The sequence below is a fragment of the Dama dama genome, chromosome 20 (assembly GCF_033118175.1).
Source record: "Dama dama isolate Ldn47 chromosome 20, ASM3311817v1, whole genome shotgun sequence".
Classification (NCBI taxonomy): Eukaryota; Metazoa; Chordata; class Mammalia; order Artiodactyla; family Cervidae; genus Dama; species Dama dama.
This window is the reverse complement of record NC_083700.1, coordinates 33,758,260-33,829,830: the sequence shown is the minus strand read 5'-3', so window position 1 is coordinate 33,829,830 and position 71,571 is coordinate 33,758,260. Positions and strand designations below refer to the sequence as shown.

The 71,571-nt window shown below is 39.9% G+C and overlaps 3 protein-coding genes across 3 annotated transcripts in view; 1 reads left to right on the top strand and 2 right to left on the bottom strand.

Annotated features, from left to right (window-relative positions):
- Nucleotides 1–5,198, top strand: part of RBM15 (RNA binding motif protein 15) — a 7,751-nt gene extending 2,553 nt beyond the window's left edge. Inside the window, exons 1-2 of the mRNA XM_061121194.1 lie at nt 1–661; nt 4,685–5,198. The exon at nt 1–661 is cut by the window's left edge and continues 2,553 nt beyond it. Coding sequence (XP_060977177.1) covers nt 1–661; nt 4,685–4,707 — 684 coding nt within the window. The 3' untranslated portion in view covers nt 4,708–5,198. The remainder of the gene's footprint in view (nt 662–4,684) is intronic.
- Nucleotides 5,199–18,956: 13,758 nt separating this feature from the next.
- SLC16A4 (solute carrier family 16 member 4) lies at nt 18,957–34,688 on the bottom strand. Its single transcript, XM_061121195.1, has 5 exons — nt 33,714–34,688; nt 31,855–32,370; nt 28,992–29,203; nt 27,818–27,911; nt 18,957–19,105 (listed from the first exon to the last, which is right to left on the bottom strand). The coding sequence occupies exons 1-5, from the start codon at nt 33,985–33,987 to the stop codon at nt 18,957–18,959; spliced, it is 1,245 nt and encodes a 414-aa protein (XP_060977178.1). The 5' UTR covers nt 33,988–34,688.
- A 21,628-nt stretch (nt 34,689–56,316) lies between these two features.
- On the bottom strand, nt 56,317–60,377 carry LAMTOR5 (late endosomal/lysosomal adaptor, MAPK and MTOR activator 5). The gene is made up of 4 exons (XM_061121196.1): nt 60,241–60,377; nt 59,321–59,382; nt 57,321–57,438; nt 56,317–56,634 (listed from the first exon to the last, which is right to left on the bottom strand). The coding sequence occupies exons 1-4, from the start codon at nt 60,273–60,275 to the stop codon at nt 56,574–56,576; spliced, it is 276 nt and encodes a 91-aa protein (XP_060977179.1). The 5' UTR covers nt 60,276–60,377; the 3' UTR covers nt 56,317–56,573.
- Nucleotides 60,378–71,571: the final 11,194 nt, after the last annotated feature.

Below are 71,571 nucleotides of genomic sequence, written 5' to 3'. Positions count from 1 at the left end.
GCTTCCACGGAGGGTAAAAGCCCTCTGAAAAAAGAAGATCGGCCTGATGGGAGTGCATCCAGCACCAGCACTGCTTCATCGAAGCTGAAGTCCCCTTCCCAGAAACAGGATGGGGGGACCGCCCCTGCAGCAGCAGCATCTCCCAAACTCTGTTTGGCCTGGCAGGGCATGCTTCTGTTGAAGAACAGCAACTTTCCTTCCAACATGCATCTGTTGCAGGGTGACCTTCAGGTGGCTAGTAGTCTTCTTGTGGAGGGCTCAACTGGAGGCAAAGTGGCCCAGCTCAAGATCACTCAGCGTCTTCGTTTGGACCAGCCCAAGTTGGATGAAGTAACGCGACGCATCAAAGTGGCAGGGCCCAATGGTTATGCTATTCTTCTGGCTGTGCCTGGAAGTTCTGATAGCAGGTCCTCTTCTTCCTCAGCCACATCAGACACTGCCACCTCTACTCAGAGGCCACTTAGGAACCTCGTGTCCTACTTAAAGCAAAAGCAGGCCGCTGGGGTGATCAGCCTCCCTGTGGGGGGCAACAAAGACAAGGAAAACACCGGAGTCCTTCATGCCTTTCCACCCTGTGAGTTCTCCCAGCAGTTCCTGGATTCCCCTGCCAAGGCACTGGCCAAATCTGAAGAAGATTACCTGGTCATGATCATTGTCCGTGGTGCGTCTTAAAGTCCATGTGTAACTTGTATTTAGTACTTTGACATGGTTCCTGTTTTGTGATGTGTAATGGGATACAGCATCGGATGAAATTTTCTTTTTCATTTGTTGTTTAGTTTTAGGTTTTTTTCTTTTTTATATTTTTATAAACCTCTTTAAAATAGAAGTCAGGAGAGTTTAGCTATTATTTTAAGGGAAAGGACTCCCCTAAAGGTAGTAGGCAAGTGGATTTACTTTAATTAGGAGTTTCCACTCTTACGTGTAACTGTTTTCCTCTTTTTCTGCGGATTCTTTTTCTTTTTTAATCTTGAACTTAAATCCTCAAAGTTACAAAACCAGAAATTTGAAAAGTTAGAATTTGAAAAACAAAGAGCCCACTAGCTGTAAAAAGATAATACACACCTAAAAATGACTTTGATTGGTATGTAGGTAAATAATTCCTGTACCAGAAATGTTATTTGTGTGGCTGAAATTTGAGCAGGGATCTCAGGAGTATAAGCTGGTAAAGCATACATAAAACGTTGCAACTACTTTAATCAGGTGTTTGAGTATTTTTCTTAAAATACGTGGTGTGTTCCCAAGAGCTTGCTTTAACATACATGTTTTTACCATTAGTTTTTGAGTTCTGTATCCCATATATGCACTTTTGGTTTGTAGCTGAAACTGTTCAGTAAAAATAGAGGAGTGTGTTACAAACCACGTTGTCTTTTGCTTACACTAGTATGCAGGAAGTGAGTAGGTGCTTTTAAAATCAGAATTCTTTGGTCAGTTATTGGTGTGTGGTGGTGTTTTCACTGACTTTCAGAGGGGTATAGCAGGTACAGTTCTAATTGTGCAAATTGCAAAACTTGTGTTTTTCATCAGAGGTGAGTTTTTATTTTTGTATTCACCCAAATTTCTGACTTCAGTAATAGAAAGAAGAGTTGTCTGCAGGCTCAGAAGTCATCCTTTTGTTTCAGTGGGCATTAATTACCCATATCTGGATTGCAGAATTTTTTTAAGTCATTGTGAAATACTTTTGACATACTCTAAAAATTTTGCTGGATTTTTATTTTCATATTTAAACAGCAATGACTTCACATTATTGAAAGTATTTTGAGTATCTTTGAAATTTTCTGTTTATATTTTCACTGGTGTCCAGCCACAGAGAAGTGAAATACCAGTTTAGGAAAACTGTTTTTTAGTGGTTTATTTTCTCAGACACCTGGAATTAGTATAAAATAATTTAGCCCACCTCCACAGTTTTTTCCAAAACTGAAGATTATCAATTTCTGGTTCTTAATAAGAGCTTTTGCTGCTTAACAATAATTCATGGTTTCCTTGTCTTTTTTATTTTCCTCCTCCACCCCCAACCCCTAGTTTCTCAGGTCATTTGTAAGTGTATTTTCCCTTGTGATTTAAATGTTGAGGACTTTAGCTAAAGCCCTTGATATTTAATTATGATTAGAAACTTGAGGACCTTTGGATCATGGTCATGTTTCTGTGCTATGTAAGTGACTTACTGAAAGCCTGGCAGAACTCAACTGTTTTCTTTCTGTTATCAAAGCTGATAGTTTTGAAATAGCACCAATAATAACCCAAGGAAACGTCATGTAATTTTTAATTGTCCGTTATGACAGGTGTCTAATGCATGTTAGCATGAAAGCCTCATCACTGCTGTGTCATCCTTTTTAGTTTTCACTATGCATTTATAAGTTTTCTTTGTAAGTTTGGAGACTTTTGTGTTTTTTTGTTTTTAAACTGGAAAAACTAGCCATTTTGAGAGAAGGAAGATAATAGACTATAAGCACAGAGGTCCTTGGTGTGCCTATAGGGAAAATACCTGAAGTCCTACAATTAACACTTTTGGTCCTTTTGCTTTTAAAAAACTGCTTGACACGCTAATATGGAATAGACACCTGTTCGGAAACTTATGTCAGTGTTCAGAAACTTATGTCAGTGTGCAGTCTATGCATAAATAAATGGGGTCAAAGTACAATTTGTGGCTAGATACATTTTTTCCAGTTTAAATAGTCTCACTAACCATTAACTTTTGAATACCTTTTGATAAGATGGCTGGACAAATGATTTTACTCTTCTAGAGAGTGAAGTCCTTGATACCTGATTTTACTCTAACCCAAAGTGTGTGTGGCTTTCTTTTTTTTAAGTTGATATGCCAGCTTATCGAAGAGTAGAGTACTGTGGGTTTTGCTCCATGTTTGAATCTTTATCTGACATCGTGGCTTTTGTTAGATCTGGGCAATTTGCGCTTCAGTGTTTTTGAAACAATGGCTTGATACCATTTCTAAATGTATGTATTATAACAAAATTATGTTTAGTTTGGTGCTTACCTACAGAGTGCCATCATTCAGATGAATCTCTTACTTGTGTTGCTCATTCTGTTCAGGTTTATAATATTGGTAAACTATCTACCTAAACTTAAGAGTGAAATGAAAGCATTTGTCTAAAACAGTCTGGTTCTAATTCTCACTAGCCAGAATTTGTAATCTCAACATTGGATGTTCTTTGTGACAGCCAGTTTCTTTTGCTTTTATTTTTTTAAAAAATGTATTTGTTTAATTGATTTTTCTGGAACTCAAGTTCAAATGAATGGAATTTCTTAAGTATATCATTAAATGACTCATTAAGTATTACTGGTGAAAAAAAACCCATCAAGCTAATTTAGATTTTTAATCACAATTTCAGAGTTTATGAAAAACTAATCATTCAGCTCCTAGCCAATTTTTTTTTACTATTATTTTGTTGGTTGTTACTTGGATTCCTATTAAGAGTTTTCCACGAAAAAATTTAAATTCCTGCTTTCAGATGTCTATTTTGACTCTCACCCGAGAGTAAGTAGAGTTTTCCCTTTAAGGATTACGTCTTAAAACGTCCATCTTCTGGCTGATACAAGCTTTTGTCACATTTTGAAGGTAATATGTTCTGGCCCTTAGCTCAGTTAGACCACCTGAGGTACAACAGTAAAAGTAAGGGGTGTGTTGCTTTCAGAGTCTAACACTTGTTTAGTTTATTTAAAAACTATTTTATGAGCAGATTTTCACTGACAATTTTTGTTGTTCTTGTCTTTTTAATTTCTTTTAATACTTTCTTCAGACGGTGAAATTGCTCATTATGCAGGTACAGCTTAAACTGCAGTTTGGGTCCATATAGGAACCATTCACCAAAAACTCTGTGGTAACAGAACTAGGAAATCCTCTTGAGAAGAGGGCCTTTAGTGACCTTTTTGTGAAAAAGTTTTTGGAGAGAATTTCTGGGCCTTTTTTTTCTGTCTCTGCCACAGAGTTTGGTTTGGAGATAGGAGTTAGGTATGAGAACAAGAAGAGAAGTGGAGCTGACCCTGTTAACATTCTGGTTACAGTGATGTGCCTAAAGGGAGAAAATGATTTCAGGTGACCACGGTGAACTGTCTTTGCTTAATGAAGAGTTTTATATGTATGATTTAAACGGTTGGAAAGGTAAAAGTCCCACAGTGTTCTTTGGCCGTTTAGCGATTGTATGAGTGTTTTAAAGAAAATAATAGCTGCTGTCTTTGGTAACACAAATGAAGGTGGATTTTTAAAAGGTTTTGTATCTTGACCCCTTTCTACAATAATGGAGTAGGTCTGTATTGCTCCATATAAATTACAGAATGAAAATAGATGGGGTATAAGTTTGACTAAACTCCACCTTTTTATAGTTTTCATTTTTTTAAGTTATGTAGAATATATTAATTATAAACTTGCTTTTTTCTGAATTTTCTTGACATGTTTTACTCAGTTACATGAGTACAAAGGATATTTTCAGTCCTGTAATCCTTAATTGCAGTCTTTTAAAAAAAAATTCACCCTATTGTTCTACTTGTTGTCTGTTCACAGTAAGTTCATTTCAAGGTTTGTGCCAGTGGGTATTATTGGTGCTTTTTGAAGTCAAGGTGGATTAAGGTCTTGTTAATGTTATGTTCATCTATAATGGCATAGGGGAAATATATATATTTTTAATATTGTAAACATTTGTACTGAATAACCTTTTTTTCCCCCCCCGCAAGCAAAACTGGTGAACAACGGATGAAGACATGGAATTCAAAGCTCTAATGGACCTTTTTGAAGAGAAGTTGTGGCTTATGTGAAGTTTACATGGGCCTCTTGATGGAAGAAAGCTAATCTGTTTAGTATTTGTGCATTTTACTAAAATGGCAGCTTAAAGTTGTGTATCTGCTATTGTGATGCCAATGCCGGTGTTTTAAGTGGAAAAAAAAATGACCTTGCTTTGTGCTGTGTACACAAGATTTCTGGAAAAGAAAAACCCTTTTTATGGCTCACACAGCTTAAAAGTAGCTGTCACTCAAACGTGCGCTCACAGTTGAGCTGCTTTTGTTTTATTCTAAATAAATTGTTTCTTTTGAGGAAAATGTTTTTCTGCCTGGAAGTGAATTGACGGCAAACCTTTGACCCCTTTGTTTGCAGCTGAGGGGGTACTTGCTGCTGCTCAGATCTTGTATGTCTTGAGCAAGAAGCAGGGAGACCATCATTTTGACTATCACAGTGTGTCAATTCTGAAGGATCACTAGTGTTACTGTGACCCCCTTTGTTTGCAGTGAAGGGGATCATTTGCTTCTCAGTCCTCAACTTGATGAGGAAATGGTGCTGTTTGCTGGCACGCAAGAAGCCGGGGCAAGCACCGTAAGCCTCACCACAGTGCACAAGTCGGGGGCTTTGCTGGTTTGAAGAGCCGGAGTTGCTGAATTTTAAGTTTTGATTTATTTTGTCCACCCATCACGTTTGGCCTTAGTTTCATTTTTAATTTGAAGAAAAGTTTGAAATTGCTTTATCTTGCACTTAACATTTGCACCAAATTGCCAAAAGAAGGAGAAATGCTCCGCTTGCTTTTTAAATGTTAATGATGATGTTAATAAAGCCTTTCCTGACACACTTGAGGAGCTCCTCCATCTTCAGGGGCTTCTTACCAGAGTTATGCAGTGATGGGTTTAGTTCTGAATGGATGAAGAGTTCCTGAGAGCTAGCGTTTGTAATTAGAACCATTACTTGGTATCTGTGCCTTATTTGACCTGTGGTTCCACATGCCTTGGATGTGCATGCACCGTGACGGTTTCATAGGTACGAACGCACACTCAGGCCCAGTCACTTCGGTTGGTAGTACAGATTGTGAGGAAAAATGGAGGCATCCTTAAGGAGGAAAAAGTGTTTGCCTTTAGTTCCTGCATTATCCTGTACAGGGGCTCCTGATCTTTGGAAGCTGTTTCCAGTACAGGAGAACAACTCCCCTGTTTGCCGCAGGAGACTTCGGTGCACAGTGACAACGCTGGAGTTCAAGAGGAAGCCAGCAGTGCTGCACCATTGGCTTCAGACACCATTGTTGTTTGCCAGTTTTAAACTTAATAGTTGCAGACGAAGACCACCTTGAAATGCAGGCTTGTTGGGCTTGTTTTGAATTTTAACCTCGGATGGAAGAGCCCTAGTGCTGTCGGTCTCCATGCGGGATGATGATTACTTAGGCAACAGGTGATTATCAACAAAGGATGCCACGCTTATACTCTGCAAGGTGGTGTTCCAGTGGCAAACAGCTGTATAAACTCTTATAAACAGGTAAGAGGGTTTTTAGAGGTCAAAAGCATTATGATTAACGGTGAGGGCTTTTAATGTTTGGGGATATGTTTCTCTGATTTAGGCACTCTGCTGCTGTTAATAGCTTCCTCCCCTCACCAAAGTGTTGCATTAACAAAGTTGCAGACCAGAACTTTTGTTCTTGGTGTTTTGATATTTTTAAGTTTTAAAGTTTATCTTAACATTTGAAAGCTTTTAAGTGTGGGAGCCAAAGTGTTAAAATTCTGGTTATGAATTTGGACCTGTGAAAATTTGACGTTTTCTCTTAACTAGCCTTCACTGTTATTGGTGATTCAATGGTGCTGGAAGAACTCAACTGGTGTAAAAATGTTGCTTGTTACAAACACTGATCTCTAACCTCCAAGTTAAGAATCTTTTAGTATATATAGCAAAAAAGTGTATTACTGGACTGTGAGTGATAGATAATTTAGCCAAAATGGTTAATTTTTTTGTTTTTCCACAGGGAGATTTAATAATTACATTAGGTAGCTGCAGTAAACTTAGGGAAGTGAATGGGCAGTGCTGAGTAAAATCTCTTAACCATTTTCATTGTCCATTTAGTGCTACTAGCCTTGTGAGCCCTTCCAGCCCCTTTGTTATTAATCAAGTGTGAGGCTTTGGCAGCTGTACACAAGCATAGCTTTTTAAATGTATAATACAATTTAGGTTTTCTTTGCTGTATTTTAAATGGGATCAAAAATTTTGGAGAGTATTTTTCTTTTTCATTAGATTTTTGTTTTTCATCTCTTTCCAAATGGGGAAAGTGAAGTACAGCAGTTTTCAGGTTCTCAGTATGTTATTTTCAAGAATTTGTAAAACATCTGCTTATGAATTGGCTGCCATTTAAAGCTTTGCGAAATGATCTGTCATGTACGTTTCTTTAAGCTGTTTATTCCTGTTGGAAATGTTAATTTCCGGTGTATTTTCTTTCTCTGACTAGTCCATACTGAAAGCTCATTAAGTAGTTTTTCCTAATTAGTTTTAAAAAAATGAAAATCACTGTGGCAATTTGAGGAAAATTTTATTATATTCTCAACATATTTCTTCATGTTTGGTATCTCTTAAGATCTCAGGCTTTAGCTCAAGAAGAAAAATTATTGCAGACAGGGCATTTGTTTGGCATTTGTTTATTGTATATGTCATGCAAAATGGAAAGGTACACTTTTTTGAAACTACTCAATGAAATCATTTTATTTCTACTTACACCATGAAGAAAAAAATATTAATTGGGTTGAATGTTAGATCTAGAGTCCTGGTTTTATAAATTGGAAACTGCCCCTTTGAATTATGTGTGTGGTTTCCCAGTGTCTTTTGTAGGATCTAAATTTAGGGTTTTGCTATAAAGGAAATAGTTCCAAGAACATCTCTGAGTTCATTTAGAAAGATCTAGTTGTATTAAAATTGAAAATGGAGATTACCCTGACTAGTGAAACAACCTAGATTTTATAACTTGCCACTTCAGTAGCTTAAGTCATATTATTGTTTACAAGTTGTTTATCTGAGGCACTAAATTTAATACTTATGGTTTGTACAGCATTTATTTATTTTTTTTTTGCAGTAGGATATATGATTATGGCTTATCTGACCATCACCTCTATTTCCCATTCCACTTTGCTGTTTTTAAGCTTTCCTGGTTAAAAGAGCTTTTACCTAAAAACTTGAATTATAATGTAGTTTCAAGTTTTTAGCAAAGTTGATTAATTTTATAAATTTAAGCAGAGTAACAAAATTTCTTCAAACCTCAGACAAGCTTGTTGCTGAGAAGCAACCAAGATTTTAATCTTGAGGTAAAATTATTTAACATGCTTCTGTTCCCAAATGCTGTGTTCTTAAACATTCATGTAGGATTCCTGTATAAATTAAATTCTGCTGTACATTAAGAAGTAAGATGTTGAGCATAGAGAAGAACGTATCAAATAGTCTCTACTCCTGTCAGCAACTTGGACTCTGATTGGAGAAACTATATAGAAACAGGGAAATAGTTAAATATTGGGGCAGTTTCATTGTTCAAGACAACTATGGGAGAAATGTCACAGGCCAATATTTGATTAATTGACTTCTTACTGGCAATATGGGTATATGATTGAGTATGTGAACTTTAAGCTGGGCTGATCATGAAAGGGTTTAAAAAATAATTTGTTAGATGAAGAAGAACATTGAATGGTGGAGAGAGGTTGGAATTGAGATGTCAGTCCATCAAGCATGATTAATAATAATAGAGCAGCTTGTTGATACATGGGAAAGATGCAGGCTAAGTCTAGAAAACTAGTAATATGGTTGGGTCAGCAACAATAGGGAGTACTGAAAGGCTAGTTTTAGGCAGGTGGGGAGTGAGAATGGATAATTAGTTGAGGGATATGGATGTAGAGCAACAGGACTAATAGCAGTCATTTTTATTAGATACTTGAGGCCAAGCATTCTGCCAAGTCCTTGACAAGCATTGTCTCATCTACTTTTCACCACGGACCATACTCTTGACAGTAAGTGATACAGCCAGGGTTCTAGCCAGGCTTTTGTTCTAGCTAGGGCTTTTGGTCACTGTACTGTCATATCTCACTGTTCTCAGGACGCTGGGATGGGATTAAAGCTGCAAACCTGAGAAAATGTCTGGGTGGTGGATTTTAAACTAGTGTGTCAGCATTTGACGTTCTTGGGAAACATACAGGCTCTTGGCTCCAACCCCAGAAATTGTGGGATTTGTTAGGACCAGCATGCGTGGCCCAGGAGTCTTTGTTCTTTTATAAGCTCTCCAGATAATTCTAATGTAGTAGTCTGTGTTCAGTGGTCATGGGTTGAGCAGCATTGGCCAGAGTAAGAGTGTTGAAGTGTAAACTTGGGGTAGTGTCATATTAAGGCATGGGAAGAGAAGATGATGCCAGAAAAGAGTCTCAGGTAGGAGAACCAGAATAGTATTCAGATTGTGAAGCTGAGAGGAGCTTCCAGAAGATAAATTCAGAGCTATTGAAAGGACAAGAAGAGCGAAACGGCAAATGCCATGGAATTTAGCACTTAACATTGTCACAAATAGTAGTTGTATAGTCATGTAATTATTTCTCCCAGAAATTCAGTCTAACTTAGTGTTTAATTTTACCTTATAACTACCTGTGAAGAAGGGCTGCTGTTTAGTTTATGAAATGTTATAGGGATACCAGGAAAGTTTTGTGTCTTGGCTAAGGGGTATATTGTTAGGAATTGATTGAGATATCCTTGAGTTTTCAGTTAATCTAAAAAATAATGTGATTGTAGTCTGTCTTAAAATTGAAAGTGATTTTTGGGATTGAGTGTGTATGTATACATGTAAGTATTTTTCTGTGAGTGAACCATTACTTCTGTCTACTACCTTCTAACTAGGTTACTAATAGGCTTGAGTGAGGTACAATGGAATTATAGGTAAAATTGAGTGTATCTTTCACTTGTAAATTGTTGAAAGATTTCCCATTTTGGATTATTGTTACTAGGTTTATCTTTGATTGGTGTAGCTAATTAATTCTTCAAATATTCAGGTACCTATTATGTATCAAGCAGTATTCTAGGTCTTGGGATTATATTGGTGAGGAAAACAGACAAGTTCTAAATATCTCATGGAGCTTATAATCAAAGAAGGTGAAGTGAAGTGAAAGTCACTCAGTCTTGTTAGACTCTTTGTAACTGCATGGACTGTACAGTTCATGGAATTCTCAGGCCAGAGTGGGTAGCCTTTCCCTTTTCCAAGGGATCTTCCCAACCCAGGGATCCAACCCAGGTCTCCCACATTACAGGCAGATTCTTTACCAGCTGAGCCACAAGGGAACCCCAAGAATACAGGAGTGGGTACCCTGTCCCTTCTCCAGCTGATCTTCCTGACCCAGGAATCCAACCAGCGTCAGCTGCATTGCAGGCAGATTCTTTACCAACTGAGCTATCAGGGAAGGGAGGTCATAAACTAAGTTGGAGCCTTGTTGCCAAGGACCAAGCGTTTAGATTGTGTTCTGAAACTGAATGCAGAGGTTTTAAGCAAGGGGGTGAGGTGATTTGATGAAGATTTGGCTACGTATCTCAGGAAAGGAACAAATGTCTTTCAGATTTCTTTCAGTTATCCCTAAGATCTAGAATAGTGCCTGGTATATAGTAGATACGAAAATATTTGAAGAATTAGTTAATTAGCTATACAAATTGAAGACAAAGGCAGTATAAGTAATTCAAAATGGGAGATCTTTCAACCATTAACACATCAAAGATAATATTTCCTTCAAAGATAGATTAACATTTCAAATTCTCTGCAAGACTGTGAATATGTTCTTGCTTAGAGATAAGCAGTGTTCTTTTATTTAAGTATTATAACATTTTATTTCTTCTTCAGTCTCACAATTGTTGGCCATCCTGAGGTCTTCCGCATATATCCTCATTTTCTCAGCATGTCAGTTTTCCTTCTGCTTTCAGCAAGTTGTTACGACAGTTTACACTGTAGTCACATATAGTTTCTGCTGTAACTCCTTGACCATGTTTTCTGTATTTCATAATTTGTCATTTTTCTAGTGATATCAAACCAAACTTCCATACTAAAAATCAGTTTAGAGGTTTTTATGGAATGACCTGTTCAAACCAGATACATGCATATATACTGTTTTAAAATACTGAATTAGTATCTGATCTTTCTTAAGTGACCAGCAGGTTTTCCTTCTACCCAAAAAAGGCTAAATGAAAAACTTCCATGCATAACCTTTTATTGCATTAATGTTCAGAGTAGAACTATTATTACAGGTAAAATGAACACTTTGAGACACATACATATTTTTATTACATGTTTTTAAGGAATTTGGGGAAAATTGTTTCATAAAATTTTTATTTTAGCATATAGAAACTGACTGTCAGTTTTGCCTTGCTCCCAAGATAAGTGTATAGTTTACGTATACTCTTTTATAGAGAAACACTTCAATAAACTGCATTCTTTAGAATTCTTTTGTAGCACAGGTCTCAAACCTGGCTATGCATTAAAATCACGTGAGAAATTTTAATACCAGTAGCCGGGAGACTCTCATAGATTCATTTAAATTCCTCTGGGTCCAGTGGGGTTCTGCCAGGGTGCTAGTGTTAAGTGCTCACCTGATTTTAGTGTGTAGCCAAGGTTGAGAATCACTGCTCGAGAGTCAAATCGTAAATATACTGACCAACACATGCACAATCAGCCTCTTAAAAATTGTTCAAACATCAAAACCAAAAACTTTCAGAGTGAATTTGGATTCAGTGCAATGTGTATATTGTTTAGCCTTGTAGAATTTCTGCTGTTGAAAGTGCGATCCTCAGACCAGCAGTAATAGCATCACATAGAAGCTTGTTAAGAAATGTATAACTTGAAGGCCTCACACAAACCTATTGAATGAACTCAGATTCCCCAAGTGATTCCTCTACTGGAAAGTTTGATAAGTACTTACTAAGATGTAGATATATAAATGTTTAGGGTAGTAAAAGTTGGTGATTAGCATCTTATCCCTCATGCATAAGATTCTCAAATTTGTGCATTAGTCAAGGACATTTAAAGATTAAAAAAATACATATCTTCATTAAGAAAAGTAGGTACAAGAGTTCATAGGTAGTGAACTCTTGTAACCAGAAAATTACCAGAGGTCTCTGCCACCAAGACAGGGAAGGGTTTTCTGTTGTCTATCCTAGTTGGTTTGCTTGCTGAGTCGCTTCAATTGTGTCTGACTGTGCGACCGCTATGGACTGCCGCCTGCCAGGCTCCTCTGTCCGTGGGATTCTCCAGGCAAGAATTCTGGAGTGGGTTGCCCTGCCCTCCTCCAGATCTTCCTGACCCGGGGATCGAACCCATGTCTCTTGCATTGCCAGGTGGGGTTCTTTACCAGTAGGGCCACCTGGGAAGCCCATCCTACTTAGTTGGGTCTTGTTTATTTTGTTACATTTAAGTATTTTTTCTCTCCCTCCTATTCTGTTCTAGTCCACTCTTTTCATTGTAAGATAGAACATGTTCTTTTTTTATAGATACAGGTGAGGATATTTGAGACTGTACTGATAGGTGCACCATAATTTAGAAAATTTGGTAGAGATGGATTCAGAGCTTTCTATGGAGAGCATAGATATGGACAGGATTGAGGAGTGGTTCCTGATTGATTTTGTTGTTTAATCATAGTACAAAAGTAACTTCATTAAGAAACTGATTTTCCTCACATAGCAATAAGAATCTAATTATGTTAAAGTTCACAGTGACAAGTAATAAAGATTCATATATATTGAAGAGAATGGACCAATGTGAATGTTCAGAAAATACTGTGAATTGCATGGTACCGATTTAGATACAGAAATGCTCTTTTTTAATGCCCAAGTTTTTAAGGTAAAAGATTCTAAAGTACATTAACCAAGCAGCCATATTGAAACCAAATGAGAAATTTCAGCCAGATTATTCTCATGTCTCAGTTTTTCAATTGGCATGTATGTTTTAGAGGGATTTTTTCATCAAGCACAGCAATGTCAGCGTCTTTAGAAAACTTCTTTAGGGTTCATTTATGATTTATAGATTCCTCCTGAGACATGAGAAGTGTTTTTTTATTTTTTAGTGGAAATTTACATGTATCATTTATTTCTCCCAACAAATTTTACTTATGAAGTTTACCCTCTGCGGTGTTAAAAATCTTACTGAAAATTCATTCCACAAAAAGGATGAATTCATCTGAACTTTAAGGTTTGGTGGTTGAAAATACTTTATGTCTGTGATACATGAGTGTTTAATACATTGGTTTAAGGGTATTTTGAACCTTCAAAGACAACTTTTCTTCTGTTTGCTGCTTTTTAAGTGTAGAGATGTCTGAAGCCCTAATTTAAAAAAAATTTAACACATGGTATTAGATCTACCCTCCTCTATTTTCTTTTAATAGCCAAGTTTAAAGGAGGGAGCATTTCTAAGTATAGTAATTGGTTAAATGTCTTTTTTTCCTCCTGGGTTTCTTTTTAGGAACTACTGACAATCAAAAACCTATAGCCGACTTTGGGATATGGCTTTATTATTCAGCAACTAAAAGATGAGTTCTAATTGGCAGACTTCTGGCATTGGCACTTGTCCTTCTGTTTCTGTAGAAACTGGGTTGGAAGTCAGAGCTGCACAAAGGGAAAGGGTAAGTTTCTTTTAAACTCCATATTTATAAACCCATATCTTATTAACTGTGACATGGTATCAGTTTTCACATAAGGATATATACATTTGTGAACTAGAACTCAAATATGAACTACTGACTTTTACTTGAGTGGAAACTGACATCAAGTCATTAAATGTAATAGGAGGGTTTAAATATGGATTTAATATTCTCATGACTCTGACTTCGCATATCTTCAGTGAACTCAATATGATAATTCTCACTTTTCAGCTGTATCTAATTTCGGGATGATAAAGTTGGTTTTTATCCTCTTAGATCACTCTGTTGTACTTTTCTGGTAAGTGAAAATTGGGGTATAATGCATACAGAGGACATTTTAAAAGTCTGCATGAATTACAAGTCTCTGGGACAAAGTCTGATTCTTTCCATTATAAAGCAGGTACTGTACTACTGACCAGTTTTTTTAGCCTCTCTCTTCTCTTAGCCAAACAGGATGAGATCGTCTGTTGGGCACATACATTAAGTTCTCATCCAGGCAGACACCCATTAATCGTAGAACCTAAGACACCTGCCACTTGGTGAGTCATCGTATTACTATGGCTTCAGAGGACTGTGCTGCATAGCTGGGGCATTTAGGCTTGAAATGGCCTAATCAAGTGTGGTAAAGTCCTCTGTTCTAGAGGCTGGTATATGTAAATAATTTATACTAAACTGTGACTAGCTTTGAGATATTGAAGGAAGGTTATGTTAGCTCTTACTCTTTAAAACTTACCTGTCATTTCCTTGGTCCTGAAATGATACTCTTAAAGGATAGATTTCTTTTTTTCTTGCTAAAAGAATGTTGATGTGTTGACACCAACCAAAGATTGGGACATCTTGGCTTTATTTTGGCCCAGTTTGTCAGTTGTGTAAAAATAGTGTAAAAGTGAAAATTGGAATTTTTTGGGGTGTGTGTGTTTGTTGCTGAGTCATGTCTGACTCTTGTGACCCCTTGAACTATAGCCTGCCAGACTTCTCTGTCCATGGGATTCTCCAAGCAAGAATACTGGGGTGGGTTGCCATTCACTTCTTCAGGAGATCTTCCTGACCCAGGGATTGAACCCAGGTCTCCTGCATTGCAGGCAGACGCTTTACCATCTGAGCCACCAGGAAAGTTAATTCAGTTTTTGAAATTTCACTTCACAAGTCATTGATCAGTTAATGCCTGAAAGTGGATTTTCATTAAAAAGTGTATGCCTCCACTCCTTAAGTATTGCTGTGTATCCTGTTTGTTTCTCTTTGCTTACTAGCCCTTGAATGATGTAAAATAAATTGAATTTGTGATTCTTGATAAATGTGGCCAGAAAAAAAACTTTAGTTGTTAGCTGTATGCTATCAAGTACCCAGACATCCACATGTGTTTACTCCTTGGTAAGAGAGGCCAACTTGTCCTAGTTTTAAAACTGAGAGTCCTAGGTCCCAGGAACTCCCTGATTTCCAGGCAAGTCAGACAGTTGATTGCCCCGTCTTATGCTCTGCATCTCTGAAACAGCCTCACTAGGTTGTTATTGATCATCGTTTTTGGATGAAAGTAGATTTTTATGATGTGTTAGTCAGAATGTACAGGAGAGTAAGTTCTTTTTAGGAAATGATTGTCTTTATTTGTCTCAGTGATCCTAGGTAATCCTAGCTTCCCTCTCTTAGAAGTAAAACATGACTTTAAAACTGATTTATTTAAAAGATGATTCCAAGGCCTTTTGTTGTTTTTCATTTGTTTATATATGTGAAGACCATGGGTAATAAATGTGAGACATTTAGGTAGATGCTTGTGGTGCATGAGTAGCCAAATGAGGCAAATACATGGACGTAAAGACTCATACAAGCTTTTTTTGTCTTAAGCGAACCACTCAAGGTTTTTAAAAAGTCTTGGGCCTTGGTTTTAAATTTAGGTCCTCAGGTTTGGATTCTGTTTCTTTTAAAAATTACATCTAAATTCAAATATTAATACACTGTGCTTTTTTTTTCCTCTCATGGAAAAAGCTAATTTTACAATTAGGCAAGTTTATGTACTAAGGAGCTGATTTTTTGCAAATAAACAGATAGCATCATATATGTTAATGTCCCTAGATTATTTGAAAAATACCACAGATTATTTCAGTCCATTTAAATATAATTGTTGCTTTTATTAAATTTTAAACTCATCATCAAAGAAGAAAAGCCAGGGGCTATGATCTAATCAGCACTGTTAATTAGTATTCACAATTGGCTCCCTTAGGATTAGCTTTGTAACTTTAGACAAATAACTTGGTCTTAATTTACTTTTATTCCTTAGGTATAAGATAGGAATATTAATAATTATCCATCTTCCTCACAGGGTTGACATGATGCTGATGAAGTAATAGGTGGGAAAGAATGTTTAAAACTTAAAAGTACTTTAAGGTAGAGTTTTAGTACCAGAAGCAGTATTTCATGAACAGTGTATATAAAAAATTCCTTTTACATGAATGGTATGGCATTTCTTAGAGTTAGAACCACTGGAAATGGTTATGTTAATAGTTTTAAATAACTCAGTGTGAAGAAAGTATTGAACTTTTGTGTTCAGAAGTTCCAACTAAATTTTTATGTTCAAATTATCATGGCTCTATTAAATATATATGTGCTGCTGCTGCTGCTAAGTCACTTCAGTCGTGTCCGACTCTGTGCGACTCCATAGACGGCAGCCCACCAGGCCCCGCCGTCCCTGGGATTCTCCAGGCGAGAACACTGGAGTGGGTTGCCATTTCCTTCTCCAGTTCATGAAAGTGAAAAGTGAAAGTGAAGTCGCTCAGTCGTGTCCGACTCTCCGTGACTCCATGGACTGCAGCCTACTAGGCTCCTCTGTCCATGGGATTTTCCAGGCAAGAGTACTGGAGTGAGTTGCCATTGCCTTCTCCGAAATATATATGTATTTATAGGTAATTCTTATACTTTAACTAACATTTCAACTAATATTTTGTATTAAGGAATTATAAGTGGCCTATACTTAAGCATTACCTTCTTTGGTCAGGATTGGTGAATATTGGAAGACTTTAAAATGTTCATTATTTTTTAATAACTACATTCTTACTATACTGTAACAGATGTTTTGTGGCTTTGTTTGTTTTGATTCTTAGATATTTTGCATCCCCTTTTTCATTTCAACCTAGATGCCAAAACTTGATGCCAGTTTGAGTTAGAACAAACTTACTATGAGATAACTGCTTGTAATTAAATTAGCTCCATAATCTTATGTACTGCCAAGAAGCCAAGATTGTCTAAAGGGGAAAGTGTAGGGTTTTCTGTTAGTTTGTGTTTGAGTTAGCACTCCTCTACATACTGGGTGTTTAATTTCTTTGACCTTAGTTTTATTTATTTGTAAAATAGTCATGATAGTATTTTCTTCTAAGGGTTCTGAAGATTAAATTAAGATTAAATATAAGATGTGTCTGCCTCAGTGACTGGTATGTATTAGATGTTGATTTAAGGTTATTCACCAGCCTACTTCTGCAAACACATTCGAAGTCTACTGTTTGTTTCCTCTTTGTCCCATGGGATATCTCTCTCTTTTTTTTTTTTTCGGCTTCACTCCATAGCTTGTGGGATCTCAGTTCCCAGATCAGAGATCAAATCTGTGCCTCCTGCATTGGAAGGCAGAGTTGTAACCACTGGACCACCAGGGACCCCTCCCCCCACCCCCCCTCCGACTTGAGATATCTTGAGAAAGGTGTACTCTTTTGCTTTTCTTGAAACCCTGTATGTGTCTAAGATAATATTTCTAGATAATGGTTACTTAAAAATGTGTTGACATCTTATTGTTGTGTTCAAGGGCAGAAGTAAATAGGAACATTTTAAGTTAATTGTTAGTACAGTGAGTATATTAGTTATGAAGTCTTTAGCTTCCTGTGGTCTGGGGATTCACCCTTTCTTGATCCATACCACCCAGATTTAGAGGGGCCTATTACCGTTGAGTAGGATGAAGAACTACTCAGTTGTGTATGAGTCATGAAGCCCGTGTAAATCAGAATTCAGCTTGGAGTTCGTTAGTTGGTTCTACTTGTACTGTTTTGTTATGTTTTTTGTTTTTGGCCACACAGTGTGCAGGATCTCAGTTCCCCAACCTGGGATTAAACCCAGGCCATGGTGATGAAAGCCCAGAATCCTAACCACTAGTCCATCAGGGAACTCCGTTTAGTTGGTTCTACTTACAGTGTATAGTTTGATTTCATTGGAGGAAAGAATCTAATTGTCCTAGGTAATCAGGCTTTTGAGAACAATTATTGCTCAAAAGGGAAGCTGGGACGGATTAGGGTGGTTCCTAGTAAGTTATTGATTTTTTAAATCATGTGTTTTGATGTAGAAAGAAGAAAGGAAATTAGTGGCTACTGTCTGTGAAGAGATTTTTTGCTTGGTACAAGTATATTTTCATTTAATCCTCATAGTGAGGTAGGTTGGTGGTATCCTAATACTACAGAGGAGGAAATTGGGACTCAAGAGCAGTTGAGTAACTTTCCTGAAGTTACATAGTAACAAGTAGCAGAGCTTGGATTTATTATTATTGCTCTTTGTGTGAGGGGGTACTGTTTCTGACTATTCATATTGTCTTACATCTAAAATGTAAAAAGAATATTAGACATTAACATCTATGTGTAAAACCTATACATTTTAAACATGACCAACTACAGTTTTTAAGATAACCTAGACTTGAACTCGGATAAATTTGGTTCCAAAATTGGTGCTGGGCCTGTTGATCTTGCAGGCTGATGCCAAAGATTGACATATCAGCTCATATAGTGCTCTGTTAAAAGTCATATGAGATTCCAGAGGAGAGAATGACTTCATGCTGTGAGAGGTTTTCCGGAAGCCTTTGGTGAATCAGATTGTGAAGGATAAGCAAGACTGTCTGGTGGACAATGGCAAGCCACTGGGGTTGTAACTGGTGGCACAGAGGTACCTGTGGAGAGAGCGCTCCACATTTTGGAGCTAAAACCAGGCTTTCGTTTGGGATTTTTTTTCTCTGTGGGGAATTAATAGATACTTTAAAGCAGAGAAGAATGGAAAGATGGAATAATAATAGTAATAACAAGCTGAAGGACATTGTAGAGAGGCTGGTATTTCAGAGAACACTAGGATGGTTTTTAAGAAAACATGTTAGTTTATCTCCCATTAAGAGCCATCTATTCAACTTTCATGTAAAACTTGTTCTAAGGTTATGTCTAGATAGTGAGCTTGACCATTTCAGATAATTGAATATAGTGAAAAAGTAACATTGGATGGATAGGAATAGTATTCAGAAACGATATTGAAATAAAGGTTTCTTGTTTGGGTTTTTAGCAGTTCTTATTTATGTTTTATTGCACAGCAAAACATGTTTATTATAGAAAATTTAAGAAACAAAATAATGAAAAGAAAACAAAGATTATCTCTAGTTAAGAAGCAGACTGTTAAGTTGGTATTACTCTTCTTACCACCAGTTAGACGTTCTTCAGAATGCTAAAGCAAAAAGGAACCTTAAAAAACTATGTGATTCACCTTCTCATTTTATAAATGAGGATACTTCCCTTCTCTGCTTTTTCTTCCCGTGACTTTTAGTTTAGATTTTCTTTTAAGCCCTCACTTAACTGCAGTCTTCTCTTTTTGTCATCAGTCTGTTTTTCCGTCTTTCAGCCAATGGTACGAAGAAAAGGGAAACTGAAGAGAGGAGATAGCATGTGCCCGAGAAGTAGAAGGAGCCGGTGTATGTCTGGGTATAATCGTATAACCAGCCTATAAGGAAGGAAGGATTTCTATTAATGATGCAAATCGTGCCGTTAGTAGTTCTTAGCCATGAACCATTGAAGGAAGGAGCCTCCTGTAATTAGTCTGTATTGTGACCCATTAGAAAGTTAGTCAAGCTGCTTACCTGTCTTACTTTCTGTTGAAGCTAAATCAATTCCATATGAGTTAGGGGTTTAAACCTTGGCGAAAAAGTAATTGTGGACCCAGAGCCCATCTCCAGTATTATAATGAGAGTTGGAGAAAATTGGGAACACATACCAGTTCATTTTACAATTATTCTTATAAAGAAAAAAACTGAACTATTTTCCAAGGGAAAAAGTGAGAACTGATTATTATCTTTTTTCCTTCACTGAACAAACATTTGAGTTCTTACTGTGTTCCCAGTGATGTAGGTAGGTGTTGATACCATAATGAGCCAAACTAGACATGGCGCCTGCACTCATAGTGTAGTGGGGCTTTAGGTATTACACCTGTAATAAGGGCTATGCAGGGGTGGTTCAGGTGAGAACAAGTGAAAAGGAACTGACTTGGTCAGGTGGGTTAAACAATGACAGTATTTCTCCCTGAAATCAAAGTGTTATTTTAAAACAAGAATTGAAGGGTTCTCAGAATCATTTGGTTGATGGCACATACTCGAATCACCCTGGGGGCTCAGATGATAAAAATCCACCTGCAATGCAGGAGACCCAGGTTTGACCCTTGGGTTAGGAAGGTCTCCTGGAGAAGGGCATGGCAATCCACTCCAGTATTCTTGCCAGGAGAATTCCATGGACAGAGGGGCCTGGCAGGCTACAGTCCATTGGATCACAAAGAGTCAGAAACGACTGAGCGAAAGACTTTCACATACTAGAACTTCTTAAGTGAAATGCTTTTTTTTTTTAAGTGAGTTTGTGGTGGCAAGGAATATTTGTACAAGGCACCAACATTTATACATTATTGCAAAAGTCATTCCTATGAAAAAGGCAAAAGTCTCAAAATTATTATGAAAGGGTTTCCCAGGTGGCACTAGTGGTAAAGTACCTGCCTACCAATGCTAGACACGTAAGACACAGGTTCAATCCCTGAGGATCAGGAAGATCCCCTGGAGAAGGAAATGGCAGCCCATTCCAGTATTCTTGCCTGGAAAATCCCATGGACAGAGGACCCTGGCGGGCTACAACCCATAGGGTTGCAAAGAGTTGGACATGACTGAAGTGACTTAGCACATTGTTAGGAAAATAATTTTGACCTTAGACTCCCTAAAAAGGGCTCAGGACCTCTAGGGGTTCACAATCTTTTCTAGATTACTGTATGCATATTATGTTTGTAGGTGTAAGCTTATAATAATATGAGTTTTATAATAAGTATTTATATTTAAAATAAAAAAAAAACCTTAAGACAAGGCTATTATTCTGATCATTTATTCAAAAAATTTTGGTACCGTATGCCAAGCACAGTTCTGGGTACTAAGACTATATCTGTGGATAAAAATGGATGAAAATATCTGCCTGCATGGAGCTGATGTCATGTCTTTTGATTTTCACTTTTATCTTGGAACATGATTTCTCACTGGATGGGTCTGATTAAAATAAAATTTTTGTCTGATTATGTATGTGTTTATCTCCTATCCTGTCCTCCATTCTCTTAGTTGGCTCTGAAAAATACTTTAAATTTTTGTTTCTTTGCTTTATTAGCTTTTTGTTTTCTTTTCTTAATGTAATGAGTAAATGGAATATTTTATTTAAATTCAGCTAACTTTAAGTTGCTTTTACTTACTAACTCCTTGCTTGATCAGTGACCTCAATTAAATGTTTCTTGGAGATAAGCATAATAGTGAAACCTACTCACAAGTTTTTGTATTATGTTGATTGACCTTTAGATATCTAAGAAACAGGTGACCATTCTATTAACTTTTCTAGAAATGCCTATAAAGGAGAAACTGGAGATCAGCAGCACCCCCTTTTATCCTTTGTCATGCCTCCCTTAGTCCTTTAGTAGAGCAATTTACCGTGTATATACATAACCAGTGAATTACAAGACGGCGTATTAGAAGCTATACTCTGGGAAAAGACTAGAAGTTCTTGGACAAGGAGGTAGCTAGTGCTGCTGAAGGGTCAGGAGGATAAAACTAAAAATAGTGAAAATGAGTTGTTTTATAAATCCTAGCGGGACTTAAACAGTTTGAGAGAAACTGCTTATAAAGTCATTCATTTCACACGCATTTAAAGTCAGAATCTTGTTTCTGAAACATTAAAGATATATTTAGTATATTTTCTTAGCAAGGCAGGGAATTATTTAGCATCCTGTAGAACTGCTTCCATGCAAAAGTTGTATTTCCATGCAAAGATTTTATTATTATTATTATTACTATTTTTTTGCTGTATTATGTGGCTTACAGGATCTTAATTCCCCAACCAAGGATTGATCCCAGGTCCCTGGCAGTGAGAGCATCAAGTCCTAACCACTGGACTGCCTGGGAATTCCCAGTGCAAAGTTTAATGAAACAGTTTGTTTTAAATCTGTTTTTCCCGTTCATGCTTGAGAATTGAGAGATTTGCATATTTTAAAATTCTTTCTCTAAGATCTAATCGCCATTCAGTAGGATATTAATGTGTAGTTGATTAGTTAGTTTTATGATGGTGTTTATAATAGCAAATAGGTGAAAAGTGAGATGGACGACTAAATTGTATTATTATTAATTAGTTGTCCTGTGAAAGTATTAGCTTCATAATCAAGCTAAATGTGGGGCTTCCCTGGTGACTCAGGGGTAAAGAATCTGCCTGCCAATGCAAGAGATGCGGGTTCGATCCCCTGGAGAAGGAAATGGCAACCCACTTCAGTATTCTTGCCTGGGTAATTGCATGGACAGGAGGGCCTGGTGGGCTATCATCCATGGGTTTGCAAAGAGTCAGACGCGAGTTAGCGACTAAACAACAACTAGCTAAGTTAAATTTATAGCTTCATTGTTCTAAGCAAACATCTCTCTTTTGTTGGAATAATTAACTTTTCCCCACCACTGAAAGTAAAAGAAGACTATAGGGAATTCCCTGGTGGTTCAGTGGTTGGACTCCATGCTTCCCCTATAGAGTGCAAGGGAAATAAGATCTTGCATGCTGCCAAGCACAGCTATAAATAAACAAAAAGATGGTATATTTGGTTTGATTTTATTAGATCTTTGTACTTTTTTAATAATAGCATGAAATAGCTGTATATGAATGTACTTTCAACCCTAATGAGTTTCAGGATTACTGTTGGTAGTTCGGAAACCACTGCATTCTAATCATTTTTAAAAGGAAATACACACATAAATTGACATTTAAGACTAGGTTCCTCTGTGGTCATAGCAAAAGCATTGTGAATGGCAGAGAATACCCGCTAGGAAAGCATGCATGGACTGAGCCTCCACTCCACACTAGGGAATACTGTATGTAGTCAACATTCTGAGGAGTACACTGGCTACTGGTGCAGACTTCCTAAGCTCAAGTCCCCTCTAAGCATTTCCTTAATGTCTCCAGACTACCTGGTTCAGATTCACTTAAGATGCATGTTAATTGTGCAAATTCATTGGCTCCTAAGCATCTTCCTTCTAGGCAGCACCCAGTTGATTCTTATGTACAATGAAGTTGGGGTCCAAATTACTTCCTTACATCTATTAGCTGTGTAACCTTTGTTCTGGACAGAAATGTCAAATAATGTTTCCTGTGATAATTTAAAACAACTGGGGAGATAGGACTCAGCTTCCTTAAAGTTTTGAAAACCAGTTTTCTTATAGGCAAAAAGGATTAGAATCTTTCAAGTTTGGTGTTAAGTATAGTATTCTAAATTCATTTTTTAAAATATCATTTTTAAAACTACTCTGTATCATTTTATGGGTTAAACCATACACGTTTAAAAATGACTCTGATATCTTGCCTAAAAAGTATTCATACCTGTGATAGCTCAGAAGGTGATTTTTAGCTGGGTTTATAAATCCTTTACAGTAGGATCACTACTGTAAGTTTATTATTGGTCATTTTGTTAAGATTTAAAATACTCCTTAAAAAAATAAATAAATAAATAAATAAAATACTCCTAAAAGGCCCTTAATTCCAAAGTTCCTTGATAGTAGTTCACACTAGTTGAGAATTCTGTAGGTGATTTGCTACTGTTGAACTAGAACTCCTAGCTATCTCTTGGGCTGTAGCATAGTGGCAGACTTCTGAGGTGCAGAGATAATGATCTGTTCACATTCCTGGGGTCCTGGCTATTAGCAGCCTTGTCGTTTTACTTTGGGTGTGCTGTACAAATACTTCCTGTATGTGCCGTGAGGGGAGAAAGTCTTGGGAAACATGGTTTAGCAGATACAAACCTCAGGGAGACAGGAACTCTCTAAAGACCCTGTGATAGAAATTTGCTGGAAGATTTACTGGTAGAGCTTTTAATTATTGGCTCTGTGTTGTAAATTTTATTAAGAGGATTTTGGTCTGTTAGGATGTTGAAACTTGATTTCTTGGCCTTGCAAGGGAAGGACTGCCTCTCCCCCTCTTTTTTTAAACCACAGTAGAAAGCTGTTTGGAGTTTGTTTTTGATGTTTTTATAGGGATTCATTGGTCTTAGGCATACTGAATCAAAGTAAAATTCTATGAGGTTTGTTGTTTATGGGGAAAATAACCACTGGATAAATAAATGATTTATATTGTTTTCTTTTGCCTCTTCAGAGTATAGTATATTCCTCAGGATTTAAGGGACAAGGAGCTTTGTTCTGCCTTCTTAAGTGTCTCCCATACCCCTAATATCCAAAAGGGATTTATAGCAGACCAAAAGGTTGTGTATTTGTTGTCCAAATAACATTTTAGGCCATGGAGAAATTCTCAACTGATAGGCTAAGATGACTGGTAAAACTGTAGAGGGCATGGTTGATAAAAGTTTGAGTGAGAACTGGATGGAATATTTGTTTAACATTGTCTCTGAAATAAGGATGGAATAGAGGTAGGAAATGATCTCTCATTTCATGAAGAGATGCATTTTTTGCATTAATAGGAGAGAGATAGGCTTATATGGAAGAATTTCCATTTTAGTCATTGTCTTTTCTTATAAAACACAGATAAAATGTTAATGCAAAAGTAACCACTTTTGCTCCATGGTATTTCTGATGAATTGTGAGGTTGAAAAATGATAGCAAGAGAGAGAGAGAGACGTTCTAGACGTTAAGTCCTGGCGATTATTTATGAAACAAACAAAAATAAATGAACAAACCAAACAAAACATGTAGATACAGAGATCAGAGTGGTGGTTATCATAGGGGAAGGGCAAGAGAGAGGGCTAAATGGATAACAGAGATCAACTGTATGGATGGAAAATAAATTTTTGGTGGTGAAAACAAAAAAACAGTTATCTGTGACATTTTAAGTGAGTTTTCAGACAATTATTATTGATTCAAATACATATTAAAATATATTTTAGCTTAATATATGCATTTTATCAGTTGGGAAATGGAGGGGTATGTGAAAGAAAGGAACTATACTCAGTTTGTCTTATAGGCAGCTAATATGGGCCATTGGTGTTTTTATCTTAAATGAAACTGAATAGCCCATAGCATTTTGAGCTTACATGCCAAATGCCTAGGGTACAAGATTAGGAATTTCACATAAGTAACGTATATCTGTCTTGTATTGATACATTGGAGAATATGATTATTTACTTGCTTTTTGCTCAAAGCACTATTTTTGTACTTATATCGCTAACAGGGGTCTATTAGAAATGTATATTATGTTTTAAAAATATTAATATTTTTTATTTTTTCACAACCTTTCAAGCTTCCGTCTTGATGTTAGTGTATAGTTCTGAATGCCATCTACCAGCAAAAAAACAGAATTTGGGTTTGGATGAACAGTGACGTTTGACCTACACTTGGGTCAGCTGACCCAGTCTGAAGCAGGTCATGTTGTTAACTAAAATTGAATTTGTTGCTGAGTAGTGACAAGAATAGGGAGGGCTGTGAGGTGGAGAGGTCCCTTGTGGGGAATGTGTGTGTTGGGGGGAGCGGACGGATTAATTTTTGAACTGCTAATTTATTTCAATCCCTGCTAGTTTTAGCCAAGATCTGATAAAGAATTTTGTTGCTACTGTAGTTCTTAACAATTACCTGTTACAAAAAGTGTGTATATGATTTTCTTATTTCTTTAAACATTCTTTTAAAGAAAATAGGTTCCTTGGGTTTCCTATGCTTCCCCCCCTTTCCTTGAGTTTATTACAATATGCTGTGTAGGACTAACTTGTTTTTCTCTTTCGTTTCCATACAGGAATGAGAAAATCATTGTTCATGTACCATGTTTAACTAGTCTTTTGACTGAGGATTATTGTGAAACATTTTACTCTTTGCTCCATTGCTCATTTGTAATACCTGTAATTTTTATAGGAATTTCAACTTTTCTAATTTGATAATAACAAATCTAGGTAAGTATAAAATGAGGATCTCATACAGTTCAGAAGATATGAGTTTGGTTTAGAAAAATGTTTTGTAACCAGTAAACCTTTCAATTTAGTTAAAGACAGTAATGTAACTGTCCATACCAGTTGAGAGATGAGTGGATCTGCAAATCACTATTTCTGATGTTCTTAAGTAGTTGCTGCTGGAAGTTAGGGACAAATCTAACAGTCTTTTGTAAAATCCTCTTTGTCATTTCACAGAACAGTGACTTACAGGAGCAAGGACTATCCTGAAATCTCCCTTCAACAGGATGCCTAGCACAACATTGTAGTCAATGAGAGATCATGATACAGAGAAGGAAACTTAACTGAATTATATATCAATTATCATAATCTTGTTTAAGATACTCTGAGCAACTCCCAGACTAAAAATCTATACTTAAGCTTTTAGCAACAGCCTTATCACTTCCTTTAGCTTTTTTGGTAGAACTTATAAAATTATGATTGCCTACATAGTAGTCTGAGAGTTAGCAGGTAAAAATTCTACCATGAGCTCTGTCTTTATCCTTACATACGGTGCTAGGATATCGTGGATATTGGGTAGCAAAAGGCTTGTAACTTTTCTTTTGACTCACAATAAGAAATGTATTTATATCATATATATTTTCTATTACATAGGTGTATGTGCGTGTGAAATAAATTTCACAATAAAGTGATGCAGTCTGTTTTCTGATCTGCTCTGTGGTCCTTTTTTATTAAAAAAAAAATTTTTTTTTTTAAAGACCAACAAATTAGTTTTGAAACCCACACATACATCTATAGCTTTTTCCTTTTAAGTAATACTTCTCACAAAGCTTGCCTTGTCTTCTCATACATTGAACTGTTTAAACATTTTTAAATGTATACAAAAACGTGTATCTCTAAACATGTAGTTTTATTACTTGCCTTTGTCATTTGAATAATATGTTCTGTGCCCTGGTATTTGTTATGTCCAATGTTTTTAACTTAACAGGCTTAAAAAGTTCCAAAGTGTCTTTGGCATAGTCAGTGAAGAAGGGTCAAGATTGAAAAAATTCATCAGCAAACTGTATTTGAACTCTTTTCCTCTATTTCACTGACCTGGATACTAGATATAGAGTAACTTTGCTAGGAGCCTCTATTTGGTCTTTTTTTTTTTAACCATTCCCTGTTATATAATAATTCTGGGTTATAAAATTCTCACCTGTTTTCCAGTTATGAAGTATTGGCCAAGTTAGACCTCATAGAAAGAGGTGTGTTCATAAATTCAAATCAGGACTTAGTTGTGTATTTATGTACATTTTTCCTTTAGATAGATATACTGAAACTGAACCTCAGATGAGTGGTACTTTTTTTTTTTTACCTTCAGTAATAATTTCTTAAGTTTTTATATTTTTTCTTTTGATATTTGCCTTTCTCAGTCTCAAGTTTATAGAGGTACAAATCTTATGTCATTATAAAACTTAGTTTAAAAAATGTGGGTCAAGATCAGACCCTTTTTGTGTCTTACTTCAGGACTGAGGGAAGCAAAAGTAATTTTTAGATTGGATTCCTTATTGTGGATGATTAGAAATGCTGTAGTAATTTGTAATTCTGCATACTATAATTTTTTTACTAATATCTTATATAGTATATTCTATATACTGTAATTCTTACAGGCTCTCAATAGTTGAGAACCTATAGCATAAGATACCAAAGCTTAAATCTGTTTCCTAAAAATATTTGTGTGTGAGTGGTTAGTCTTTTAATAGTCTTACGTTCCAAAGTAAGTAAAAAGAAAAACAATGCTTCGGTCTTAAAGTTAATTTAAAAACAGAACTCCCCAAAGTTTTACTATACTTAATGTGTCTCTAGTGGCTTCACATGTCCTCTGCACAGATTCTGGCACTTAGTCTTAGGGCATGGCATGTCAGAAGAGCTAAGGGATCAGGCCTGCAGTTTTCAAGCTCTGTAATGACTGCTGTTTAGATAAAAGGTGCTAGTAGCTTTTGTTTGTTTTTTGTTTTTAAGCATCATATATCTTTGGGCATCTGATAAAACTCTGTATTGTCTCCCCAGAGAAGTAGATATATACACAGTCCTGCTACAAGACTCAAATCTGCTTAGTGCACATCTGGTGAATTAACCCTCAGATTCTCCTGGTTTCGTAATGGAGTTGTATGAGTTGGTACAGGAACACCAGAGATAATCATCAGTTTCTTTTAACTATCTAATATTGTCATTCCATTTTACCATTAATCATGTATCAACATTTTGGTTCATTGTGATTGAAGTTTACTAAGGCTAAGCTGTTACCTGCTAAAGGTGGTCCAGAAAGGACAGCCATCCCAGCAAAGAAACTTGCAAGTCCCAAAAAGCTGTGTACTGTAGAATTCCCAGACAGATCAACCTGTAGGGATTAGAATCCAGTGTTAACCATATTGAGGGTGATATTCTGCAGAGACTTTTGCCTACAGAGGGATAAAATATTATGTATGTTGTCTCAAGCTATGAACAGTTGGCTTCTGAGGTGGTTTGGATGGCATTCTACCCTGATATGAAAGAGCTGAGGTAGATAGGGAATAGTAATTTGAGTAGGCAGATAGTGTTTTCATTTTATTAGTAAGAACCATTGGGTTTTATTTCTTTTTAAAAATCTTTTAGTTAGTTGGTTCGGGGATATTTTTCCCCCTGAGTCTCACTGCTCTTTTCTGTTAGGAAATGGTATTTACAGTTGGAGTTGACAGTAGTATTCTTAACAGTACCAACCACTGGTTTATAAGAAATCAGATTAAAAAAAAAAAGAAATCAGATATCACAGGAAGTTGACTTAAGTGTTAGAAAGTTTTAATTTTTGCTTAAGCCTCTTAATACTCTTCACCACTTATGCTAATATTGATACCAGGCCTGAAGATTCCTGGGGATTATGTTCCAGCACACTGGGGACCTAGTTCTAAGGACCAGTGGGGTTCCAAGAAAAACTCAGAAGTATTTGTACAACTCCATTCCATTCAACTCTAGGATTTTATGTCAGTTTAGGGTAAAGATGGAGAGGAGTTAAAAGCACAATATCCCTGTTAAAGTATACAGAACTTCTCTCCACAAGAGAGAGGTCATCACTTGTCAGGAAGCCCCTTTTTCTTTAAAGGAACTCTTCCCAGATGTATCTTAGAACCAAAGAAATCTCTGGAGCTGAAGTAAAGAATAGAAGCCTAACCTGGGAGACTGATAAAGTAGAATCCTTCTGTTCCCTATTTTGCTTTTCTTTCCTGTTCCACATGGCTAGTCCTCTCATCATCCCGCCTTACAAGATAAGATGAATAGCTGGATAGGATGTAGCTACAAGGTTCTGAGGCCTTGGGAATGTTTTTCTTTGTTGTTTTTGTTTTTAATTATAAAAGTAATACAAAGTATGTTTTTTCTTTGGGGGAGATGATTCTTCATACTTTCACTAAATGGTGTAAGAACATGAACGAGTGTGTCTACTCACCAGCACAGGAAGTATCAGTGCCAGGTAACCACCGGAGAAGACAGCAAAGGAGATGGTGTAGGTCATGAGTAGTGGAAATGTGGTGGCTAAAGGAGCAAGCAGGTTAGTGATGCCACAGAGGATGAGGTAAGACTTGTGGTAATGATACTTCTTGATCCAGTTTTGATCAGCAACCCATCCAGAGATAATCTGACTGACTGTCTCAATGATACCTGGAACAGTATTGAAAAGGTCTTATGAAATCCTAATTGCATTTTCCTAGCCCCTTTGAAAAGTGTAAATATATAAGTCATCTTTTCTTATGTCATAAGACTTCATTCACCCTGTGGCTAGGATATATGAGAAAAAAATGGTTTGATTTGTATCAGTTTAGTCGCTCAGCTCAGTCATGTCTGACTCTGTGACCCCATGGACTGCAGCAGGTCAGGCCTCCCTGTCCATCACCAGCTCTTAGAGTTTACTCAAACTCGTTTCCATTGAGTCGGTGATGCCATCCAACCATCTCACCCTCTGTTGTTCCCTTCTCCTGCCTTCAGTCTTTCCCAGTATCAGGGTCTTTTCCAATGAGTCAGTTCTTCGCATCAGGTGGTCAAAGTATTGGAGTTTCAGCTTCAGCCTCAGTCCTTCCAATGAATATTCAGGACTGATTTCCTTTGTATCAGTAGATGCTATCATTTTTGTACCTATTCTAAACATTTAATAAAATACTGAAAAAACTCCTCCAGATTTGGGTGGAGGAGTCATCAAGTGTTTATTCTGATTGTGTTTGGAAGCCTTATACCACCAAACTGGGAATACCAGGTTATAGAAGACCCTGGGCTCAGTAGGCCTCCCTTGAAGAGATCCTACAGGTGAGGAAGTGAGATTTCTTGAGGATTAGTGGACCCACAGGTTAGTGTCTTGGGGAAGTCAAATGGTGGATGACTGGAGTATAAATAATAAAGTCTTACATTGGGAAAAAAGTAGATGTTGAGACACTTTCTTAAAATTGCATGTGAGGTTTTGGTAGTTAAGTCCTCCAAAGTTTATTATGCTTAACTTGAAAATATGTAGGAAGTCTGGAAATGGGGAATCATGTCTTGAATGTTGACACTGTGGTTTAATTTGAATAAAATTTAAGAATAACATTTTTTACTGAGTTTCATGGTAATAGAACCTTCTTATCCTTTATTCTATTATATGTAATGTACCAGTTAAATACCGAAAGAGATTTTCACCAAGAGGAGCTTGAGCTGCAGTTGTTTTTTACTTAAAATTCTTCCTATGGTTCAAATGTAAATTGCTTCACAAAAAGGTATTTAAAATGCATACTACCATCTCCATATCTGTTTTTACAGTTTTTTCCTAGAATGCATATTGAAGCTATTACATTCTTTGGCCTTGTTGTAAAGCCCTGTGTGTGTGTTTAAGTTGCTTCAGTCATGTCCAACTCTTTGTGACCCTATGCATCATAGCCTGCCACACTCAGCTGTCCATGGGTTTCTCTGGGCAAGAATACTGGACTGAGTTGCCATGCCTCCCTCCAGGGGATCTTCCCAACCCAGGGATCAAACCTGAGTCTCCTATGTCTCCTGCATTGGCAGACAGGTTCTTTACTACCATTAGCACCACCTAGGAAGCCCTGTAAAGCCCTAATCTGATTTAAATTGATACTGCAAGACATTGCAGTGGGAAACATCAGTTTAGCTATGTATCTTTTTCTTGTGCACACAAATTTTATTTGACCGAAGCAGTTGGAATTGGGGTGCTGTCAGTTTTGCAAGGACTTGGTAAAAGTCTTTTCCAGAAATTGGCAAGAGAGAAGTTAATGTTGTGCTATTGAGAATTTTCAGGTAGTGCAAAGCAGTTCTGTTTCCTTCATTTTCACTTTTTTAGATTGCCTGTTTTGTCAGCTGAAAGAATCCATATTTTCTGGATCAAGCATTCTGTTTCCATTTATTTTTATAAATACTCAACTAAAATGATTGGTTTTATTTTTCATTCTAGTTCAAAAATGTTAGCCAATCCATTAATGACTAGCCTAAGTACACATATTTATCTTATCCTTTTACAATGAGTTAAAGGGGGAAAATTGTTAGCTACAAATATTACTAAAACATTATTGAATGCTAATGATAGTTCAGGTACTGTTTTAAACTCTACATGCATTACCTGTTTTATCGTAATAACCGGACAGTCGTGTCCAACTCTTTGCGACCCCATGGACTATAGCCTACCAGGCTCCTCCGTCTATGGGACTTTCCAGGCAAGAATACTGGAGTGGGTTGCCATTTCCTTCTCCAGGAGATCTTCCCCACCCAGGGGTCGAACCCGGGTCTCCTGCATTGTAGACAGACGCTTTACCCTCTGAGCCATCAGGGAAGTCTTTTGAGAGTAGATACTATTATTCATATATTAGAGATAAGGAAATCAAGAGACAGAGGTGGCAAGTAACTTACCCAAGGTCATTATGGTCATACACAGCAAAAACTGGCACCTGGAAAGTCTAGGTCTAGAACCAGTTCTTTCAACCACTGCACTGTGCTGTCTACATCAGATTTTTTTGCTTCCTAAAATGACTGTTTCCACCACGACCCAGCTTTGTAAGTTCAGTATTTAGCAAATATTTAACCTACTGACCTGTGAAAATAAGACTTGGTTTGGGGTCCACTGTCTTGTAGGGAGAGCCTGTGTGCAAGATGCAGTGACAGATCTATGGAAGGGAAGGCTTGCTGCTCCCATCAGCTCCAAAAAACTTGCTTTCCTGGCCCTCCCAAAACTCCTTTTTAAAAATTATTTTTCTTCAACTTTTAAATAAAATGTAACCAATTTTTTTAGAATATATTTTTCCTTTTGAGGGTGAGGTAGAAGTAAGCTTTCTTACCAGCTACAGAAACAAGATAGGAGGCATCCATGATGTTTATCCCCAGTGTTTTGGCTCTGGCTACCAGGTGAAAGGTAGGGATGAAATATGCCAGCTGACTGAGAAGAAAAGACCACGTAAATATGTAGAAAAAAGGATTCTTAAAGAGAGAAAAGTCAAAGAGTTTTTGTTTACAGCTCCGTGAAGTAGTCTTTTTCCGATAAGTTTCTTCCTTAAATTTTCGGAAGAGTTCATTTCTGTTGCATTCATTGTTGAACTCTTTGCTTTGATTTTGTGAGACAGTTAAACTTATACCTTGTTGTCCTTCCTTCTGTGTAATACTGTCCCTGATGGCCAACTCTTGTATCTCATTGCAGCATGATGTTTCTGTTCTACATGCTGCCTCTGGACCACTTGGAGACAAACTACTTTCATCTTTAATATCAGAACTGCTCTTGCTTTTGGTATGAATGGGTCGCAAGAGCATACTAGAAGGAACCAGATGCAATGTGATAGCTCCAAGTAATATAAGGGCACCTAAACAGGAGAGAAAAATTGAGAAGTTAAGCTAAAATTATCTCTGATTTCACAATACTCTGTATCCTTAGACTGACAAGAGGCCCCACCACTAAATATTCAGTTAGTACAGTAATTCCTGAAAGCACTGCTTTGTCTTTGAATTTAGCTGAAAGTATTTAAATCCATTGACTTAACTGTTAGCCATACACACTGCTGTATCCTTGTGAAAACAGGGATCCCTTTGGAGATAGAAAGCCATACCAAAGGTGGCATGGGAGGAGTTATTTGTACTAAAGGGAAAAAATGTTTTGGTGTTGGGGTGGGGGTGGGGGAGTCATATTTCAAATGTTAGAAAATTACAGTGTGTTTTAAATCCTGATTTGGGGCTGAAACTGAGTGGTTGCTTGACTTCAGCATGTCCTGACCAAAGCTGTGACTTGTGTGTGTTGCTTCCAGAGATGGAATTGGCTGTAGGTTCTTCTGTCTTGCTACCTTGTCTTAGGGATTTGTCAGCTGGTCCTGTTCACTGTATTAGTGATTTTTAAAATCAGGAATGGAAAAGGGAAAGTTCAACAAAATTGCTCTGTAGGTAGGAATAGTCATATATATATTCATGTATATTTACATATACATAGATTTTCTTTCCCCCCAATAACTTGAGGTTATTTTAAACCAATTGTTTTATCTCAGGTATGAGAAAAATTACAGAGTGAATGATTTTTATTCATTCATGAAAATTTATAGTTGACAATATATAAATATTATTAAGGAACATAATCCTCTTTTTGCCCAATTCCATCCTTTTTAGTGAATCTGATGGAGGAGTCTTTTTTTTTTTAATGCAGATGTTTTTCTTAAAAGTAAAAAGAGAAGGCTTTGAGGAGGGGATTCTTGCTTCCCAGGAGTACTGCTATCCCTGCAAAGGTGTGCTCCCCCAGCCACACAAAGTGAAAAGTGAAAGTGAAGTTGCTCAGTCGTGTCTTGACTCTTTGCGACCCCATGGACTGTAGCCCATCAGGCTCCTCCATCCATGAAATTTTCCAGGCAAGAATACTGGAGTGGGTTGCCATTTCCTTCTCCAGGGGATCTTCCTGACCCAGGGATCGAACCCAGGTCTCCCGCATTGCAGGCAGACACTTTTACCATCTGAGCCACCAGGGAAGCCCCCAGCCACACAAATTGCCTTCCATCCCCTCAGACTTGAACTCTGAGTTACCTGTGTAGGCTGGCAAGGCCTTGAAGTAATTTCAGAGTCTCTTGCTATCTATTCTCCAGGGAAGAATCATGCTCACCTCCTCTCTAGTCATCAAAGGGAGAGGGCTCAACATTAAATCTTGCAGAGTTGATGGTTCAGGACTCACCTGTCCAGTCATACAGATCTATCAGGACTTTCGTAAAGGGTGCTAACAGAAATGTCAGTCCCATCCCTGAACGGGCAATAGCTGTAGAAAGAGCTAATCGTTTTTTGAAGTATTTGGTAGTGACCACAGCAGCGACTTGGTACAAGAAAGCAGAGCCCAAACCTAAAAGAAAAACAGAATAGCTAGGAATCACTTTCACATTAAGTGGCTTGGTACTGGCTGAGATAAGTAGGCCTTTTGAACTCACAGTAAAAGGAAAGTGTTCTGGTTCCATTTTTTTTTTTTTTTTTAAACAGTGGACTCACCAGGTAAAAATCCCATAGTCACACAAAGAAAGGGAATGCTTGTAGCCCAGCTGCTGATCAGATATCCACCAGCAACAAGGAAAGCCCCAAGACTGGAGGCAGTTTTCTCTCCAGTTAAGTCACAAATAACAGCAACTAGGGGACCTTGGGAAAAGAAACAAATACCAGTTAAATATGCCCCGGCATCCCTTCTCCTCTGGTGTAGTTTAAATCGGCAACTGAAGGAAAATAAGAGGACTTCTTCAAAACGGTATCTGTATTGGGTTTTTACTTAATATTCCTAGTTCCACACTATTTTGCTTTTTTAGAAGAAGAATTTTTGTTTTTTTGTTTGTTTTGAAGAAAAGGTGATGTAAAGAAGCAGGTTTGGAAGGGAAGCTTGCTGAAAAAGCATTATAAGACCTCTGCAAGAAAAGGTTGTGTCTAGTGACCTATGACTAGAACAAAGTTCAGTTATTTATCTACACTGTGATGAGTATGCTTAGATGATCAGGTCAGAGCTTTATGGTCTGACTTCCCAGTTGAGACTGACTCGCTGAACCTATGACATTAAATAGATTCTTCAACTTTGTTTGTTTGAACCCTAATTTTTCCATTTGTCAAGTCAAGTGAAGGTAAACACTGTAAGTCCTTAATCTTCTCAGCTTTACATATTGATAAATGAACCTGAGTTAGTAATGCTTCTGTCTTGAATGACTGATAGATGAATCTTCTTGAAATTGCCCTTTGTGTTCCTTCTCCTTGGACAGCAAGCTTATTGTCGGCTTTATACCTGCAAAAAAACGAAGTGATGACATGATGGATCCAATCCAACCAGTTTGCTCTGAGGTGCCTTCAAACTCTTCTTGAAAAACCACAAAGAAAATTGCAAAAGTCTTGGTCATCCCCATCACAAATACATTTACCTAAATGAAAGCATAGCAGAGTCCAAGTCAGGTGGTGAGTAAGCCTTTACAGGGAAGGTTAGAACTGCTGGCAGCTGTGATTCTCTGGCTCACCTGTATTTTACCAGCTTGTTTGCCAGTTCCTTTTTGTAACATGTTATATTTTATGGGGCAGTTGTCCCATTAGAGTGTCTAATCACTTTACATGAAAACATCTCATTTAATCCTCATTACGTAGTATGGAATAGGTGTGTCAATATTGTATTAGAAATTCAGGGAACTTCCTTCCATGCTCCCAATGCAGGGGGTCCAGATTTGATCCCTGGTCAGAAAACTAGATTCCACATGCCACAATTAAGAGCATGCCACAACTAAAGATCCTCTGTGCTGCAATGAAGATCCAGTGTGTTGCAACAAAGATCCAGCACAGCCAGATAGATAGGAAGAAATACAGGAAATTAAGGTTTAGGAGAGCTTAAAGGTCATATATTGACCAACCACTGTACCATTCTGTTAACAGTAGCATCTGTTAAAAACAGCTAATTCTAGTTACCTCTGTGAGAGAGATGTGTTGGTCCAAAAGAATTGTTCTCTGAGACTTTAGGTTAGCTAAACTAACCTAAGAGTTTGCTTTAACTCTCCTTTTGAACTGAATATGCCTGGACGGCAAGGGTAATGAGGCTGTATGGTCACCTTAGGTTTGGGTCAGGTGCCCCACTCTTTGGTCCCACCTCACCCTCCTTGCCCACACCATCCTTCTCTCCACTAGGGGGAGCACCCTCTTTGAGGTCAGGTTTACTTTCAGTGCAGTTCTTGCATTTGTTTCTTGGAATTCTGATTAGAAGGGGGGCAGTGAGTAGCAAGGTTCTGAGGGGAACTGGAAAGGAGGCTTAGCCAGGCTCTGTAGTCAAAAAGCCCAGAAACCACACATACTCACTCTGTCTCCAGCGGCTTCCTAGTGGCCCCTTTTTTTTCCCTTTGTTCAGTGGGCTTGTTGTTTGAAAGCTACTTTCTTTGCTTTGAACTTGGCAGTGCTTTGTGGAGAGCTTCCCTGGTAGCTCAGACAGTAAAGTGTCTGCCTACAATGTGGGAGAACCGGGTTCAGTCCCTGAGTCGGGAAGATGATCTGGAGAAGGAAATGGCAACCTGCTCCAGTGCTCCTGCCTGAAAAATCACATGGATGGAGGAACCTGGTAGGCTACAGTCCATGGGGTTGCAAAGAGACACGACTAAGCAACTTCACTTTCTTTCTATGCTTTGTGGAAGGACCACAGGTCCTGGGTTCCTTATCACTGATTCTTTCTCTCTCTTTCTGCACTCATCCCACTTTATAGTGAGATAGACATAGACAATCATTACTAGACATAGACAATTATTCACTATGATTGACGGTCCATGGGATTTTCCAGGCAAGAATACTGGAGTGGGTTGCTATTTCCTTCTCCAGGGGATCTTCCGGACCAAGGAATCAAACCCTGGTGTCCTGCACTGCAGGCAGATCCTTACCAACTAGGCTATGAGGGACCTCATGGTGTAGTCGTGAATACTGTGTTCTGCCTGCAGTCAGCCTGCCTCTGCTGGAATCCTGCCTCTGCTTTGTACGAGGGGTGTGACCTTGGGTGAACTACAAAAGTTACATTTCCTCTTTTGTAAAGTGGAGACAAAGGACATAGTTCATAGTTCCACCTAGTTTATAGGGCTGGGAAGACAAAATTCTGGTAAATAATAACCTATTAACTATGTTTTTATCATTTTGTATAACCATTCTGCTTTCCCAAGAGCTTGAGACTCATATTACTGTCTGCAATATCTTTCTAACTCAGGTTAACTTACCCAGAACTAAATTCATCTTTCTCTTACCCCATGCCCATTTTTCCTTTTCATTTCTCTTGATTGGTACCATCTACTGATCACCCAAATCAGAGACCTGCCTCCATTTAGGAACTTCCTTTCCTCAGCTTCTACCTGCTAAATAAAGTAACCAAGACGTTCTGCTCCATCCTCACCAATAGACTCTTCAGATTAGTATTGTTTCTTGTGTGGAGTGAGGGACTAGGAATCAGTGGTGGCTCAAAGGCTTCAAAAGATGGGATGTTGAGGAGGAAGTCCTTTAATGTATTTTTCCCATTCTGATTTGATAGAAACTATAAGACTTTACTTACTTAGAGTGAACAGTGCTATGGACACCAGGGCTGTATATTCAAAAATGAAAAAAAGCATTTTATCAAGCACTTTGCAATCATAATGTTCCTCAAAGGTGCCCCTATCAGAAAATGAGGTTAGAGAATATGCACGCGCTTTAAATGACACAGACTTGTTTCTTCTGGTTCAAAATACAGAGCAGTGATGGCGTCCTCTAATGAGCAAGGAGCAATACAATGAGTCCTCATTCTATAAAATTACCCTTCCTCTTCTTCTGTGGTCATGGATTCCGTGTTGGCATCTACAGGATGCTGGCTTCTAGGTTCTTAACCACCTGAATGTGGCTAACTACTGGTCCCAAAGTTCAAAACCTTTTGTCTCTGGTCTTTCCTTGATGTCTGGGCAAGCAGCAGTAAGTAGATGTGACTTGTCTCTACTAACTGGGACTGTACCTTCCACTGTGTATATCAAGAAGACCAAGGACACAGCCTTTGTATCTACTCTGCCTCCCTCCCTTAACTTGTAACCTTCCAACTTTGTTCCTATTTGACTCAGATAATAAAAATCTTTATCCCAAGGTCTAGATTTTCCCTTAGTTAACTGAAGTCTGTAGTCTACTATTTCATTTCAGGTTTTGGACTAAGGTTGATGGGTTTCAGTCCTGTTCCAGAGTCCACATCAGACATTATAAATGGTCTTCCCCTAAAATATAAGCCCTTAGAAATTCTGTAGCCCTCCCATTTCCTGTTTATCTTTAAGAGCATGCCTTCCTCCCACCCCCACTCCCATAGTAAGAACTCCCTCACCAGACAATTCTAAGAATATTGTCTTGGGAAAGGAGGCTGGATCACAGTGGCTCTTTTTTAATGCAGAGCATCAGGCTTTGTCAGAGATTATTGTCTAATAACAATAGAGTTTTGCCCAGAGAACGCACTGGTCATAGCAAACACCCTCTTCCAACAACACGGGAGAAGACTCTACACATGGACATCACTAGGTGGTCAGTACCGAAATCAGATTGATATATTCTCTGTAGTCGAAGATGGAGAAGCTCTATACAGTCAGCAAAAACAAGACCGGGAGCTGACTGTGGCTCAGATCATGAAGTCCTTATTGCCAAATTTGGACTTAAATTGAAGAAAGTAGGGAAAACCACTAGACCATTCAGGTGTGACCTTAATCAAATCCCTTATGATTATACAGTGGAAGTGACAAATAGATTCAAGGGATTAGATCTGATAGAGTGCCTGAAGAACTATGGACAGAGGTTTGTGACATAGTATAAGAGGGAGTGATCAAGACCATCCCAAAGAAAAAGAAACAAAAAGGCAAAATGGCTGTCTGAGAGGCTTTACAAATAGCTGAGAAGAGAAGCTAAAGGCAAAGGAGAAAAGGAAAGATATACCCATTCGAATGCAGAGTTCCAAAGACTAGCAAGGAGAGATAAAGTCTCAATGATCAGTGCAAAGAAATAGAGGAAAACAATAGAATGGAAAAGACCAGAGATCTCTTCAAGAAAATTAGATGTACCAAGGGAACATTTCATGCAAAATGGGCACAATAAAGGACAGAAATGGTATGGACCAAACAGAAGAAATTAAGAAGAGGTGGCAAGAATACACGGAAGAACTATACAAAAAGGATCTTCATTACCCAGATAAACACAATGGTGTGATCACTCACCTAGAGCCAGACATCCTGGAATGCAAAGTCAAGTGGACCTTAGGAAGCATCACTACGAACAAAGCTAGTGGAGGTGATGGAATTCCAGTTGAACTATTTCAAATCCTAAAAGATGATGCTGTGAAAGTGCTGCACTCAATATGCCAGCAAATCTGGAAAACTCAGCAGTGGCCACAGGACTGGAAAAGGTCAGTTTCAGTTTTCGTTCCAATCCCAAGGAAAGGCAATGCCAAAGAATGTTCAAACTACCACACAATTGCATTCATCTCACAGGCTAGCAAGGTAATGCTCAAAATTCTCCAAGTCAGTCTTCAACAGTACGTGAACCATGAACTTCCAGATGTTCAAGGTGCATTTAGAAAAGGAACCAGAGATCGAATTGCCAACATCTGCTGGATCATTGAAAAAGCAAGAGAGTTCCAGAAAACCATCTACTGCTTTATTGACTACGCCAAAGCCTTTGTGTGGATCACAACAAACTGGACAACTCTTCATGAGATGGGAATACCGAACCACCTGACCTGCCTCCTGAGAAATCTGTATGCAGGTCAAGAAGCAGGTCAAGAAATGGACATAGACAACAGACTGGTTCCAAATTGGGAAAGGAGTACGTCAAGGCCGTATATTGTCACCGTGCTTATTTAACTTATATTCAGAGTACATCATGAGAAACGCTGGGCTGGGTGAAGCACAGACTGGAGTCAAGATTGCTGGGAGAAATATCAGTAACCTCAGATACGCAGATGACACCACCCTTATCGCAGAAAGTGAAGAAAAACTAAAGAACCTCTTGATGAAAGTAAAAGAGAGTGAAAAAGCTGGCTTAAAACTCAACATTCAGAAAACTAATATCTGGTCCCATCACTTCATGGCAAACAGACGGGAAAACAATGGAAACAGAGACTTTATCTTGGGGGGGCTCCAAAATCACTGCAGATGGTGACTGCAGCCATGAAATTAAACTCCTTGGACTGCTCCTTAGAAGAAAAACTATGACCAACCTAGACAGCATATTAAAAAGCAGAGACATTACTTTTCCAACAAAGGTCCGACTAGTCAAAGCTATGGTTTTTCCAGTAGTCATGTATGGATGTGAGAGTTGGACTATAAAGAAAGCTGAGCACCAAAGAATTGATATGCTTTTGAACTGTGGTGTTGGACTTCTCCAACAAGGGACTCTTGAGAGTCCCTTGGACTGCAAGATTGAACCTGTCAATTCTAAAGGAAATTAGCACTGAATATTCATTGGAAGGACTGATGCTGAAGCGGAAGCTTCAATACTTTGGCCACCTGATGCAAAGAACTGACTCATTTGAAAAATCCCTGATGCTGGGAAAGATTGAGGGCAGGGGAAGGGGACGACAGAGGATGAGATGATTGGATGGCATCACTGACTCGATGGACCTGAGTTTATGTAAGCTCCGGGAGTTGGTGATGGACAGGAAAGTCTTGCATAGTGCAGTCCATGGGGTCACAAAGAGTTGGATACAACCGAACTGAACAAAACTGTTATTCTACTCCAGGTTTCTCTCTAGTATCACCCTAGCTCTTGACCTTCACAAACTTCTTTCATTGAAGAGTAGTCTGTTGGGTTATCTCTGCTTCCTCTCATCTCACTCCAATGCATGCCTCTTACCAACGTTATCAGAGACTTCATTGTTGCTAAACCAATATCTCGTGTCATTTCTATCATATCTGGCCTCTCTGCACCATCTGCTTCTGCACATTTCTGCCATAGCTTTTGTGATGCTAACCGCTAACTGCTTCTCAGTTTCCTCTGACCCACCGTCTGCCCATCCCCTAGGCATCACTTTCCCCAGGGTTCTTTCCCCGTTTCTGTCTCTCTCTCCCTGGTGACTTGAATACACTGACTTATAGTTCAAACCCCTGTGTGTGCTGCTGACTCACAAATCTCAGTATGCAGATCCTGGGCTCCAGATGCACGTAGACTATACTGAACACATACATGACTGGTTATGTCCCAAGTCCCCCAGACTCAGTGCCCACAGTTAAGCCCTTCAAGCCTTCTTTAGGTTTTGTCCCCTTCTCATGTCGTCCAACTCAGTGAAGGGCATACATTATCCCCCTTGTTGTCCAAGCCAGCGTCCTAGGACTCCATGATTCCTCTCTTCCTGACATTCAGTTACTCTACTCTTAACAGTATCTCTTCAATACTGCTCAGATCTGTATTTCTTCTTCATCCCCATTGCTACTATCGTATTGTTTTCTCACCTGGATTACTGCAGCATCCCTCCAGTGGACCTCCCTGCTTCCAGGCCTATCCATCACCAGTCCACTATCTGCTCTGCAGCCAGAGCTACTGTCCTGAAATACAAGTCTGATTCTATTACTCCCCTGCTTTTTTTGTTTTTTTAAAGTCCTCCAAAGTCCCTGCCCATCTCTCCAACTTCATATTTATCACCTTGTTTATTCATAAATGTCCATCAGTCCATCCATCCTCCCGTCTGCCAGCAGGTATTTATTGAGTGCATCCTGTGTTTGGCTGCTGACTAGGGGACTTGGCTTATAGTGGTGAGCAAACAGACCCAGCAAATGGCCTGTGCTCGTAGAACATTCAGTTCAGAGAGATAGGCTGAATACAGAAAACAGTCATGCAGATTATGCAGTTATAAAGTATGGTAAGTTGGAATGAGACCTTTTTTTAAAAAAAAAGGTAAGGAGCTCCTGAAGGATATGTTGTTACCTGGGTTTTTCACTCACCTTTTCAGGAGCTCATCTATTCTAGAAAAGCAGACTTATACAGGCACGAAAGCATCATCATCCAAGTACCCACATTACTACTGTGGCTGATTGGCCTGAGTTAATTATTAACATTTTGAGGACCCAAAATGTTTTATGTGTGTGCATAAGAGTAGCATCACACCCCAAAAAGTGTGCATGCTCAGTCGTTTCAGTCATGTCCAACTCTTTGTGACCCTGCAGACTGTCGCCCACCATGCTCCTCTGTCTCTGGGATTCTCCAGGCAAGAATACTGGAATGGATTGCCATGCCCTCCTCCAGGGGATCTTCCCAACCCAGCGATCAAATCCATGTCTCCTGTGTCTCCTGCATTGCAGGCAGATTCTTTACCCACTGAGCCACCTGAGAAGCCCATAAAAAGTGAGAGATTGTTTACTAATCTCATTAATAGACAACTGTTCTTAGCAGCACTAAATTAGATAACTTCCTATCCTCAGAGCATAATGCAGGAAAAAGTGGGAGAACTCAAGATCCTCACCAATAATGCCGGTTCTGCAAAGCCTGTGATGTGAGGAGGTGGCCCAGCCACAGGAAGGCTCTCAGATTTAGTGTGTCCTTGGTTTTCTTTTTAGTAACACTTCTGGGAGGAAGGAAAAGAGATTCCGTGTTCTTTAATAATGAAGCTAATGTTTAACAAATAGTCCTCAGGTTAGGAGTTTTGTATTATGTAAATCCTGGCCGAGGACCTCTACCTCCCTCCTTTCCCATTCTCTGTCATGATGGAGGAGGTGTGGTCCTTCTATACTGTGGGCTGTAGGTTAGTTAGAAGTCACTAGGACCTGTACTCCCCTCCTTGGAAGCTGCTTACTGTAGGACTGGGTTGAAGAGGAGGATCAGGAAGGAAGGATAATCTTTGTTGAGGACATCTTAAAGTAGACTTACTTGAGAACACTTAAGAGGAATAGTGGAACTGGTGCCACACTCAGGGTTTAAGGTACAGCAGTGATGGGATTCATCAATCCCATCAGGATGACCATGCCAGTTCAGGTCACCACAGTCTCATGTAACAACCCCAAGAGCTTCTGGGGGGATGAGGGAAAGAAGTTAATTAGAAAATGGAGTTGGATCTGCTTATGAATGAAGGGAAAAAATCAGGCTCCAATTTCAGTATTCACAACCCTGTCTTCCTTTCCAGACATGTCAGAAATATACATTGGGCCTAACTCTGGCATATGTTATGGTTGGTGGGGATGGGTTGGGAAGTGGACACCAGGCAGAACAGAAGAAAGATCCCAGCCTCCTAGGAGAGAAGGAAGTTGCTTGCAGCAGTTACATGTTTGCTTGACTGAGCTGGGGAATCCCCTCCCTGCCCACCCTCGCAGAAGCACATTTTAGCAGTTCCTAGTGCTATTTCTAGGATGGCTAAATGTGATTGTCCCCAAATCCTAACTGCCATGCAGCCAGGGCAGAGCTACTAATGGTAGCTGGAGCATTCTGTAGGTTTAAGGAATGTTGAGGAGGAGTAGGAGACAGGATGGCAGTGGTTTCACTCAAGGAGAACATTTTCAACTTGCAGGTTCATTGGCAGTTCCTGGCCTTACTTGGATCCCCTTTCCATTCAATGCCAATGTCAAGGGTTTCATGCGTAATCTTGTTAGGCTGCTCTGAGCCTTTCCCCAGAAAGCTTTCTTTCAGGCAGTGGGGAAGGAGAAAGCAAATTACCAGGAAGAAATGAAATATGACCATCCATCCCCAACCTCCATCCAGGGTTTTCTTGTAAGGTTGAACCTTCCTCTTCAGCATGATGCTTCGTTTGTTTTAAATGCAGAAGATTCCTGTGACAAATCCAAGACAGACATTGGCTTAGTTGACAAACTGATCTGAACTTTAAACTTCATTTTTTTCTGTGGTATAAAACTACTTGTACCGGGCTTCCCTAGTGACTCAGTGTTGAAGAATCTGCCTGCCAATGCAGAAGACATGGGTTCTATTCCTGCTCCGGGAGGATCCCGCATGTCATGGAGCAACTAAGTCCGTGCACCACAACTACGGAGCTGGTGCTCTAGAGCTGGAACCAGTAGCTACTGAAGCCTGTCCACCATAGAGCCCATGCTCCACAACAAGAGAAGCCACTGCAAGGAGACGCTTATGTGGGCACCTGGAGAGTAACCCCCTACTTGGAGCAATTAGAGAAAGCCTGCATGCAGCAATGAAGATGCAGCACACCAAAAATAAATTAAAAAATTGAAAAACCACTTGTAATTTTTTTCAGCCCACCTCTTTAAGAATAGAGGATTTCATGTAAGCAAATTGGCACTTGCCTGTCAACTAGAAATTGGCATTTGCCAGTCAACTAGAAATTGGCATTTGCCAAGAGCCTTTGCCAGCGATTGAACAGCAACAAGGGCATTTGCCATCTGCCTCTGGAGCTTGAACCCTGTGCTACTGCAGCAGTTGGCCTTCAACACCCCGTGAAGGAATTCAAGGTGGAATGAGGCCTCTGTGCTCCAGGGAATCTGGTGGAGCAGGTCTTTAGATAGATATTTTTAGGAACTGATTTCATGAACCCATACCTTACATCTCTTCAGATCTAGAAAATCACTAAATCCCATCTTGGTGACTTCAGCTCCTTGTGACTAGCAGAAAACTTTTTGTAAAGTAAGCAATTGATTGCATTGAACTCCCCCCTTCACCAAAATCATACATTGACCTTCACTGACTGCCTCTTTGGAGCAGTCTCTCAGAGCTAGCTGAGATACTGTCTCCCAGGCTGCTGTCCTCATTTTGCCCCAGATAAAACCTGCAACTGTCAAGTTGTACATCTTTTTAGTCGACACTTCTCATGTCTAAAGTTGTTTATAGGCTCTCTGATCTCAACCTCAAAAATAGAAGTAAGGTTTTGTGCCATTTGGGGAATATTTGTGGAGGTCTGCTGCCTGACTTCCCCTGGAATTCCACAGAGTGCTGACAGTTTTCTTGGAGTATGTCCTTACTTAACATAAATCTGCCCAACTAGACTCCCTTAATCCTTGTTTATTCCATAACCACGATCCAGGCAGAACCATGGGAGAAAATAGAAAAAGGTAACAAAAGGCTGTGACATGAGGGACATCAAAGCCACCACAGAAATCTCTCTTCTACCAGTGTGAATGGCCTGTAATAGATGACCAGTTGACTTCAGGCAGGAATTGCAAAGGAATTGACCGCAAAGCCTGACCTTATTGATTGCTGGGTGGTCACTTCTCACACTGTCCTCCCCCTAGGTCTGAAGTCAAATCCTAGGGCGAGCTGTGTACCACCCTCTGGTCCTCTGGGTAATAAGCTCTTAAAATTAGAGAAATTTTAAAAGGGATGGGGAACTTCAGGTTTGGAAATTCCTTTTCACAGCAGTTGCTGAAATGAAAATATTCTTAGGGACTAAATAGACATGACAACAAAGTACAGTGACTTCCCCAAGTGGATTCCAGGCCTGAAAAAAGTTGGAAAGGACTTTGGCAACTGAGTTGGGGAAATTTGAATGAGGACTGTATAGTAGACCAGGTTAGATCTCTTGGTGGTGATTGTGGTCTCGTGATTCTACTGGAGAATGTGCTTGTTCTTAGGAGATGTGTTCTAAAGTGCTCAGGAGTGAATATCATGCCTTCTACCTTCACACAAGTGGTTCAGTAAAATAAATACATAAAAAGAGAGAAATAGCAAAAGGAAAATGTAAATATTCTGAGAGAGAGGGTAGCAGTTTTTATTTGCCACTGGCAGATAGACAGGCAGTCTGTTTCTTCCTGGAAAGGAGAATTTGCCGGCAGGGTGTGGGGCACGACAGTCTGTCTGGTGAGCAGGCTGTGCGGGGAGAGATGCTGGTCATTCAAAACATTATAAAGAACCAACCCCAACACACAAGCCCATTTTCATCCTACCTTTGATGTGGCGTTCAGCAAGGGAATCCTCCACAGACTTGAAGCAATCTGGGAAGAAAAGTTATACGGTTTTCCAGAATGTTGCTCTTTTTCTAAAGCATTTCATTCTGCTGCCCTGTGAAAACAAGCAAGCATTGTTAGAGCTCAGGGCTAGAGCCAACTTAAGCACTCCTGCTGATGGACTTGACTTCCTGAGTGGAGAAGGGGAGACTGGGATTTGACATCATACTAGGCCCTCCCCTCCACCCGCCCTGACCCAGAAGATAGACTTATTCACCATGATCTCGAAAGCAAGCACCAGAGTAAACCAAGTAGAAAATCCTTTGGATAACTATTGTTAAATTAAACTAGGAGGCCACTACACTGAGGTGGTTCTAATGCCAAGCCAGCCTAAGAAAACAAACCAGAAATTGAAACAGGGCTACAAAATAGAAACCTAAAGATGACCAGTCACAATCAGCCAGGAATTAAGCTATGGCCTATCAATAACTTCCTTACTTTGCTTCTGCCTTCTCTCTGTAAAAACCTCTCCCTGAGCTCTAGTCAAGTGGAGCACTCCCAACATCTTCTAGTTTGTTACTGCCCAGTATGAACCCATTTTTGTTCAAATAAATAATTCTGGTGTCAGAAGAGGGAGCAAAGGAAGGAGACCCCAAGGAGCCCAAGGTAGATACCCAGTGAGCCCAGTGGGCTCACTGCTTTCTCATTGCCTCTGGAGGTGTGGGTTGGCCCTTCCCCCATCCCAGCTCTGCAGCTTTTGCATTATGAACCATCAGACCTTATTTGAGCATTTCTTTTTCCAGACTGCATTCAGAAACCAGCTGGAGTTGCCCTGGGTCCAGGGTCGGGTTGGACTGAAACTGGGCTGGTCCTGTGTGAGGCCTCAGGTGAATAAAATTTTGTTTTAAGGGTGAACAAGTAGGCTAAACTTATCAAAGATAATCTTGTACTGCAGTGGCCACAGTGGAAAACTTTTAACCTAGATAAGTTTATCCATTTATGAGGTGCTCTAGAGAAAAAGGGGTCTCAGCCAAGCACTTTAAGAGTAGAGGGAAAATTATTTTTTCTCCCCTACAGTTTTGTTGCTGGAAGCATACTCCTGCTAGGGCCCAAGAGTGGACTCTTGTCTAACACTTAGAAATTAATTGTCTAAGGAGATACACATGCTGACAAAGCAAGAGACTTTATTGGGAAGGGGCACTTGGGCAGAGAGCTGCAGGATAAGGGGACCCAGGAGAGCTGCTTTGCCACAGGGCTTACAGTCTCAGGTTTTGTGGTGATGGGGTTAGTTCCTGGGTTGTCTCTGGCTAACACCTCTGACTCAAGATCCTTCCTGGTGGCACTAGCATCATTCAGCCAAGATGGATTCCAGCCAGAAGGATTCTGGGAGGTTGGTAGGACATATGGACTGGGGTCTCCTTTCACCTTTTGACCTTTCTCAAATATTTCTGATTGTTGGTAGCTTGTTCTGCGTTCCTTACCTGGATTTCCTATTTAAGCTAACTCATGCAAGTGGTTGCTGTGGTGCCAGGACAGGGCAGGTGGTTTCAGTCAGTGGTTCCCCACGTTTCTAGTGGCCAGGATGAGACCTGCTGGGACACCCCACTTGCTTGAGAACCTGCAGATAAGACCATGGGAAAACTGGCAGAAGACCGAAAAGGGTGAGATTTCTTACGAAAGTCAGTTCTGGACTGCCACCTATGGTGCAGTTTTACAGAATTCCTTCCATTCTAGATTCAGAATGGCAGGAGAAAAAAAAATTAGATCTTTGAATGGTGGCTTGTGAATTTTCATTTACATCCGCATTGATGAGTGATTCTTCCCCTCCCCAGTGTGAGAAACACACTCACCAGCCCAAACTCAAAGAATGGACTTGGATACAGAAGGTGAGTGGGAAGCAAAGCTTTAATGATGGTCTTGCAAGATTGGGTGTCTGGTGGGTAGGCACATCCAGAGTCGCTACAATGAGCAATTTATCCTTAGCACACAAGTCTCTCCCCCAGTTCCTCATTAGCTGGGTACCATGGAGTAAACAATCTTCCCGGACATCACCTAGCTTTATCTCCTTCCACTTTATGGACTGGCCCCTCCTTGACATCTTGTTTCCTCCTTTCTTGAGCACCTATTCCTTCTCACATGTATGGATGTGAGAGCTGGACCATAAGGAAAGCCGAGCGCCAAAGAAGCAACACTTTTGAACTGTGGTGTTGGAGAAGACTCTTGAGAGTCCCTTGGACTGCAAGGAGAACAAACCAGTCAATCCTAAAGGAAATCAGTCCTGAATATTTATTGGAGGACCGATGCTGAAGCTGGAGCTCCAATAGTTTGGCCACCTGATGCAAAGAGCTGACTCATTGGAAAAGACTGTGATGCTGGGAAAGATTGAGTAGAAGGGGACAACAGAGGATGAGATGGTTAGATGGCATCACCGACTCAGTGGACATGAGTTTGAGCAAGCTCCAGGAGTTGGTGATGGACAGGGAAGCCTGTTGTGCTGCAGTCCGTGGGGTGGCACGATGTTTTAAATTCACCAATAGAATAAACAAGTGTGAAAATACTAGGCATCCTGCCCTCCCTTTGCCTGGACTTTTCAGTTTTGTAACCCAGCTCTTGGCTATTACATCAGCAAGCTGCCACTCAAAGCTAGCTATTCTTGAAAATGGCCCACTTTTAAGTTTTTATTTCTTACACCCAGGGACTGCTATTTCTTTCTCGTTTATCTTGTTTTGTGTTGAGACCTTGGCTTGGCTTTCTGCCCATCAGAGATGCAGATTGGCAGTTCCGTATCTGTGCAGGCATCTCAGCTGTCATGTTGAGGGACCCCAAAATATGGCTGGACGGAAATGTGGGTGGCACCGTGTTTACAGCTAGTATCCACTATCGCCCACTCTCATGGGTATTGTCTAAGTCTTTCTTTGGTCATCTTTGGGAGTGGCTCTGGATCTTGGGGATGGGGGAGTAATATCTTTTTCATCTTCTTTGGGAATGCCTCTTGCATCCATGATTAAGCCATGGTTTTGGTTTTGATTCATTTGATATGGATACCTTTGGTTTAAAAGTAAAAGAAAGTTTTGTTCAGTATTGCCAGGAATATTTACTGTTTGCCCCACCTAAAATGTGTTAGTAAGATATTTCAAAGGATTTTTTAGTGAGCTCCATGGTTAGATGTTGGCCACTTTAGAAGCTGATACTCAGAGTCTGATAGGAAAATTTTTTAGGTCTTCTTCCCTAAGCTGAAGGGAAACTGTGTACCCAGAGGAGAAGAAAAACATTCTGAAGCCACTCTGGAAGGATTTACTAAAACATTCAAAAGAGGCACAGCCCTAAACCTGGACCAGAGGAATCTTTTAATTTCCATTTTAGCTGGGAGTCTCCCTGACATGAAGAAGCAAATTGAAGATAATATAGTTGGATGGGTGGGTCCTTTGGGCCTCTTCATATCATTTAGCTTGTAACCCAGTTCTTTGAGGAATTAAGAACGACTACTGTCTTACAAATCAAGCCTTGACAAGAACAGAAATGTAGCTCTAGAAACAATGAAAAGCCCACCTGTCCTTTTTACCAATTTTGAAACTTCCCCTATTCAGTTCAAAAGACTTGCAGATGTTATAAAACATCTGGATTTAGGGAATCAGGGTCCTTCTTGGTGGAACTTAACATCTTTTTTCTGTGCCTTAGAGCTTGGAGATGTAAGTATTCTAGATCTCAAGAGCCATTTCTTTGAAATGTAGATCTCAGGGAGGTGATTTTTATTAGAAGGACAAAAACAAGTGTGTGTAGGGCAATTTGGAAACTAGGAAAAAGTTATACTAAGTTAAATTTTGGGTATTCATTGACTATCTTGATCATTTCCAAAAAAGATAAAATACTGAAACCTTAATTAACTTACTTTTGAGTTTTTATCCGCTTTGGTTTCTTGTCACAGAGGAACTAAAGATCACTGGTGTCTCTTGCATTGGTAGGTGGATTCTTTACCGCTGAGCCCCAGACCCTTATTTCAAAGATATTTGGGTTTATTGGTAAACATGTTTTATGTCACATTGAAAATTTTACTATGAGGAAAAATATATTTCTTGAAATTATGAAATGTATTTATAAATGTGCCAATCCACAGAATGCTAGTGTAATAGACAGTCTACAATTGCTTACTTCTTTTTAGTTTCTACTAGAAAGTAAGGATTCTAAGGCTTATAAATGCTAATCATTATATGTAATTAAAAACCACTTAGAAATACAAGGGTGAAAGGAAACAACTGTGTGTGTAAAGTAAGAAGGAAGGTAAAATGTGTCTGGAGGATAAGGAAAGGTATGGAAGGAAGGACTTTATTTAAAAGTCTTCTTGTCATTTACAGAAACTTGTTTACTGATGCTTTCACAGAAGTCCCTCTTCATCTTTAGAGATTCATGGAAAGATCTAGAATACAGGTTTCTGATAAGTTTAAGATCATAAAAGTGAACTGGGTAAGAATTTTCAAAGCTAAGGGAAAAAAACAGGATTCAAGCCCAATAAGAATTAGTAACATATGATTAAATGAACTGATGATAATTTTTTAACAGTTTTTTTTTGAAACACTGCTAATTCCTTAATGTTTTGTTTTCCAGATTTAACAAAACTTTGTTCTCTCTTAAACTACTTATGACTTCAGGCAATTTGGTAAAGTGTACTTTGGTAAACAAAAGTGAAACATTCACTTTTTTTCCCTACCTGACCCCTCTAGTATTTGCAAATTTGTTACATATTCTTATTTTCATGGTAATACTGTGATTTACATAAGCCCAATAAGAATATGTCCTTGTAACAGGACACAGTTGGAAGCATTGTATATTACCAAGGCTTTGATTAGAGTGTCATATTCGAGAATATACATAAAATCAGATATGACCAGGCAGTTTTAAGGAACTAAGGTTGACTTTATGGATGCAATAAAGCTCCTAAAGAAAAACTGACCTGGCATCTTGTTTACAGGGTTCCTAGAAACTTTACCAGGTAAGTAAGAATGGTCACTTCCTGGCAGGCCCAGGAACCTCAAGAAGAGAGGATTTCACCCAAATCTATAGATATTCCAGATACAGTCTGAAATGACAAATTCTTGATTTGGCTTTTTAATATGGAGAGCCTTTCAAAGTTCAATCTGAGATTCCTTATTAAAAGTTCTAGCAAAAAAAAAAGTTCTAGCATAAGAGATTTTTAAAAGAAACTGTATGGTCAATTACTAGTCTTACTGCACCTCTGTAAATAGTCAGGCCAAGTTTAATGAGACTAGACTTGTTTTGCAAACAAGTTAGTCTTACTATGATGGGGTTAATTGTAAAAAAAAATTAAATTTCAATGGAAAAGTATAATAGAATCTTGTGGGTATCGCATGCTAGTCCTATTCATTGTTTTTGAACTTTTGTTAAATACCTGTAAACTAGGCTGAATCCTGAATTGTTCTAGTTTTCTCAAATATCTGGTTATTCTCCAAACTAAGATTTCCAATTTTCTCCCACCCTTCTGATTTGAAATCACTAAGATCAAAGATTGCCCTTGGACCTCCTTAGAAGGGACCGTACCAAGTCAGCAGTAAAACTTCAGAGCCTTAAACCTTGGGTCTATATCTCCCACTTAAAAAGGGCTCCTCCAGACTCCAAGAACTGTGCACTAACTGGAGACCTAAAATTAAAATTGGCTTACGGAAGTTCCTCCCCAGAAGCAGACAGCATCCTGAGGTGGACAGCTCTCCCAAGATCATGGGTCAAGATCTTCATTTCCTATTTGAAACCATTATTCATTTTGCCTTTTCACTATTTTCTTTCTTTCTGTTAATGCATGGGAAGACAATGCTCCTCTGGCAACTATCACTGAATCTTACTAAAGCAATACCTACACAACGAAAGTCCCTAGGCTTTTGGTAAGATGATTTGAGACAGTAGAATTGCTTTAAATTACTTGTTGGCTAAACCAGGAAGAGTCTGTGCCATGGGAAACACCTCCTGCTGTACCTGGATCAACACCTCTGGTACTGTAGCGAATACAAGAAGTTGATAAGTCACTTGGCTAAAGCAGAAGGAGGCCACTAGAAACTTAAGGTGGCTCTAGTGCTGTGTGGCCTACATAAACAAACCAAAACCTAAGCCTGTAAATGCTTAAAGATTCTGAAACTAAAGCCTAGAGACAAGCAATCACACACAGCTGAAACTCCAATACTTTGGCCACCTGATGAGAAGACCTGACTCATTAGGAAAGACCCTGATGCTGGGAAAGGTTGAAGACAGGAGGAGAAGGGAACAACAGAAGATGAGATGGTTGGATGGCATCACCGATTCGATGGACTTGAGTTTGAGCAAACTCTGGGAGTTGGTAATGGACAGGGAAGCCTGGTGTGCTGCAGTCCATGGGGTCACAAACAGCTGGACATGACTAAGTGACTGAACTGAACTGAACTGAACTAGGCTTTAAGCTGTGGCCAATCAATAATTGCCTTGCTTTGCTTCTGCATTTTCTCTATAAAAGCCTCTCCCTAAACTTCTGATGATAGACTACTCCTAACCTCTTCAGGTTTGTCAGTGCCCGCTTCAAATATTGTTTTGCTCAAAAAAACTCTTATCATTTTAAATATGCTTCAATTTATTTTTTAACTCTATGCTCAAGGCAGGGGTGGGGCCCCAGAGTTGGGAATAGTGTCTTTCTTTTTTTTTTTTACAAAGATAATTATCAGAGTTATTTGGCAAGAACTTAAGAGCAACACATAGAGTACGACAGTTTGTTATTGTTCAGTTGCTCAGTTGTGTCCAACTCTTTGTGACCCCATGAACTGCAGCCTGCCAGGCTTCCCTGTCCATCACCATCTCCTGGAGTTTGCTCAAGCTCATGTCCATTGAGTCAGTGATGCCATCCAACCATCTCATCCTCTGTCGTCCCCTTCTCCTACCTTCAACCTTTCCCAGCATCAGGATCTTTTCCAATAAGTCGGTTCTTCACATCAGGTAGCCAAAGTATTGGAGCTTCAGCTTCAGCGTCAGTCCTTCTAATGAATATTCAGGGTTGATTTCCTGTAGGATTGACTGATTTGATCTTGCAGTCCAAAGGACTCTCAAGAGTATGACCATGCTTCCTGAGAATTGTTAACAACAAGAAAAATGCTCCTACTTAAGTGACAAAGCAAAACAAGATATAGCAAGCATACATTTGTTCCCAAGCATGTAAGTTGTTGTTTTTTGAAATCCAAGTAATACAGTAAAATAATATAAACTATCACTTGCTGGTGGGATGAATGACTACCTTTCTTGTATGTTTGCATTGTCTAAAGAATACCTAAAAAATCCCTAAAGAATGTCTAAAGAAAATACTGCCTCTACAAATAATACATTTAAGCCTGGAAATTAAGTCAACAACATGGTATTTTTGAAGAAAATCATGCAGGAGAATGAAACAAGGCCCATGAGTTCTTTAAGAGAAACAGATTTTGAAGACTGCCAGGATGCAGGGAATGAGAAAGAAGTCTAGGATAATTCCAAGGTCCCGAGCTGGGACAGATATAAAACAAAGAAACAGGTTTGGGGAGAGTTGAGTTCTGTTTTGGACCTACGGAGTTTGAGGAACCTGTAAAGTCCAGTGGAGATGTATGCTCAGTCGCTCAGTTGTGTCTGACTCTTTGTGACTCTACAGACTGTAGCCCAGTAGGTCCTCTGTCCATGGAATTTCCCAGGCGAGAATACTGGAGTCTGTTGACATTTCTTTCTCCAGAGGGATATAGTTTCTGGGCTACAAATGGCAATCTGCAGCCTATTTATGTGTGCTTCTGTGTAATGACTGAAGATTCTGGTTAGTACTTTGAAGTTCCAAGCCCTGTTTTAATTACTTTTCTATACTTGATTACCTTAACTCCAAACACCTCCTATGAAAGGTATATACTTATAATTTTAATGCAATTTGTTTTTTTCCCCATTGCATTTTGGAAATGGTTAAGGCTGAGTCTCCTAGAAAATAACTGGGATAATTCAGTTTTCTTATCCCATTTCCTTCCTCTACTCCACCCTCCACATCAAAAAGAAAAAAAAAAATGTAAATAGGAAATTGCCTTTCATCTCCCCAGCACCAACATTCCAGGTTTTAAACCAGAGTGTGTTTTAGGTCAATGTGTGTTTTTCTTGTTTTATCTGGAAAATCTGCACATATTTATGCATGTTTTTAAAAAGTAAGGGGCTTCTCAGGCTTTTAGAACTAATTCTATAATACTTTTTAATTAAAGTGCTACCATGTGTGGTTGGTAGTACAGATCATACTCTAAAAATAACTTTTTAGTAAACATCTGTAAGATTGTTTTTTAGGGGGGAGGGGTAGGAGCTTGCTACTCTTTAAAGCAGGGCTGTCTATGATTCTGATAATAGGATGACAGGAGGCTAGCTTTGTATTGATAGACAGTTCTGATGCTGAGGGCGGGGTCCGATTTGAAATGCAGCAGAACAGTGAGTCATTCACTGAGGCTAGGAAAGCTGCAAATATGGTGTAAGAGATGAACCCCTTGAAACATATCTTTCATACAGAAAACTTTGAGGTACAGTGGGAAATGCAAACTTGGTTAGAATCTCAACCTTACTGTTACTTAAGTCTGCAGACTCTGGACAAGTTACCCTTTCTGAATCTGTTTCCAGACCTGTAAAATGTGGCTAATATTACTTGCAAGTTTGTTGTGAGGACTCTATATATAGTAAGTGCGCCTTAAGTGACCTGCTTTTGGTATACTTAGTTCATTAAAAATGGTTCTTATTAATCATGTGGGGCTTAATATCAAGAGCAGGATTCTAAAGCCACCATTGGAATTTTGGTTAAATTCTGACATCTGTACCCAATCGATTTAATAAAGCTTTTAGGATCTTGAACTAAGCATAAATAATTCCCTCAACCTCTGACTTTCTAATTCTTGGCCTTAAAGTTACTCAGCAAGAACACAGCATGATTTTCCTGTCACCACTGTCAATCCACTGACAAATATAGCCCATGAATACTTTTTGGCACTTGGGGACTTAAGAGTGTTAATACAGAACTACCAAGATTTTATTTTTAGCTGAATTTTTCTCTGTCCTCACTCTTTATGCAGAAGAGTTAAGATTTGGGGAGAGTTCCCACCATTTCTTAAATTCTAAGAGTAAGCCACTGGGCTTAATTTAAACTAGCACTTTTTATTTGTAGGTGCTTGGTATTTTTTTTTTTTTTTCAATTATTTTTATTAGTTGGAGGCTAATTACTTCACAACATTGCAGTGGGTGCTTGGTATTTTTGAATAAACATTATTCTGGAGATTTCTCTTTATACTGTCAAATATTAAATTGCTAGAGAGCAACAGAAGCTGCAAATTCAACAAAATGAAGACTTTTTTATCTGCTTGTGCACCATTCTGTTGTTGAGAATGATAAAGGCTGAAAAGAAGATAGCATGCATTTCAAACGTAGATTTTCTTCTGGCCAGTCATACCTGTTTCTGCAGTGGCTGGGATGTTAGAAACAAGGCTTGTTTGGCTCTTCTGCATTTCAACATGTACATGCTGTTAGGTGCTGGGATGGATAGCTGGTGAGTAGTTGCCCTCCAGCACAAGGAGCCCTGTCTGGCTCTCTGTGATGACCCAGAGGGATGGGGTGAGGGCAGGGGAGGGAGGCCCTGGAGGGAAGGAATGTATGTGTAATTATGATGGATTTGCCTTGTATGGCAGAAACCAACAGAAGTAAGATTCGGAGTTGGAATCTTAGGTACAAATGGTGACTGCTAATCCCTTAATATACAAATGCAAACTGGGACAAATGAGTACCTACCATATGGGTTTTTTCTGACAACTATTTATGAAACCTTTATTCATCCATGAAATATTAGAAAAATATATCAAATTTACAAAAAAAATTTTTACCACCATCTTTATTAGGACTATATTGAAAAATTAGGAAAGCTATATTACTATTAGAAAAACTATATTCAGGAAAAATTCTTTGCAGATTTGATATTTTGTTACATTGTATTTTATGATTATTTAGTGCTGCTCATTTTTTAATCCTTAAGAGTTAAAATTTTTTCCCTATACAGGTATTTTCATCCTTTATTAAATTCCTAAGTGATTATTTTTATTGCTATTGCAAATGTTTTATTTTCTATTTTGAGATATAGAAAAATCCTTTTCACTTTTATAAGTTGATCTTCCTCTTGTAATTGTGAATTATTAGTTCATGTTTTTATTCATGTTTTTAAATTAAAACTTTTATTGTGGTAAAATACATAAACATAAAATTTACTATTGTAATCTTTTTTTAAATCTTAACCATCCTTAAGTGTACAGTTCAGTGGTATTAAATACACTTATATTGTTGCTGCCATCACCACCATCCATCTCTAGAACTCTTTTCATCTTGTAAAACAAAAATTCTGTACCCATTAAACAGTAACTCCCCATTTTTCCCCTCTCTCACCCTAGCAACCATCGTTCTGCTTCCTATCTCTATGAATTTTTCTGCTCTTGGTAGCACCCCATACAGATGGAATCATACAGTATTTGTCTTTTTGTGACTGGCTTATTTCACTTATCATAATGTCCTCCAGAGTCCTCCATGCTATAACGTGTCAAAATTTCCTTCCTTTTTAAAGGCTGAATAATATTCCATGGTATGTATACACCATGTTTTCCTTATCCATTCACCCCTCAGTAAGACATTTGAGTTGCTTCCACCTTTTTGCTAGGAAAACCCATATATGGTTGTTAATGAGAATTAAATGTGTTCCTGGCATATAGTAAATACTTATGATATCTGCTATTATGTTTTTATTATGGGGTAAGAGTAAGCTTGACTTGGTTTACATATCCACAGATGCTTCTGTGAGATCTATCTATTTCAGGAGGTCTGAAAGAGAACAATTTGGAGTAGTTAACTTTTTTAAGAAAAATTACATTCGATAATTGAAAAAATGAACATTTGTTTTAAGAATTTAAAGAAATCAGAAAAGATCCAAGCTTTCCTCCAACCAGGTTTATTAAACTTAACAAAATTCTATATACAAGATGACCTAAACCTGCTGCTTCAAAACATGATCCTTTCCTAACTAAATCCACAGTGTCAAAAAGCAACCTACTCTAAAATTAATAGAAAAGTGCCCAATGCATATTAGATGAATGGTTTAATAGTTCTATGAGATAATTAACATAATGTATGACTGAGTCCCTGTGACAGGCTGCAGAAGAACTGATATGCAGGAGAACTGATACGAGATGTCAAGAGGCCATTTTGTGCACTGCCACTGTGATGCCATCGTGTTTCTGGATCATAATGTTCCTGAAAGGCAACACGAAAGATATTTAGTAAAGTGCTACAAGTGGGTGGCAATGTAAGATTAAAGATGCTCTTTGATTTATGATACAACTAAAAAAGTAATACTTATTTTTCTATACATGAAGGCAGTATCTAAACACAATAAAACATTTGGGAAATACAGGAAAGTATAAAATATAAATGTGAAATTAATCTTATAATCCTATTCTTCAAAGACAACCACTATTAATATTTTCCTTTTTTTTAATCTGCATGTATACTATATACACATTTTCTCTCATTTTATTGATATAAAACTGTGATCATAATGTGCATAATTTTGTATTCTGCTTTTTTCAGTATTATTCAGAGGACCCTCACTTGGAATGTCTTTAGTACTTCTATTATTACAGACATTGTTTCTGTTGTTGAGTCTTCCTCTGTATCATTGCTTCCTCTGTATTATTTATTGCTTTCTTTTATTGATAGTTCATAACAACTCTTACTCTTCATTTAAATGTCATTGTGGTCTGAAAGCACATTAGCTCCAGAGACCAACCCATCTGGTCCTGTTGTCCAAAGGGTGGAACCTCCCTCCAAGTACTTGGAATGAGGAATCACTGATGAACACAAGGCAAGCCCCGGTCGAGTTTCTGAGGGATTTTCCTGAATAAATAGGAAAGGAAGGGATCTGTTGCCTTCCTACTCACCCATTATCTGATTCTAAACACACCACAGGAATATCAGTGGGGTCCGAGGTTAGCTTAGCTGCTTGCTGGGCTAGAACAGATATCACCCCAGCATGCTCATCTGACAGGGTTCCACGGCCTGGAAGACAGAGATGATATCATGTTGCCTGACTGTCCAAAAATGAGTACAGAGGTACCGTATAACTGAATTGAATTATTCAAAGAGAGGGTTCTCATGGTCTCTTAGGTTATGTGGTGACAAAATCATTCTGCCCTGATATTCAGCTGGTTACATTAGCGAGAAACCCAACAACAGCTTTTAACTCAGTAAGGTCATAACTACTCAGTTTTCCAGGTCATTCCCATCACTGTCTCTAAACGCCTTCTCAAGCATATGAGGAAGCTATAATTCAAGTCAATCTGAAAGCAAACTGAAGCCAAGAAGAAATTCAGAGGTGAGACTGACAAAAACAGGGCCAGCGACTTGTTGACACTAATTAATTCCTCATGGAAAATGTGATTTCCTTTTACTGAGCTCAACCTCAAAGGATATAAAGATTTTTACTCAGGAGTTCAGCTGTAAGATCACCTTGACAGCATATATAAATATTCTGTGAGCAGTTATTTCCACTAGAATAAGCTGACTGTTTTCAAAGAGCAACAGAATTGGCTTTTTACTAATGTTTGCTTTAGCCTGTAGATAATAACTAAATCTTGGGTGCTAGGTCCAAAAAGTAATTACTAAGTTTACAACATCTTTCTGTATATAAATGCAACACAAGCTCCTCTGCTTGAAACTAAGTCAGGTCATAGATATGCCCCTATGGCAGGGATGATGGATTTATTGTTATGTCAAACATTAACTGGACACACAGTGCAGTCTTTTGGGCCTTGAAGGTTTCTTGAAGGAATACGTTTAGTTTTAGATTTCTGCACTTGAATTGCAACCTTTCCATTTGTGAGCGTGGCAAGCGCCTCAAAAAAATCTGCCCTTTTTCCTCCAACCAACTGGTTTGTGTGCAAAATCTAACTGGGTGACACAGACTACTACTTCAATTACTCTCCCAGCAACAATTCTGAGCTTTAAAAAGCCCTATAGTATAGAGGAGTAAGGAACAAGGTGTCCTGGGTTTACTTGTTCTGACATGACTTAGCTGAAGCCTTCCATTGTTTACCTTTCTGGATTTATTTTCTCATGTGGAATTGTTACCATTTATTGAGCATTATGTCTGAACTCTGTGTTGAGTGTTTTATATATATAATCTTATAGTACTGTGATTAAAAGACTTTGGAGCTAGATTCAAATCCTAGCTCAATCATTTACTAACTGTATGACCTTAGGCAAGTTTACTCAACCTCTGTGCCTCAGTTTCTTTACCTCATAGGGTTGTCATGAGGATTAAATGACATAGTATATGTAAAGCACTTAAGAGCTCATGAATGCAATTCCATAGTATTTATTATTAAAAAACAACTCACTAAAGAAACTGAGGTTCCAAGATGTTCTTTTTGGCCCCAGTTCACACTACTAGTAAACAGAAGAGTGAGGGGTTGAACCTACGTGTGTCCAACCCTGCATCCCACATTTTTATTGCCTACTCACTTACTGTTAAGTTGAACTGAGAAATAACACCATCACCCATTTAGCAGGGTTACTGTGAAAATTAGAGATAATGTATATAGAGCTTAGCAGTCCCAACATATGGTATCTGTTCAATAAATAGTAACTACTGTCATTTTCTGAAGTCCTTTCTAGACCGAATTTAAAATGATTCAAATAGGAATTCAGTAGAAACAACTGTGCAGTTAGAACTGTAAGAAACATTTCTACTTTTATAAATGTCAATTGAGAAGTTTCAGTTTTCTAATCGTGTTATTTGGAGATGATATCTACTCTCATCAAAGTCCCCAGAAAGTGTCAGGATAACAGGAAATAAAAACTAGAGAACAACAGCACACTAGGCTCTCAGTCAACATCAAGTGCTATGCAGTCCACCAAAGGGATGATGTGAGATACTTACAACCTAGATTGAGTCCTTGTGAATCTGTGCACAGGACTCCAACAATGGATGGATTCTTCATTCTAATTCCAGAAACACAAGAAAAAGGAAGAAAATGATGTGGGAAAATGACGGTAATGATAACACAAAGAGGCTTTCTATGTACCAGACATTAAATTCGTGTTACTCAATCTTTTTTCACTTATCATCCACTCCTACCCCAAGAAAAATTCAATTACAACTAACTATTTTAAATTGAATAGTTAAACCAATTTTTCTCTCATGAGAGAAAAGACTGACACGGTACTGTTGAGCTCTGGTGGGCCAGGAACGCTGCAATAGCTGGGATTTTGTTGCCTTTGTTAAAAATGCATACTTTAGCATACCTACTCACTCGAAACAACTGCTGAGAAACTCTTAAGTAACAATGGGTTGCCTCATGCAGAGGAAGTGGGAAGCTGAACGGTACTGATGGGAAGGAAGTGTTCCCCTGTACACCGTCTTATATTTTTCCAATTTTGGATTTTACGTAGATATTTACTCATTCGAAAAATTTAAGGGATGCCTTTCATTTCCTTAGGCGACAAGTAGCTGGTTACACCCGGAAGGAAATAAGCGTGTGTGTTTACGTTTATAAAGGCAACGCTCTGCACAAGTGGTACATCTTTACCTCAAAAGAACCGGGTTCCTGAAACTGTCGAAGGACGACCCTGTCCAGACAATGTCAGCACGACAGAGGGGTTGGGGCTCAGACAGCGGAGACCGGCTCGGGAGGGAATGCGGGGAGCCCCGGCGCGATTTAATTCCGGGTCACCTCGCACCCCCACCGGAGGCCCCGGGACAGAGCGTCTCCTAGACGCCCAGCCGGCGCTCGCAGCTCGCACTCTCTGTCCTATTCAACTTCTCCAGCCCCAGGACGGGCCGACAAGGATACTACTCACGTGTCCTCCAAGTGCTGCTCTAAGGTAGCCTCCATCTCGCAGCGGGTCGCCTCCTTCTTCGCCACTGGTGTCAGGTGCCTCTCGGTCGGTCACATGACGTGAGCGGGCCGTAAGCAGGGACGGCGCCTCCAAAGGGACAAATTTCGCGGCGAGGCCTCCGCGTTACGTGCAGGATGACATCATTACGCGCCCGCCGCCGCGTATTGGCCGGGGTTCTGTTTCCCGCGCGGCGACGGGCGACTGGACGGCGTGGAATGCTCTGTGAGGGGGGAGGTCTGCAATCCCACCGACTCCGAGAAGTCGGGCCAGATCTAATTGAAGTTTTACAATAAATAACTTGCCCTGTTCGGCGGGGTCTCATCCAGGCGGTGGGGCAGGGACAGACAAGAGCGACACAGGACCCCAGTGAAGGATCCCCAGGCTTGTAGGGGAAAAGATTGAAGATTGAACACAGCCTAGAGGACGAGATGGAACAAGGCTAATGGAGGTTTGGGGAAGCTGTGGGGATTTTAAGGAAAAGGTTGGTTCTTCCCCTTTGGCAAGGGAAAGAACCTGGCACTTGTGATAAAGACTAGGTAGGACTACTTAAGAATAACCTTTTAAAAAAAGTTAATTAGCCCACCCATAGTCTCTGTCCAAAGATGAATATTAATCCCTTGGAGAATATTCTTCAGCTGATTATCTTTGCAAGTAAATGCTTTTATGTTGCTGTATCTTTTTAAAGCAAAATTGACACACATAGTGGGTATACAATTCTGCTGCTGATCTTTTTTCACAGAATTTAGCATAAATGTCTTTCCATGTCAGTAAGTGGCTTCCCAGGTAGCTCAGGGGTAAAGAATCTGTCTGCTAGTGTAGGACAGGTGAGTTCTGTCCCTGGGTTGGGAAGATCCTCTGGAGAAGGAAATGGCAACCCACGCGGAGATTCTTGCCTGAAGACGCCCATGGACAGAGGAGCCTGTGGGGCTACAGTCCATGGGAGCCCAAAGAGTGTGCACGACTGAGCACACACGCACGCACATGTAAGTTTTTATTTGCACATCCTTTGTAATACTTACAAAATAGTCCTCAGTTGATTTAGGCAACTCATACTAAAGTGCAGTTAGGTTGCTTATAGTTTTTTTTTGTTATTTTGGGGGTTTTGGCTATTACAAATGTTGGATATCCTTATAGTCAAATATTTGTGCAGTTTAAAATTTTCCTTATAAGTTACTAAGATGGAATTATTGGGTCAAAGGATATTGACGTTTTTAAGACTTAATATGCAACTTACATGTTGTGCCCCAGAAAGCTGGTACCAATTTACAGTAAGATTGGTAGCATTTTGGTAAAAATGGGACTTATGTCCTGAGCTCACCCATCCCCATAAGCCATTACTCACTCTCTGTGCTTAAGCCCTCCTTACACCACTCCTGGATCTACCTTTTCTCCAACCCTCTCACCTCCAGCTTTTATAGTACACCTTCTGTTCTGGGGCTCAGCTTCAGGGCTCCTCTCAAATTCAGAGTCTCCATTCCTGAGCTGTGACCGTGAGAAACTTGCAGCTGCCTTAAAAATTACTTTTTTTTTCTTCTTAATTCCAGTCTTGAATGTTGTAATTCAGGAGTTTTAGATTCCTGCCCTAGTGAAATTGTTTGTATTAACTTAGCCAAAGCCTTTGACTGTGTGGATCACAGTAAACTGTGGAAAATTCTGAAAGAGATGGAAATACCAGACCACCTGACCTGCGTCTTGAGAAACCTACATGCAGGTCAGGAAGCAACAGTTAGAACTGGACATGGAACAACAGACTGGTTCCAAATAGGAAAAGGAGTACGTCAAGGCTGTGTATTGTCACCATGCTTATTTAACTTATATGCAGAGTAGATCATGAGAAACGCTGGGCTGGAAGAAGCACAAGCTGGAATCAAGATTGCCGGGAGAAATATCAATAACCTCAGACATGCAGATGACACCACCCTTATGGCAGAGAGTGAAGAGAAACTGAAAAGCCTCTTGATGAAAGTGAAAGAAGAGAGTGAAAAAGTTGCATTAAAGCTTAGCATTCAGAAAACTAAGATCATAGCATCCGGTCCCATCACTTCATGGCAAATAGATGGGGAAACAGTGGACAGTGTCAGGCTTTATTTTTTTGGGCTCCAAAATCACTGTAGTTGGTGATTGCAGCCATAAAATTAAAAGATGCTTACTCCTTGGAAGGAAAGTTATGACGAACCTAGATAGCATATTAAAAAGCAGAGACATTACTTTGCCAACAAAGGTCCGTCTAGTCAAGGCTATGGTTTTTCCAGTGGTCATGTATGGATGTGAGAGTTGGACTGTGAAGAAAGCTGAGCGCTGAAAAATTGATGCTTTTGAACTGTGGTGTTGGAAAAGACTTTTGAGAGTCCCTTGGACTGTAAGGAGATCCAAACAATCCATCCTAAAGATCAGTCCTGGGTGTTCATGGGAAGGACTGATGCTGAAGCTGAAACTCCAATACTTTGGCCACCTCATGTGAAGAGTTGACTCACTGGAAAAGACCCTGATGCTGGGAGGGATTGGGGGCAGGAGGAGAAGGGGATGACAGAGGATGAGATGGCTGGATGGCATCACTGACTTGATGGACATGAGTTTGGGTAAACTCTGGGAGTTGGTGATGGACAGGGAGGCCTGGGGTGCTGCGATTCATGGGGTGACAAAGAGTCGGACACGACTGAGCGACTGAACTGAACTGAGGGGTCACGTACTTTGGGTCATTTAAATTTTAGAAAGAGCAGTTTAAAACTATCCTTAAAAATTAGGTTTAGAAAACGGAACAAGCTGGCCAGCTGGCGACGGAAGTCCTGCCCCAGGCAGCTTGGCACTGCAGTACCGCCCCCTAGTGGTTCCTTGTGGTGTAAAATTTGCTGGGCTGGATCATCAGTCGTGCTCAGTTGTGTCCGCCTCTTTGCGACCCCATGGACTGCAGCACTCCAGGCTTCCCTGTCCATCACCAACTCCAGGAGCATGCTCAAACTCGTGTCCATCAAGTTGGTGATGCCATCCAACCATCTCATTCTCTGTCGTCCCCTTCTCCTCCTGCCTTCAACCTTTCCCAGCGTCATGGTCTTTCCCAGTGAGTCGGCTCTTTGCATCAGGTGGCCAAAGTATTGGAGCTTCAGCTTCAGCATTGGTCCTTCCAATGAATATTCAGGACTGATTTCCTTTAGGATTGACTGGTTGGATCTCCTTGCAGTCCAAGGGACTCTCAAGAGTCTTTTCCAACACCACAGTTCAAAAGCATCAATTCTTCGGCACTCAGCTTTCTTTATAGTCCAGCTCTCAGATCCATACATGATTACTGGAAAAACCATAGCTTTGACTAGATGGCCCTTTGTTGGCAAAGTAACGTCTCTGCTTTTTAATATGCTGTCTAGGTTTGTCATAGCTTTTCTTCCAAGGAGCAAGTGTCTTTTAATTTCATGGCTACAGTCACCATCTGCAGTGATTTTGGAGTCCCCCAAAATAAAGTCTGTCTCTGTTTCCATTGTTTCTCCATCTGTTTGCCATGAAGTGGTGGGACCAGATGCCATGATCTTAGGTTTTTGAATTTTGAGTTTTAAGCCAGCTTTTTCATTCTCTTTTACTTTCATCAAGAGGCTCTTTAGTTCTTCGCTTTCTACCATAATTGGTGGTGTCAGCCGCATATCTGAAGTTATTGATATTTCTCCCGGCAATCTTGATTCCAGCTTATACTTCATCTAGCCTGGCATTTCATGCAATGTATTTACTCTGCATATAAGTTTAATCAGCAGGGTGACAGTATACAGCCTTGACTACTCCTTTCCCAATTTGGAACCAGTCTGTTGTTCCATGTCTAGTTCTAACTGTTGCTTCTTGACCTGCATACAGGTTTCTCAGGAGGCAGGTAGGTGGTCTGATATTCCCATCTCTTTCAGAATTTCCCACAGTGATTATAGGAGTCTCAGAAAAGGTAGTGATCACTTTTTATGCTGTTAAGGAAGTCTTTGGAGGGAAAACGAGCAAGTAGGGAGAGGATGGTCGCTGGCTCCAACATCCTAGTCCCTCAGGAGGTGGAAAGGCAGGCTATGCCACACCACCCCCTCTTGCTGTGTCCTCTTGCAGTTTTTTCCCTGCCCAAGTAGGCAGAGGGAGCAAGTTGCTTATGTAAGTTACAGAAGTGCTGGGGGTTGGAGTGATGGTTAGTTGGAGGCGGTGTCTGACCCCTAATTGTTTTCTACTTTCTTTAGTTTGTGATGACTCTATTCTCAGTGTTGAGTGCTGATAACCATTTTTCGTGTGATAGAAGTCCCAGGACGCCAATATCAGAGTACTTGTCTCATTGAATTGTAATTTTTTATATGTTTACTTTTCAAGACAGAGTGTTTTCTGCATCCTGAGTGCTGCAGCTGTGGAGCACAATAGGAATCCAGTAGTATTTATTGAAGAATCTTGATGGGTTTTTTGAGAAAAGGACTCTGTGTTATGTAAAGAAACTTTAAGCTCTTAACTTTAACCACCTTTATCCTTTTCTCCCTCCTCTATTCCATAAACAAAGTCTTGGGAAATGGAAATCCCAGGAGGATCCTGAAGAGATTGTCCACACCCACATGTCCTGACTGGGAAGGGGGAAATGAGAAGCTGGGTGGGGTGAACCAAATCCTGTAGGTCATCTCACAGCTGTTGGCCCTGGACCCTAAGCCCTCTTCTTTGGCTGTTAGGAGCAGAATCCTCCTGGTAGGGAGGATTAATTAAAAATTAATTAGGATTAATTAAAAATCCTACCATTTTAAAATGGTAGTCCATTTAAAAAGTGATACTCTGCAGGAGGCTCTAGCCCTCCCGTAGGTACAGAGGGCTCTGCTCTGCCAAGGCCAGCCCCGCTGGTTAACTCTTACAAGTGCTTAGGGTCTCAGGTCTGGAGTGGAATGTGCCTGAAGCTGGGAGGGGGAGCAGTTCCTCACAGGCCACCAGGGGGCAGCAAGCCCACGGAAAACCCTGATCAGGCCGGAGGAGCCTAGGTGAAGGACAGGAGCGCTCACGATTCCCTAGCTGGTAGCTTGCTGAGGACAGCGCTAGGCTAGGTTGGTGACCTCAGGGTCAGACAAATGTGGAATTGGATTTTGAGCTTGGTCACTGCCTATCCATATGACCTCTGTGCCTCAGAGTCTCATCTGTGATGCAGGAGCACCATTACCTTGCCTCATCAGGTCATCGGGAGGATATGAGATAGTTTATGTAAGAGGGCCAGTGCATTGTGGGAGTCAATCAATAAGCTTTGCTAAATTTCGCTGAGAAGACCTATTTATTTCCTCAAGTTACTTTCAGTCTAGGTGGAGACACATATGAGCAATTAACTAACAGTTCAGTGAAGGTGAGACCTGAATGATTACTGCAGACCCCAAGCAATCTAGTGTTCATGTGGGAGTGAGGTCACAGGGCTGTATTTAAATGAGATAATTAAATAGATTTTATTATACTTTTCTAGGGTGTATAAAATTGATAAAACAGTGAGAAAAAAATCACCTGAAATCCCAGCCCTAACCCTAATGACATGAATGTGGATGTCAGAATGGGATGGGATTTGGCTAAGGTGGAGGTAGGGAAAGTTGGGCTTCCCCAGGTGGCTCAAGTGGTAAAGAATCCACCTGCAATGCAGGAGACCCGGCTTCGATTCCTGGGTCAGGAAGGTCCCCTGGAGAAGAGAATGGCTACAAGGTTCACAGGAGTCCTGCCAGCTGCAGCCTCTCACTCCACGTGAGCTATGGAATAGGACCCTGGGGCACAGACCCCTGCCTTCCGATCATCACGGACACCACCTGAGAGCTGAGTCCTAGGTCCAACGCCTGATTCCTGGTAGTAATAAGAGTGTAATACCTTTAGAAGTTCATACGAATGGAGTGACAACTGTGTGTCAGGCAATTTACAGGCCTTATTAGTCCTCAGAACCTTTTAAAGTAGTTATCACTGTCCTCACTTTAGAGTATTTAAAAAAAAAATCCCCGAGGCTCACATCAGTCCTTGCTCAGGATCAGTCTTCTTGTGAGTGGGGGAGCCTCGTCGTTAACCTCCCTGCCGTGCTGCCTCAACTTCTCTCACTTTGTCAGCAACAGGATCCCGTGGGGTGAGAGTGTTCTGGAGGCCCCATCCAGCCCTCTTATTCTCTAGAGAAGAAATCCGGGGCTCTTGAGAGGGGAAGTGGCTAATTTAGAACTTGAACATGGAATTCTTAGCCCTCTATGCAATGTTCCAGCTGTTTTGTGCTGCTACTGCTTATTTACACCTATTTTAAATTAAAAGAAAATTTTTTTTCTAGTCGCGCTGGGCAGCCTGCAAGATCTTAGATCCCTGACCAGGGATCAAACCTGGGCCCCTTGCAGTGGGATCATGGAGTCCTAATCACTGGACCACCAGGGTATTTTCCAGTTAAACCAGTTTCAGAGACACTCATTACTATGTGTTGAATTGTGTGTCTCCAAAATTCATGTTGAACTCCTAACCCCTAGTACTTCAGAATGTCAGCTTGTTTGGAGACAGGGTCTTTACAGAGGTAATCAAGTTAAAATGAGGTCATTAGGGTGGGCCCTTCTCTGGTAGCTCAGCCGGTAAAGAATCCGCCTGCAATCCAGGAGCCCCTGGTTCAATTCCTGGGTTGGGAAGATCTGCTGGAGAAGGGATAGGCTACCCACTCTAGTATCTTGCCTGGAGAATTCCATGGACAGAGGAGCCTGGTAGGCTACAGTCCATGGGGTCGCAAAGAGTCAGGCATGACTGAGTGAGTGACTTTCACTAATCCAGTATGACTGACATCCTTATAAAAAGGAGAAATTTAGATACATTCATAGAGGGAACACAAGGTGAAGAGACAGAGAAGATGGCCGACTCCAAGCCAAAGAGTAATCCCTTTCTCACAGCTGTCAGAAGGAACCACCCCTGCTGACACCTTGGTTTTGGACATCTAGACTCCAGAGCTGTGAGGCAATATGCTTCTGTTGTTCAGGCCATTCAGCCTGTAGTACTTTGTTGTGACACCCCTGGGAAACCAGTGTACTCACATATCCATAAAAGTTAATGTCTGTGCGCACAGGCAACAGTTATGGAGAAAAGAGTTGGGAGGCTCACTCTCAGAGGCAAAAGGATAGAGCAGCTAATCTTCCCACCTTGCTCCCAACCTTGATGCTTGGCTAACTAAGATGTTTTTCTTACACTGGCCAACAGTGGTAGCATGATTCATTCAACTGTGGCCTTCTAGAGCCTGTTTTCTGTCCCTGAACCTGGCCTATGACAGGTGCTCAGTAAATGTGTGTAGAGGGCATAGTGGGAAAATAGGCTCTGGCTACGCTGATCCAAGCCTCTCCAAGTGATATGTTAGGTAGGGGAGTAGGGTACAGGCTGTCAGTGGATGCAAGTTGAAATTGAGCACTGTTTCCTAAAGTTTATAGTCAAAACCCAATTTTGGAAGACACAAGCAAAATTTATTTTAGATGACTCAAGGTGGAGTAAAAACATTTCAGTTCAGGAAGCTATTTTCCTGCTGCTTTATTAATTTCCCTATTGAGAAATGAGATGCAGACTTCCATATCCAAGTCTTCACTAGATGCCCAGTTAATGCAGCTATGACAAATGGCAATGAAGCCCTTATGAATAAAAAAAAGATCAACCCGTATAAAAAATTGAATACTAGGGAAAAGGAAATTTAGAGGAGCTGATAAAATGCCCTATCCTTAATTAGACTGTCTGCATCACACATCAAGCCAGCCTTAATGCCAAGATTTATTGGCCTTGGACTTGTGTAAATGAAATAAGTGCTTGAAAATGAATGGAACAGAAATTACCTGTATTAGAATGTATCTGCAATGCAGGCCTGAGCAAACTGATGGTTTTTAATTAAATGCAGGTTTTCAGCTTCTTTGGCTACCCCTCACTGTCTACTTGGAGAAGGAAATGGCAACCCATTCCAGTGTTCTTGCCTGGAGAATCCCAGGGACGGGGGAGCCTGGTGGGCTGCTGTCTATGGGGTCGCACAGAGTCGGGTACAACTGAAGTGACTTAGCAGCACTGTCTACCAGGCATGGACCCTGTTAGTCTCTCCCCTGGCAAGTTTCAGAAAACATGCTTGTGGGGTAACAATGTGATCCCTGGTTAATAATCTCTGCCACTGTCCTGGAAAAATCCTCCTCCGACAGTGAAACATCTGTGTCTTTACTTCACCCTCTGTGAACTTAATGAAGTCTTTCTGGTCCTTACTTCAGAGTAGAGAATGTTGTGAAGACAAGATGGTCCACCTAGTTCTGCACATCCTGCCATGCAGAGCAATTGACTGCCACTATCTCTCCTGGAATCCGAGTTTAACTATGAGAGCTTCCCTATTGCTGCAACATTGAATTACCCTCCTGTAAGACCTTGGACAAGTCCTCTAATACCTTGATAGCTCAGATTTTTTTCACCTCTCACTGAAGATGAGAATAGTATCCACTTCTCAGTGTAGGAACTCCTTGAGACCTGCATACAAATGCCCCTGACCCAGTTGCTGGGACCACCACAGACAGCGAACATGTGAGTGCTGCTGTTGTTGCCGGGACCTCAGGAAATGTGGCTGAGGCAAAGTTGAACTAGACTGTCATTCAGGGCTCTTAGTTGCAAGCATCAGAAGCTGATCCTGGCTTATAGAGTAGGAAAGGAAATTTTAAAATGATACTGGGCTCGTACCGCAACTAGAGAAGCCTGTGCACCACAATGAAGACCCAGCACAGCCAAGAAACAAACAAAAAACTCAGAGCTTTTAAAAAAATAAGTGAAGTGACACTGAGTAGTTCATGGTTACCCAATTGTTAGGTGGGCTGGAAAGCTCAGTCTAAACTTCTAGTGATAAAGCTCTAATCTCACCATGCCAGCCCTGCCACTGGTGTTACAGCAACACACAACAGTTGTGGCACCAAGGCCGTTACTGTGGCAGGAACCTAATTCTGTAACCACTATGCTCCTGAAGCCAGACCCCTCTGCTGCTGCCCTTGCTAGCAGGGTAGAATTTTCCCAGAGCGTCTGAATTGAAGTCTCATGTGGGCAGGCTTAAGCGATGCAGCCTGGATCACACGCCTGGCTTTAGTTACAAAGGAGGCTGAAGAGGAAATGCCTGCCTTTTCTATCTGTTCTGAAAGTGCCCTGAGCAAAGCAAAGGCATTCACCTGGGGCCGGGCAGCTGGAGAGTGTTTCCCGTGTCTCCTAGAGGGGGCTTCTTGCTTTGCATGAGGGAAGCTCTCATGTGGGGCACCTACAGTTCCTTCCACAGCTCCAAGAGCAACTTTCCTGGGCAGCGTTCCGCTTCCTGGCAAGGGAAGGGGGGAGGTTTCTGCCCTTTCTTCTGTGTGAGTTGTTGTTCAGTTGCTCCCCATGGACTTCAGCAAGCCAGGCTTCCCTGTCCTTCATTATGTCCTGAAGTTTGCTCAAGCTCATGTCCATTTGAGTCAGTGATGCCAGTCAACCATCTCATCCTTTGTGTGAGTTTGAGTTATATGGGGGGGCGGGGGGCAGGGAGGGGGGACTTCCCTGGTGGTCTTGTGGTTATGAGTCCACTTGCCAGTGCAGGGAACCCAGGTTCTACCCCTGGTCTGGGAAGATTCCACATGCCTCAGAGCAACTAAACTCATGCTCCACAACTGCGAAACCCACGCCCCAGAGTCAGGGAGCTGCAGCTACTGAGCGCTCATGCCGCAGTTACTGAAAGCCGCACTCTGGAGCCTGTGGTCCGCAACAAGAGAGGCCACTTCAATTAGAAGCCCGAGCACTGCAACAGAGCACCTCCCGTCACTCCAGCTAGAGAAATCCCAAGTACAGCACCAAAGAGCCAGCGCAGCCAAAAAACAAAAAAAGAAGTGTGTAGAATTCAAGGGGGTGGTCACTTTGCTTTGTGCTTCTAAAGATAAGGGCCATAAAATGCATCTCAGAGTCTGTATGTCAGCTGGCTTCATGCTGTGCAACCCCCCCACCCCACCCCCACCCCCGTCCCTGCAATAGATCTGTAGTTTCATTTTTTAAAATTGATTTCTCACTCTTAGTTTGCCAAATTCTATGTGGATAGAGGTAGTAAATTAGGCAGAGCTTCCTCACTCAAGGAGTTTGTGTTCTATACACTAAGTAAGCTAGAGGTAATGAAAAAAAAAAGACACCCAAGTTTTATTTTGGGTAAGAGAAACTTTTCAGACCAATAATCATTACCAATAACTACCTGAATGTCTGGCCCATTGTGAGGAAAGGACTCAGTGGGGCAGGCAGAGCTGCTTCTGGGAGGGAGAAGATGAGAGTGAGAGAGAGAGGGTGAAAAGAGAATCACCAAATCCTCAGGATCGAGGGCTTTTCAGAACATGAATATGTTGTCTTTACCCCCCTGGTCCCTCAGTTCAGTTCAGTTGCTCAGTCATGTCCTGAAGTTTGCTTAACGTCCATTTGAGTCAGTGATGCCAGCAACCATCTCATCCTCTGTGTGAGTATGAGTTATATGGGGGGGACTTCCCCAGTGTTCTCATGGTTATGAGTCCACTTGCCTCATATGATTCTTTGCAACCCCATGGACTGCATGCAGCATGCCAGGCCTCCCTGGCAATCACCAGCTCCTGAGCTTGCTGAAACCCATGTCCATCAAGTCGGTGCTGCCATCCAACTATCTCAACCTCTATTGTCCCCTTCTTCTCCTACCTTCAGTCTTTCCCAGCATCAGGGTCTTTTCCAATGAGTTGGCTCTTTGTTATCAGGTGGCCAGAGTATTGGAGCTTCACCTTCAGGATCAGTCCTTCCAATGAATATTTAGGACTGATTTAGGATTGACTGGTTTGATCTCCTTGTTGTCCAAGGGGCTCTCAAGGATAGTCTGCTTTCCATGGTCCCTAGGAAAGCATCTGACACACAGAAGGTGTCCAACAAATGTTCTATTTGAGAGGAAATCTTTGAGAATCTCAAGAACCTGTTAACCCTTCATCTGTCCATTATTCTCGCTCACAAGGGACTGGTAGAAAGTGGGGAGTAGGGGGCAATCCCAGTGTCAACAGCAGTGAAGGCGGTGGACAGTCTTCCTAACTTCCGTAAGTGATATGGATTTCATCTCTCTAGGCCTCAGTTTTCATGTCTGTAAACTTGGTCGGTTTCTCACTCAAGAACATTACATTTACATTGGTACTTAGATAAAAAATTAATATTTACAAAGCACATCTCTTCATATTCCCCCAGTCGTCATGGCAGAGATCTCCAGCCTCATTGTGTAGATGAAATAACAGGTCTGGAGAGGCCTACAGCTTGTTAAGGTTGTAGAACCTGAGAGTGTCCATGGCTTTGGGACTTCAAGACTAGGGTGGGCCA

Excerpts from the sequence above, each read along its gene's own strand:
- LAMTOR5 (XM_061121196.1), bottom strand. The coding sequence starts at position 60,275 with ATGGAGGCTACCTTAGAGCAGCACTTGGAGGACAC. Across the intron at positions 59,383-60,240 it reads GAGCAGCACTTGGAGGACAC|AATGAAGAATCCATCCATTG; the intron begins GTGAGTAGTATC and ends TTCTGGAATTAG. Across the intron at positions 56,635-57,320 it reads TGTTTAGAATCAGATAATGG|GAACATTATGATCCAGAAAC; the intron begins GTGAGTAGGAAG and ends GTTGCCTTTCAG.
- SLC16A4 (XM_061121195.1), bottom strand. The coding sequence starts at position 33,987 with ATGGAACCAGAACACTTTCCTTTTACTGTGAGTTCAAAAGGCCTACTT. Across the intron at positions 32,371-33,713 it reads AGATCTGTATGACTGGACAG|GTGCCCTTATATTACTTGGA; the intron begins GTGAGTCCTGAA and ends TCTCCTGTTTAG. Across the intron at positions 29,204-31,854 it reads CTATCTTGTTTCTGTAGCTG|GTATCATTGAGACAGTCAGT; the intron begins GTAAGAAAGCTT and ends ATACTGTTCCAG.